Source organism: Lampetra planeri, chromosome 37 (assembly GCF_965212315.1).
Source record: "Lampetra planeri chromosome 37, kcLamPlan1.2.h2, whole genome shotgun sequence".
NCBI lineage: Eukaryota > Metazoa > Chordata > Hyperoartia > Petromyzontiformes > Petromyzontidae > Lampetra > Lampetra planeri.
In genome coordinates this window covers 2,197,916-2,260,842 of record NC_136143.1, presented here as the reverse complement: position 1 = coordinate 2,260,842, position 62,927 = coordinate 2,197,916, and the positions used below count along the sequence as shown (strand labels likewise).

The following is a 62,927-nucleotide window of genomic DNA, read 5'->3' as shown; positions in this document are numbered from 1 at the left end:
GGCCTCAATGCTCGTGGTGTGTGTTTGCGAGATGACTGATGTCAGTTCGTCTGTCTTCCCACTTGATTTTAAGGATCTTCCGTAGGCAGCGTTAATGATGCTTGACCACTTTGAGATGTCTCCTGCATGTTATCCACGTCTCAGCTCCGTACAGTAAGGTAGAGATTACAACTGCTTGATAAACCATAATCTTGGTTTTGGACCAATTTCCTCAGCCGACTGAAAGCTGCACTTGCACATTTCAGGCAATTTTGGATTTCTTTGTCAACAGCATTGTGTGAAAGAAGGCTTTTGAGGTATGGGAAATGCTTAACATTCTCCAGAGTCTCAACGTGGATGTAATTTGTCGGAGCTGGGGACTGCTCATTGAGAACTGGTTGATGGAGGACCTTCGTCTTTAAAATATTAAGCATCAGTCTCGTTTTTTTCATATGCCTTAGGGGCCGTCCATAAATGACGTCACGCGATTTTGGACGGTTCTCCCCCCCCTACGTCACACGGCGTCACAAAAAAGTCAGACCCCCCCCCCCAAATATGACGTCACAAAGCACTGCCCCCCTCCAAATAAAACCATGCTTCAAATCGCTTTAATCAAATAGAACGTGTTTATATTTAAAGTGGCGCATTTTGATGTGACGTCACATTTCTCAAACCCACCCCCCTTGTCACACATCGTCACAAATGTCTGACCCTCCCTAGGTGCGTGACATCATTTATGGACGGCCCCTTAATAAAAGTTTTGATTGCCTGAAGATCCGCTTCTGAGTGGGCACACGACAGCGTCGTCAGCATAATGGATCTCAACTGCTGTCGGGATGGTTTTCGATCGAAGTCTGTTGATGTTCAACAGCTTGCCATCCATTCCGTAGCCCAGCTTCTCAAAATTTGCCGGCAGTTAGCTCTGGCATTGCGCCAAGGAATATTGAGGAGTGTTGGGACTGCTGGATGGCATCGCTAACAAAGCACTTGGGAGTTCAACAGGCCAGGGTAAACAACAATCACTCCTTTGAGGATGAGTGAAATGAGCACCATTTTGCGAGAGTAAGTCACAGAGAGGGGTGACGCAGCAATGCAAATTGAGTCCAGTAATATCACAAGAGCAGATCGTGTTTCTCAGAAGAGCTAATGAGTTGCAAAGTGTCAGCTTCCATTCGTGTCTATTTAGTATTTATTTCATATTTTATTTTTAACTTAGATTACCCCATGATTGCGCCCACTGATGCAAAGCTCTCTGTGAAACGTATTACAACGAACCACATTTATTTGCATCGACGTAAACTCGCCTCTAATCCACAAAGCCGACCATCTCTCTACCCCCGCTCGCCTCCCCTCTACAGAAGGGTCACGACCCAAAACGTCTGCTATTGTACCACACTGTTACGAGGCAGTGGTAACGTCCAACGTTGCGCGGTTTTAATTTGTTCTGGCCGCACCGCGGCTGGACAAGCCACCTTTGCACACGCGATGCGTCCCATCCCCAGGGGTTTGTTAGGTGGGATGTTTTAATGAATGAAACGAAATTTCCGTTTTAATTTCCTGTTGTAAGCCAGCACTCATCAGCATCGCAGCTTCCCCCTCCCCTTGTTCCCTGCGAGCTCAATTCCCTGCTGGTGTGTTCCCGTGAGCGTCTCGCACGAGTCATCCCGTGAGCGTCTCTACCCACCTGTTCACGTGTTTCGAATGCTCATTCCAAGGCCGCAATTATAATATATATTCAAATATGTTCAAAATGTCCCCCCCCCCCAATATATTGCTATAAACAATATTTAAAATAAAACATTTATATGCTATTTAAATAAAAACATAGATTTCTGTTTATATGATTGTGGTTGTGGTTTTACTTTATAAATCCCTAATCTCTGTCATTACATACAATGTAACAAGAAAAGGTTCTCCCACCTGATGATGATTGCTTGTGTTGCGATCGAAACGTGATTTATTTTATTTAATACCGACGTGACTTTACCGAAAGAACCAAAGAGTATGGATTCCTGCAGTCACGAAAGCTTCAAATCAAGATAGAGCAATGTAATACAATACACTATTTGACATTATTGTAACAAAAATTAAATTAAAAGTCCATCCCATGTGTGAGTGAATTTTTTAATATTTTAGGCAGGAAATCTGTTTTAAAATTTAGATATTTTTTTCTGGGGGGGGGGGCTAGACTCCCTGGAAGATTTGGTCCCCCCAATGTTGGTTTATAATTGCACGCACGCGCGCGTGGCCACTTAAAGTCGCCTTCGCTGCTGGCTGAAGTCCCCCAGCACCTGCGGGCATTTAGTCGAGCACGCCGTCCCGCTGGTCAGTACGTGTCAGGCGTATAACTGTGGCACCGTAGTACAGTACAACAGTTGCTTCTAACTCGCAATGCCCTCACCTGCCTGCGACCTGTGGCACCTGCGTGTCGAGCAAGGTGGCCGCCCGTCCCGTGCACTCCCCAGGGCTCAACGCTGATTGGCTTCCGAGATCCGGGCGCCTTCCACGTGGGTTTCGTCAAAGGCGGACGGCAGTTTCACTCGAATGAAAGACGCGAGCTGGAAACCCGCACACGCCGCTCCACTGCTGGATGGGGACGATTATCTGACCGAGCCTCGACGTTCTTTGTTCATTCGTTCAAAAATGACGCTCGCACCGGGCCCTGTTAATCCGAGGCTTTATTACGGGGTAGGTGGTGATGGAATGGTGTCACACGGAGTTTCAAAGTGCTGGCAACACGCACACACACGGTGGTCAGCGCCACTCCCGTCGCGTTTGATGTCGTCAACCCTCCAGCGGGCGCCGTGGATGTTGTTCGTCCCACGGGGGTGAGATTGCACCGCCTGCCTACCCAACGACGACGTGCGCCGACTCCCAAAAGAGAGAGAGAGAACGTCTCCCCTAAAAGCAGCAGGGAGAGGCGACGCCGAAGAAAACCGCGAACAGCGATTTAAGCAAAGGGGTCAATTCGTTGCACGTGCGCGGATTCTTTTAACGCTTTCCAACGTTTTACTTTGGGGGGAGGGAGGAGGGGAGGGGAGGTTATTTAATGGGCGGCGATGATGACGCCGTTTTGCCTAAAAACGTCGACGGGGAGCGGACGAGTGCGTGGCGTGACGTCATCGCGATGTGTCACGTGAACGGAACGTGCACATTGGTTATACTACTTCGGCACCACCGGTTGTGTGTTGGAGAGCAAAACCACAACATTTACAATCGACGGATCGATGTCTCGCTGGTGGTTACAATCAGCAGCATCAGGCGTTTGCCAGAAGTAATACATTGGGCACGTTCTGATCACGTGACAAACCTTAATGGATTTAAAGCTTTCGTGACTGCAGGGATTAATATTCGTGGTTCTTTCGGTAAAGTCACGTAGAAGGGAAATAATAAAATAATATTAATATAAAATTATCACGATGTTTCGATTGCAACACGTAATCATCGTCAGGTCTGAGAGCCACAGCAAGAACATTTGAAAAAAATTCTCACGTTAGAATTTCATTGTTTTCTTTTTATTATTTTATTATTTCCCTTCTACGTGACTTTACCGAAAGAACCAATAATAGAAACCTTCATGGCTTTCTTGCGTGGATGTGGGTGTACAACAGTTACATTTACGCGATATCTAATCCAAAAAGTTAATACTATTGGTTGCGAAAGCCGCCTTTTTGTTAAAGTTATTTGACCACATTTCACCACGGTGGTCAAGTGTGGGTCAATGTATTTAAGGGGCTTGACGCGGGAGCATTGAAGTGCAGTACAACAATGGATTTTGCTGCACGGGCCTCTGCTGTTGACAACGTAGCCCCACAGCAGCAGCAGCAGCTTGTTGACAACCCTGTTGCTTCACAGAACAACTCGGGAGTTGCCACCTGTCCCGGTTTTCCCAGGAGGCAGCTGCTCCCATTCTGGTAAATCTTGTCAATCTCCCTGTAACCTTACAAGTCCCTGTGTTTATTTATTCACTGGAATAACAACAATGATAATAATGCACCAATTAATCGATGAGTTCACACACAGCGCTCCCATTTTCTGATATCGTGAGAGATTCCTCTTTACCATGATGTGTCCCGACATGTTTTTGTTATCTCGGAGGTCGCGACTCTAACGGTGGGGTCACTATGGGGATGACACGAGTGATGGATCTGGACCGATGCGGGCAGTGTGCGTGCAATAACAACGGCTCTGGCGAAAAAGTACAAACTCCCCAACTGATGAAGGAAGCTTGTGTTGCGCCCGAAACGTCGTGATTTAATTTAGTTTTCACTTTTTTTTATTTTATTTTTATTTTCACCCACGTGACTTTACCGAAAGAACCAAAGAGTATGGACCCTTGCAGTCACGAAAACTTCAAATCTAGAATTAAGTACAAACTCCTCCGTTTCCTCCTGTTGCTACAGCAGGGCAGCTGCGTTCCGGTACCGGTAGCTGCCATGTTTCTGGTTCACACCCCGGTGGGTTCACAAAGTCTGTCCCAATGTCCCCGCAAAAACTACGGATTTTGTGGGGGGCCTCTGCTCTCCTGGCCTGGTGTTCAACTCATGCCAACAGGAAACGGCACGGCCTGACGGAAGGAGGGGGGTTGTCGGCTCGTCACCATGTCCTGGATGACCTCCCAGAAATCTGGCAGCTTTACTTAACAGGGGACTAACAGAACTAGCTCCAAAGCATATGTGTGTGTGTTATAGATATAAAGATACATCAGGCAAGGGCCTTCGCTTTTGCAAGGAACGAACACACGTGCGCGCGCGCACACACAAGGACGTTAAGGACGAACGGAATTTGCATTGCACGGTGCGTCACGTTATCTGGTCTTCATTGCTGCGGCTTGCACGGAAAGAGTCGCTCAAGCGCACCGTGTGTCGAGCAGCTCTATACGAGGGGTGGTGGTGGAGGTGGTGAGTACATTTGGATACAGGATAGGGATTGACAACTCGTGGTTAAACTCGCGAGGAGACGCTTAGCCCACGGGCGAGAGCAGAAACTGGTACCACCTAATGTAGCAACACCTCAGCACTCCCCATGTATGTCGAGAGCTAATGAGAGTGGACTACTTGAGCACCCAGTCGATTGACGCTATCGAAGGTGGAAACGCTGACTAAAGTCATCGGCTCCGGGCTCCCTCCCAACCTCCCCTCGGTGTTTCCGTCGCCGCTCTCGCGAGAGTCGCCCGCGTGCCATTTGGGCGCCATGCGCGACGTCTCCGCTCCACGTGCTGGGAGCCTCCTTCCCAGCAGGAGAAGCTTTTCCCGGCACGTGCAGCAAAACGTCGGACATGGCGCTCCGAACAACGGGCACGCGGGAACAACACGAAACATGCGCGCCGGAGAGGCGCCACGTTTCAATGTGGGAGGGAAGCGCAGGTCGGGGAGAGGGTGACCGGGTCCGGGCGCTGGGTGGTGGGGTACGATGTGTGGGATGAGTGGCGGCGTCGTCGAGCGACTCGCGGCTCCACTCGCCCGCGGGACGGTCCCGCCCATCAGCGCGACATCATCTTCACGAACTCTGCGGGAGCGAGGGGAGAGGGGTTACGAGGGCAAGGAGGTAGGAAGGGTGAGGAGGTAGGAGGGAAGAGGAATATACTGGGATCAGATGCGGATCTTGCGATTCGTTTCACACGCTGGAGCTTCTTTGAGAGCTCCCACTGCATGGAACGAAACGTCGGGCACCCTGCTAAAAAAACTCCGTACAACCCCTGAAAACATTCTGGGCACAACCACGGCAACCCGGGCAGTCATAGCGACGTGTGAAGCTGCTAGTGGGTGACACGTGCTTTTTAGATGTGTTTCGTTTTGGTGGTGAAAGTAATATAGTATTCGTAGTCGATGATGCTGGCAGTGTGTGGTATTGGTAGTGGGTGATGGTGGCAGTGTGTGGTATTGGTAGTGGTGATGGTGGCAGTGTGTGGTATTGGTAGTGGTGATGCTGGCAGTGTGTGGTATTGGTAGTGGTGATGGTGGCAGTGTGTGGTATTGGTAGTGGTGATGGTGGCAGTGTGTGGTATTGGTAGTGGTGATGGTGGCAGTGTGTGGTATTGGTAGTGGTGATGGTGGCAGTGTGTGGTATTGGCAGTGGGTGATGGTGGCAGTGTGTGGTATTGGTAGTGGTGATGGTGGCAGTGTGTGGTATTGGCAGTGGGTGATGGTGGCAGTGTGTGGTATTGGTAGTGGTGATGGTGGCAGTGTGTGGTATTGGTAGTGGGTGATGCTGGCAGTGTGTGGTATTGGTAGTGGGTGATGGTGGCAGTGTGTGGTAGTGGTAGTGGTGATGGTGGCAGTGTGTTGTATTGGTAGTGGTGATGGTGGCAGTGTGTGGTATTGGTAGTGGTGATGGTGGCAGTGTGTGGTATTGGTAGTGGTGATGGTGGCAGTGTGTGGTATTGGTAGTGGTGATGGTGGCAGTGTGTGGTATTGGTAGTGGGTGATGCTGGCAGTGTGTGGTATTGGTAGTGGGTGATGGTGGCAGTGTGTGGTGTTGGTAGTGGGTGATGGTGGCAGTGTGTGGTATTGGTAGTGGGTGATGGTGGCAGTGTGTGGTGTTGGTAGTGGGTGATGGTGGCAGTGTGTGGTATTGGTAGTGGGTGATGCTGGCAGTGTGTGGTATTGGTAGTGGGTGATGCTGGCAGTGTGTGGTGTTGGTAGTGGGTGATGGTGGCAGTGTGTGGTATTGGTAGTGGTGATGGTGGCAGTGTGTGGTATTGGCAGTGGGTGATGGTGGCAGTGTGTGGTATTGGTAGTGGTGATGGTGGCAGTGTGTGGTATTGGTAGTGGGTGATGGTGGCAGTGTGTGGTATTGGTAGTGGTGATGGTGGCAGTGTGTGGTATTGGTAGTGGTGATGCTGGCAGTGTGTGGTATTGGTAGTGGTGATGGTGGCAGTGTGTGGTATTGGTAGTGGTGATGGTGGCAGTGTGTGGTATTGGCAGTGGGTGATGGTGGCAGTGTGTGGTATTGGTAGTGGTGATGGAGGCAGTGTGTGGTATTGGTAGTGGTGATGGTGGCAGTGTGTGGTATTGGCAGTGGGTGATGGTGGCAGTGTGTGGTATTGGTAGTGGGTGATGGTGGCAGTGTGTGGTATTGGTAGTGGTGATGGTGGCAGTGTGTGGTATTGGTAGTGGTGATGGTGGCAGTGTGTGGTATTGGTAGTGGGTGATGGAGGCAGTGTGTGGTATTGGTAGTGGTGATGGTGGCAGTGTGTGGTATTGGTAGTGGTGATGGTGGCAGTGTGTGGTATTGGTAGTGGTGATGGTGGCAGTGTGTGGTATTGGTAGTGGTGATGTTGGCAGTGTGTGGTATTGGTAGTGGGTGATGGAGGCAGTGTGTGGTATTGGTAGTGGTGATGGTGGCAGTGTGTGGTATTGGTAGTGGGTGATGGAGGCAGTGTGTGGTATTGGTAGTGGGTGATGGTGGCAGTGTGTGGTATTGGTAGTGGTGATGTTGGCAGTGTGTGGTATTGGTAGTGGGTGATGCTGGCAGTGTGTGGTATTGGTAGTGGTGATGGTGGCAGTGTGTGGTGTTGGTAGTGGGTGATGGTGGCAGTGTGTGGTATTGGTAGTGGTGATGGTGGCAGTGTGTGGTATTGGTAGTGGTGATGGTGGCAGTGTGTGGTATTGGTAGTGGGTGATGCTGGCAGTGTGTGGTATTGGTAGTGGGTGATGCTGGCAGTGTGTGGTATTGGTAGTGGTGATGGTGGCAGTGTGTGGTATTGGTAGTGGGTGATGCTGGCAGTGTGTGGTATTGGTAGTGGTGATGGTGGCAGTGTGTGGTATTGGTAGTGGGTGATGGTGGCAGTGTGTGGTATTGGTAGTGGTGATGTTGGCAGTGTGTGGTATTGGTAGTGGTGATGGTGGCAGTGTGTGGTATTGGCAGTGGGTGATGTTGGCAGTGTGTGGTATTGGCAGTGGGTGATGGTGGCAGTGTGTGGTATTGGTAGTGGTGATGGTGGCAGTGTGTGGTGTTGGTAGTGGGTGATGGTGGCAGTGTGTGGTATTGGTAGTGGTGATGGTGGCAGTGTGTGGTATTGGCAGTGGGTGATGGTGGCAGTGTGTGGTATTGGCAGTGGGTGATGGTGGCAGTGTGTGGTATTGGTAGTGGGTGATGGTGGCAGTGTGTGGTATTGGTAGTGGGTGATGTTGGCAGTGTGTGGTATTGGTAGTGGTGATGTTGGCAGTGTGTGGTATTGGTAGTGGGTGATGGTGGCAGTGTGTGGTATTGGTAGTGGTGATGGTGGCAGTGTGTGGTATTGGTAGTGGGTGATGCTGGCAGTGTGTGGTATTGGTAGTGGTGATGGTGGCAGTGTGTGGTGTTGGTAGTGGGTGATGGTGGCAGTGTGTGGTATTGGTAGTGGTGATGGTGGCAGTGTGTGGTATTGGTAGTGGTGATGGTGGCAGTGTGTGGTATTGGTAGTGGGTGATGCTGGCAGTGTGTGGTATTGGTAGTGGGTGATGCTGGCAGTGTGTGGTATTGGTAGTGGTGATGGTGGCAGTGTGTGGTATTGGTAGTGGGTGATGGTGGCAGTGTGTGGTATTGGTAGTGGTGATGTTGGCAGTGTGTGGTATTGGTAGTGGTGATGGTGGCAGTGTGTGGTATTGGCAGTGGGTGATGTTGGCAGTGTGTGGTATTGGCAGTGGGTGATGGTGGCAGTGTGTGGTATTGGTAGTGGTGATGGTGGCAGTGTGTGGTGTTGGTAGTGGGTGATGGTGGCAGTGTGTGGTATTGGTAGTGGTGATGGTGGCAGTGTGTGGTATTGGCAGTGGGTGATGGTGGCAGTGTGTGGTATTGGCAGTGGGTGATGGTGGCAGTGTGTGGTATTGGTAGTGGGTGATGGTGGCAGTGTGTGGTATTGGTAGTGGGTGATGTTGGCAGTGTGTGGTATTGGTAGTGGTGATGTTGGCAGTGTGTGGTATTGGTAGTGGGTGATGGTGGCAGTGTGTGGTATTGGTAGTGGTGATGGTGGCAGTGTGTGGTATTGGCAGTGGGTGATGGTGGCAGTGTGTGGTATTGGTAGTGGTGATGGTGGCAGTGTGTGGTATTGGTAGTGGGTGATGGTGGCAGTGTGTGGTATTGGTAGTGGTGATGGTGGCAGTGTGTGGTATTGGTAGTGGTGATGGTGGCAGTGTGTGGTATTGGTAGTGGGTGATGGTGGCAGTGTGTGGTATTGGTAGTGGGTGATGGTGGCAGTGTGTGGTATTGGTAGTGGTGACGGTGGCAGTGTGTGGTATTGGTAGTGGTGATGGTGGCAGTGTGTGGTATTGGTAGTGGTGATGGTGGCAGTGTGTGGTGTTGGTAGTGGGTGATGGTGGCAGTGTGTGGTATTGGTAGTGGTGATGGTGGCAGTGTGTGGTATTGGTAGTGGGTGATGCTGGCAGTGTGTGGTATTGGTAGTGGTGATGGTGGCAGTGTGTGGTAGTGGTAGTGGGTGATGGTGGCAGTGTGTGGTATTGGCAGTGGGTGATGGTGGCAGTGTGTGGTATTGGTAGTGGTGATGGTGGCAGTGTGTGGTATTGGTAGTGATGATGGTGGCAGTGTGTGGTATTGGCAGTGGGTGACACTGTCTGTGTGGTATTGGTAGTTGGTGATGGTGGCAGTGTGTGGTATTGGCAGTGGGTGATGGTGGCAGTGTGTGGTATTGGTAGTGGTGATGGTGGCAGTGTGTGGTATTGGTAGTGATGATGGTGGCAGTGTGTGGTATTGGCAGTGGGTGACACTGGCTGTGTGGTATTGGTAGTGGGTGATGTCCGCTCGCCGTCTCTACCCTCGAAGTCGACGTGTCCGTCTCCGTTGGTGTCCACGTCGCGCACGATCTCGTCGATCTCCCGGGCCGACACCTGCTCCCCCATCAGCTGCGCCACAGCCTCACGCAGTTCCGCTGAGCTGATCCTGCCGTCCCCGTTCGTGTCAAACTGCGGACGCGCCGCACAAAGGCAGGAAAGGTGGGCAGTAGTGGGAACTTCAGCGAAAGCCATCGTACCGTACTGTTCCTGCTTCTTTGCTGTACGTATGTACAGTCTGCTCTGCTATAACCCATGTTTTCATAACGCCAATTTTATAACGTGGATGCGAATTGGATATAATGCCATCGAGTGAATTGAACTACGTTGCGTGAGTAGGAATAAGCGGTTGTACAGCTGCTTCGGCGTAGCATCACACAAGGCGGGATGCTGCTGGATGCTTCTAGATGCTACCCACATGCCTCCGTGTTTGTTCGGCCTGCGTATGCATCTCACACATTATCGCGGACTGTGATTTACCCTACAATGATTATTATTATAACGCTATTTTTCATAATGCAACGTTCTTCAGGAACACACCTACCACGTTAAAGGAAAACAGAATGTACGGTCATAATATAAGTTTTTTTGCGTTAGATCGGGTAAATATAAATGTGTCGTTAAACCCGCCACCACCCTACACAGCCAATTAGTAAGGTTTGTCACGTAAACAGAACATGCCAATTCGTTACTGGTACAGCACACTGGTGTGTTGGAGAGCAAATCCACAACATATCCACAACATTTGCAATGGATGTTCTCTCCAACACACCGGTGTGCTGTACTAGTACTGAATTGGCGTATTCTGTCTACGTGACAACCCTTACTAATTGGCTGTGTCGGGTGATGACGGGTTAAACGACACATTTATATTTACGTGATCTAACCCCCAAAAAAAACTCTATTATGGATGATATTGGTTGCGAAAGCCTACGTGTACGTTGAACTTCTTTCGCACTCTACGTAGCCAACCGTGCTGACCGGACGTGCTGATGGACCCTCACTGATGTCCGGTCCCCTTCCATATAATCTCGAGGTGTAACGCTGCGCCGCCACGCGGCGTTCACTCGCTATCGAAGAGGGAGGGCGACCTGGAGGCGCCAGGAGATGGAACCGCAGAGCAGAGAGAGGCAGCGGCCACACTGTCAGCCAGCACGACCAACAATTGCCCAAGCTCTTTGATCCTCTATACCCAGGGCTGGAAATGGGAAGAAATTTCTGGGGGAATTCATAAATGATTCCCCCCACTACTAGATCTGAGGAGGAGATTTGCTCCGTGTATGGTAATCTGTGTGTGTCTGTGGGTTTATAAGAGCATCTGTGTGCATCACTGTGCATGTCTGTTGGTCTTTTAGTGTGTTTGTGGGTCTCTGAGTGTGTCGGTGGGCCTCTGTGCGTGTCTGTGGGTCTCTGAGTGTGTCTGTGGGTCTCTGAGTATGTGGGTCTTTTAGTGTGTCTGTTGGTCTCTTAGTGTGTCTGTGGGTCTCTGAGTGTGTCTGTGGGTCTCTGAGTATGTCGGTCTTTTAGTGTGTCTGTGGGTCTCTGAGTGTGTCTGTGGGTCTTTTAGTGTGTCTGTGGGTCTCTGAGTGTGTCTGTGGGTCTCTGAGTGTGTCTGTGGGTCTCTGAGTGTGTCTGTGGGTCTCTGAGTATGTGGGTCTTTTAGTGTGTCTATGGGTCTCTGAGTGTGTCTGTGGGTCTCTGAGTGTGTCTGTGGGTCTCTGAGTATGTCGGTCTTTTAGTGTGTCTGTGGGTCTCTGAGTGTGTCTGTGGGTCATTTAGTGTGTCTGTGGGTCTCTGAGTGTGTCTGTGGGTCTCTGAATGTGTCTGTGGGTCTCTGAGTGTGTCTGTGGGTCTCTGAGTGTGTCTGTGGGTCTTTGAGTGTGTCTGTGGGTCTTTTAGTGTGTCTGTGGGTCTCTGAGTATGTCGGTCTTTTAGTGAGTCTGTGGGTCTTTGAGTGTGTCTGTGGGTCTCTGAGTGTGTCTGTGGGTCTCTGAGTGTGTCTGTGGGTATCTGAGTGTGTCTGTGGGTTTTTGAGTGTGTCTGTGGGTCATTTAGTGTGTCTGTGGGTCTCTGAGTGTGTATGTGGGTCTCTGAATGTGTCTGTGGGTCTCTGAGTGTGTCTGTGGGTCTCTGAGTGTGTCTGTGGGTCTTTGAGTGTGTCTGTGGGTCTTTTAGTGTGTCTGTGGGTCTCTGAGTATGTCGGTCTTTTAGTGTGTCTGTGGGTCGCTGAGTGTGTCTGTGGGTCTTTTAGTGTGTCTGTGGGTCTCTGAGTGTGTCTGTGGGTCTCTGAGTGTGTCTGTGGGTCTCTGAATGTGTCTGTGGATCTCTGAGTGTGTCTGTGGGTCTCTGAGTGTGTCTATGGGTCTTTGAGTGTGTCTGTGGGTCTTTTAGTGTGTTTGTGGGTCTCTGAGTATGTCGGTCTTTTAGTGTGTCTGTGGGTCTTTGAGTGTGTCTGTGGGTCTCTGAGTGTGTCTGTGGGTCTCTGAGTGTGTCTGTGGGTCTCTGAGTGTGTCTGTGGGTCTTTGAGTGTGTCTGTGGGTCATTTAGTGTGTCTGTGGGTCTCTGAGTGTGTATGTGGGTCTCTGAATGTGTCTGTGGGTCTCTGAGTGTGTCTGTGGGTCTCTGAGTGTGTCTGTGGGTCTTTGAGTGTGTCTGTGGGTCTTTTAGTGTGTCTGTGGGTCTCTGAGTATGTCGGTCTTTTAGTGTGTCTGTGGGTCTTTGAGTGTGTCTGTGGGTCTCTGAGTGTGTCTGTGGGTCTCTGAGTATGTCGGTCTTTTAGTGTGTCTGTGGGTCTATGAGTGTGTCTGTGGGTCTCTGAGTGTGTTTGTGGGTCTCTGAGTGTGTCTGTGGGTCTCTGAGTGTGTCTGTGGGTCTCTGAGTGTGTCTGTGGGTCTTTGAGTGTGTCTGTGGGTCATTTAGTGTGTCTGTGGATCTCTGAGTGTGTATGTGGGTCTCTGAATGTGTCTGTGGGTCGCTGAGTGTGTCTGTGTGTCTCTAAGTGTGTCTGTGGGTCTCTGAGTGTGTCTGTGGGTCTGTAATAACAGCCATAGAGAGTTCACGTGGGGATTGGCTTGCCGGTCCTGCTTGTAGCCAATAAGGGTTGAGATAGGGACCATGGCCCATGCGTTATCACGACAGGTCATCAGGAGTGATTGGCCTAGCCATTCGGGGCCCCAGCCAATGGGGAGCCGGATGAGGGGCGTGGTCCCGGGATTGACAGGGAACCATCGAGAATGGTCGAAGCTGTCCATGTACGATTGGCTGGGGGAACCACGTGACGAAGGTATTAAGAGCGAGTGGAGGGGAACGATCGAGAGCAGACTGGAACTGACGAGAGCAGGGTCACGCGCGGACGGGGGCTGGGGTTGCCACGTGCGCGGTGGGGACTTAGTGCGGGGTCTGTCCTCTCTCCGTTGTCTGCCAGCAACGGAGAGTGAGGGAGCAAGTGTATTGTGGAGTGGAAAATAAAAGGACCGATTCCGAAGCCGTCTCTGGAAGGATTATTACACTGGTGTCAGAAGTAATTCTGCGACTGTTTGGACGATCGTCAAGATGTCTAAACACCTCAGAAAAAAGAACCTGCCCGTGCCTCTGTCGGAGGAAGAGGCCGAGACGGAGGAAGATGAGCTGTTGGGAGCTACAGCCCTGGTGCCGCCGACTGACGACGCTCGCCTCGACGCCTCTCAGCGTCGACCGTGGGAAGATGCGACCGCCGCAGGACCGAGAGACGAATGGCGGCTGATGGCGGAGCAGATTGAGTCTTTGCGCGCAATTCTGCTAAGCCTGGTGACCGCGGTGGCGTCCTCACCAGCCGTGGGTCGCCAGATCGCCGATCAGCTGGACGCCGCGGGAAGGGGTCCTGCTATGGAAGCGGGACCCGCCATTGCTCCTGCCACGCGGGAGGACGCCGTCGTCTTGGGTGGGGCGGCTGCGCCGGAGTCGTCGGCCACCATTTTGGGCGCGCCTGCTACCACGCGGCCGCCGGACGCCATTTTGTCTGTACCGAGCGGGGAGCGGGAACGGCGGTCGGAGATGCCCGCGGCACGCGCCTGCCACCGCGGACATCGCCTTCCACAAATAAAATAATTTATCGCCGGGGGCGATTGGAGTGCTTTTACGTGGCGCTTCGAGTCGGCTTTTAGATCCGTCAACTGGACGGAGAAAAAAGCGCTGGGAGCGCTACCTACGCTGCTCGATGATGTGTCTCTGGGAGTCTTCCGCTCCATTCCGGCGTCCAAGAAGAAGACACTGCAGGATGCGTTCACAGAGATGGCGGAATTTTACGACCCGCCGACATCGGCCACCAGAAAATTTATGTCGCGTCGCCGGGCACCGGAGGAATCGCCGTTGGCCTATCGGGGGGCGTTGATGGCGATGGCCATGGCCGCCTACCCCGACGCAACGGCCGAGCATTTGGATCCACTCATCCTTTCCCGCATGCTGGAGTTGTCTCAGGAGCTCAACATCTCTCTACCAGTGTGCGGCCACGAACCGCTTTCATCGCGGTGGGTGGCGCGCTGCCTGGACGCCAAGTTTAATCTCAAGCGGTGGGACCAGATGGCGGCGTGGACGGGGAAACCCGAGATCGACGGGCCGCCTCTGGGGTGGTCTCCGCGACTGGTTGTCCACTGCTCCGAGGACTCGAGCGACGACGACATGCTGGCTGCTGCTGTCCCGCGTAGGATTCCGGGCCGGCGGCTGCGTGACCAGCGGGACGACTACACGGCCCGACCGCGTGCGAGGGCCGGGTCGTCCGACCACCGGCCGACGTCGGCCGCGTGTTTTAAGTGCGGCAGACGGGGCCACTTTGCCCGTGACTGCCGCTGCCGACCTCTGCTGTCGCCTTCTCCGCCAAGGGGACATCCATCTCCTCTACCTGCCGCGGAACTGCAACAACCTCGGGCGAGTCGGCACAAATCGGACACCCGGCAGGTCGTGTCACATCACTCATCCACTCGCACTCATTCTTACACTCCTAAGGCCGATTTTACTTCTCCTGCTCCATTGACACGCTCTGCTACACAGTGGAAGAAATTGGCTCGCAGGATTGTGGCTGCGGCGTCGGGCTCGTCGACGGTATGTGGTACCATCGACGGCGTTGACGTCCGTATCTTGGTGGACACTGGCGCATCGGCTACCATCATTTCGGATGTAATTTTTCATTTGTTGTCCATTCCTGCGTCGAGAATACGCAAGGTTAATGATGCGTGTGTTGCCGCCAATGGGGGGAGCATGGGTATCTGCGGACAGGTGGATGTGCGCATCGCTATCGGAAATATTACCGCCGCAGGACCTGTGTTAATTTCTCGCTCGCTAGCTGTTCCATGCTTGTTGGGGACGGATTTTCTGCGCCGGATGCCGTTGCGAATACGGGTCGACCAGGACTGTTTGGAAATGCCGGGGGGTCGTAGGATGGCGTTCCTGCCTTCCCTGCTGGCCAAGGCGCCTACAGGTAACGCAGTTACTGCTGTAGTTGCGGCTACGGTGGAAGTTCCATTGGGAGCGCAAATGCTCATTCCGCTACGTTACCGAAAACCGCTTCAAATGGGAAGGGGTGCGAAAGGCGTGCTATTATCCCCATCGAATTCCGTATCGAAATCCTTTTCTTTGGCGGCGGCACAAACGATTGTGCGCCCAGGTCAGGCACCTTTCATACAGGTCTTGAATGGGGGACCTGATCGCGTTGTTGTTCCGGAGGGATCGGTGCTGGCTCACGCCACTACCGATTTCACCTCTTGTGAAAAACCGCCGCGCGCTCGGATGCCTGCTGATGGGTCTCCGCATGATCGTTCACAAGAACGCTGGATCGCGGATTTATGCGGAGAGAATTCTTCCTTGTCAAATGAACATAGGAACGCCTTGCGTTCGCTGTTGCTGCAGTACGCTGATGTATTCAGCAGGAATGATTTGGACCTCGGACGCACATCGCTTTTGTCGCACCATATTGAAACCGGTGCATCGCCACCTGTCTGTATGCACCCTCACTGCATGAGCCCGGCGGAAAGGGAACACGTGCGTGGGGCGGTAGATGAATTGCTGGCGGCGGATATTATCTCGCCATCCAATAGTCCTTGGGGCGCACCCGTCGTTTTGGTTAAGAAAAAAGATGGTGGTACGAGGTTTTGCGTTGATTTCCGCCGGTTGAACAAAATCTCGGTAGCAGACGCGTACCCCTTACCGAGGATGGATGACTCATTGGATGCTTTATCGGGTGCTAAATTCTTTTCCACCCTTGACCTGTCCTCGGGCTTCTGGCAGCTTCCCCTCGATGACGAGTCAAAACCCAAAACGGCATTCCGCACGCCGCAAGGCCTCTTTGAATTTAATCGGTTGCCGATGGGCCTGAACGCGGCTCCGGCCACGTTTCAGCGGCTCATGGAATTGGTGTTGGCGGGACTGCAGTGGGAAACGTGCCTCATATATCTAGACGATATAATTGTCTTTAGCCGCACGTTCGAGGAACACCTCCAACGCCTTGAGACAGTTTTTCAAAGAATGCGTGCGGCTGACCTTAAGTTTAAACCGAGGAAATGCCACCTCCTGCAACACTCCGTCCGTTACCTGGGTCATATTGTCAGTTCGGACGGCGTATCCACTGACCCTCTGAAAACGAAGTGTGTACGTGAGTGGCCCACACCCACTTCAGTGGGTGATGTTCGGCGGTTTATTGGATTCGCTTCCTATTATCGCCGCTTCGTTAAGAACTTTGCGACGTTGGCAAAACCATTACACGTTCTGACTGGCAAAAATCAAAGGTTTAAATGGGGGGCGGAGGAAGAAAGTTCCTTTATGGCACTTCGGGACCACCTCGCCACGGCGCCTACGGTAGATTACCCAGATTTTCACAGCCGTTCATCCTTGATACGGATGCTAGTGATATCGGCATTGGGGCCGTTTTGTCGCAACGTAAGGATGGGGTTGAGAGAGTGGTGGCGTATGGCAGCAGGGTTCTGTCCCCTGCGGAAACGCGATATTGCGTGACAAGGCGGGAACTTTTGGCAATTGTCCATTTTGTTCGATTGTACCGACCGTACCTGTATGGACGGAAATTCCTGGTCCGCACTGATCATGCGGCTTTGCAATATTCCCTCAAATTGGATCAGCCGTCAGGCCAATTGGCCCGGTGGTTGGAATCGTTACAGGAATTTTCCTTCGATATAACGTACCGAAAGGGAGCCTGTCATGTGAACGCTGATGCGCTCTCAAGGCTGCCGCCAGTTCCTCCGTGCACTCGCCTCACCGGCACGCACCGCTGCGCCGCACCGCCCACGTCGCCCTGCCCGGTTATGGGGGCGATAGCGAATGAGGACGACGCAGGGGCGAAAGTGAAGGAGGAGGACCAGCAGGTGTCGGTGGACACCGATGACACCTTACGGCTGCCGCACGCGGTCTGGTTGCGCGAGCAGGAGGCCGATGCCTCGCTGTCTCCACTACGTAAATTGGTTGGGAAACAGAAATCGCAATTGGCGGGCTGGAAGTGGCAGATGTTCCGGGGTAAGTCGGGATTGCTAATGTGTACCGACGGGGTGTCTGACCGACCACGCTTGGTGGTGCCTACTTCGCTTCGCTACGACCTGCTCTGTGCTCTGCACGCTGATAAGTTGATGCACCTTGGCGTCCAAAAGACTGTGGCCGCGATGCAAAAGGATTTTTTCTGGGCCGGTATGACGGCGGACATCAATGATTTTGTCCGCTCGTGCCATGACTGTGCGAAAAGGAAGCCGCCTCAGAACCACTATGTACCACCGTTGCGTTCCATTGAAGTGTCCCGTATTAACGAATTAGTGGCTCTCGACATTCTGGGGCCGTTTCCCCCGTCGGCTAGGGGCAATAAATACCTTCTGGTCGGGGTGGAATATTTTTCTCGATGGCCGATGGCCTGGCCTCTACCCGACCAAACGGCAGCGTCCATCACCGACGCTTTCTTGAACGGGTATGTCATGGACAAGGGGGCATCTGAAAGGCTGCTCACAGATCAAGGCCGGAATTTCTCCTCTAAATTGCTTAGGGAAGTTTGTGACGCGCTAGGTACAAAGAAAGTTCGCACCTCCCCATACGATCCACAAACAGATGGTATGGTGGAACGATTCAACCGTACCCTTTCCGCTATGCTTTGTCACACGGTCAGTGAAAAGCAAACCGATTGGGACTTGCACATACCAGGCGTCTTGGCGGCATACCGCATGGTTCCGCACACGTCCACGGGATACTCACCGTTTTATTTTTATGTATGGCCGTGAAAATGTTCCACCCATCGATGTACAACTGGGTATGCCGAGTAAACAACCGTCCCGCTCCCTGCCTGACCACGTGCGTGACTCGCTTGAACGAGTAACGGAAGCGCGAGAGGCTGCCCGGTGTGCGACGGCCCGTGCTCAGGCAAGGAACGAACGGTACGCGCGTCGATCGCATACTCGCATGCCTTGGTCAGTGGGAGACCTGGCGTGGCTCCACTGCCCCCAGGTACCGGCGGGCACATCCCCTAAACTGCACAGGCCATGGCGGGGGCCTGTGACGCTCGTAGACGTTCGGAACTCGCAAAGTATCCGCGTTCAATACGGCAAACGTCGGTGGTATGTTCATTCCTCGCGACTTAAACCCTATGTTGACGCGCGTGTCGGTCCTTCATCCCCAATAGCTAACCTGCCGGGTTCTGCTGGGCCGACTACGCCGCTTGACACGCCCGTTGATCCCAGGGGGGATTGTGTTGTGCCTCCTGCAGATGAACAGGTTCTGAGGGCTGAGGAAGCCCCCGCTGCCCCCCCTCCAACGGGGCCCGCCCTGGACGTGACCAAGCACCAACAACCGACTTCTTCTTCGAGCCTACCACCTCCTGTCCATCCGGAAGCAAAGCGACCTTGCGCTGGGAGCGGAGAGGGTCCCGCGTCGCGTACGCGGTCGAAATCTCTTCCGTTTCGTTAACGTTTGATCGTTTCGCTGATCCCTTTCGTTACCGCGCTGCAGGGGCGCCCTAATGTATGTTGTGATTTTTTTTATTATTATGGGTGACTCTTTTAAATGTTGTTAGGCGCGGGAACGCCGGTTCACCCTCAAATTGTTAAACGCACCTTGGTGCCCTAATAAGATGTTGCGGAATTGGTTCTTCACCCTTTTCCCAGCCGAGACGTCTAAATTTTTTCACCGGGGGGGGGGTGATGTAATAACAGCCATAGAGGGTTCACGTGGGGATTGGCTTGCCGGTCCTGCTTGTAGCCAATAAGGGTTGAGATAGGGACCATGGCCCATGCGTCATCACGACAGGTCATCAGGAGTGATTGGCCTAGCCATTCGGGGCCCCAGCCAATGGGGAGCCGGATGAGGGGCGTGGTCCCGGGATTGACAGGGAACCATCGAGAATGGTCGAAGCTGTCCATGTACGATTGGCTGGGGGAACCACGTGACGAAGGTATTAAGAGCGAATGGAGGGGAACGATCGAGAGCAGACTGGAACTGACGAGAGCAGGGTCATGCGCGGACGGGGGCTGGGGTTGCCACGTGCGCGGTGGGGACTTAGTGTGGGGTCTGTCCTCTCTCCGTTGTCTGCCAGCAACGGAGAGTGAGGGAGCAAGTGTATTGTGGAGTGGAAAATAAAAGGACCGATTCCGAAGCCGTCTCTGGAAGGATTATTACAGGTCTATTAGTGTGTCTGTGGGTCTCTGAATGTGTCTGTGGGTCTTTTAGTGTGTCTGTGGGTCTCTGAGTGTGTCTGTGGGTCTCTGAATGTGTCTGTGGGTCTCTGAGTGTGTCTGTGGGTCTCTGAGTGTGTCTGTGGGTCTCTGAGTGTGTCTGTGTGTCTCTAAGTGTGTCTGTGGGTCTCTGAGTGTGTCTGTGGGTCTATTAGTGTGTCTGTGGGTCTCTGAATGTGTCTGTTGGTCTCTGATTGTGTATGTGGGTCTCTGAGTGTGTATGTGGGTCTCTGAGTGTGTATGTGGGTCTCTGAGTGTGTATGTGGGTCTCTGAGTGTGTCTGTGGGTCTCTGAGTGTGTATGTGGGTCTCTGAGTGTGTCTGTGGGTCTCTGAGTGTGTACGTGGGTCTCTGAGTGTGTATGTGGGTCTCTGAGTGTGTCTGTGGGTCTCTGAGTGTGTCTGTGGGTCTCTGAGCGTGTCTGTGGGTCTATTAGTGTGTATGTGGGTCTCTGAGTGTGTCTGTGGGTCTCTGAGTGTGTATGTGGGTCTCTGAATGTGTATGTGGGTCTCTGAGTGTGTCTGTGGGTCTCTGAGTGTGTCTGTGGGTCTCTGAGCGTGTATGTGGGTCTATTAGTGTGTCTGTGGGTCTCTGAGTGTGTCTGTGGGTCTTTTAGTGTGTCTGTGGGTCTTTGAGTGTGTCTGTGGGTCTCTGAGTGTGTATGTGGGTCTCTGAGCGTGTCTGTGGGTCTCTGAGCGTGTCTGTGGGTCTTTGAGTGTGTCTGTGGGTCTCTGAGTGTGTCTGTGGGTCTTTAAGTGTGTCTGTGGGTCTTTGAGTGTGTCTGTGGGTCTCTGAGTGTGTCTGTGGGTCTCTGAGCGTGTCTGTGGGTCTCTGAACGTGTCTGTGGGTCTCTGAATGTGTCTGTTGGTCTCTGATTGTGTATGTGGGTCTCTGAGTGTATATGTGGGTCTCTGAGTGTGTATGTGGGTCTCTGAGTGTGTATGTGGGTCGCTGAGTGTGTCTGTGGGTCTCTGAGTGTGTATGTGGGTCTCTGAGTGTGTCTGTGGGTCTCTGAGTGTGTCTGTGGGTCTCTGAGTGTGTCTGTGGGTCTCTGAGCGTGTCTGTGGGTCTATTAGTGTGTATGTGGGTCTCTGAGTGTGTCTGTGGGTCTCTGAGTGTGTATGTGGGTCTCTGAGTGTGTATGTGGGTCTCTGAGTGTGTCTGTGGGTCTCTGAGTGTGTCTGTGGGTCTCTGAGCGTGTATGTGGGTCTATTAGTGTGTCTGTGGGTCTCTGAGTGTGTCTGTGGGTCTTTTAGTGTGTCTGTGGGTCTTTGAGTGTGTCTGTGGGTCTCTGAGTGTGTCTGTGGGTCTCTGAGCGTGTCTGTGGGTCTCTGAGCGTGTCTGTGGGTCTTTGAGTGTGTCTGTGGGTCTCTGAGTGTGTCTGTGGGTCTTTTAGTGTGTCTGTGGGTCTTTGAGTGTGTCTGTGGGTCTCTGAGTGTGTCTGTGGGTTTCTGAACGTGTCTGTGGGTCTTTGAGTGTGTCTGTGGGTCTCTGAGTGTGTCTGTGGGTCTCTGAGTGTGTCTGTGGGTCTCTGAGCGTGTCTGTGGGTCTTTTAGTGTGTCTGTGGGTCTCTTAGTGTGTCTGTCGGTCTCTGAGTGTGTCTGTGGGTCTTTGAGTGTGTCTGTGGGTCTCTGAGTGTCTCTGTGGGTCTCTGAGTGTGTCTGTGGGTCTTTGAGTGTGTCTGTGGGTCTCTCAGTGTGTCTGTGGGTCTCTGAGTGTGTATGTGGGTCTCTGAGCGTGTCTGTGGGTCTTTTAGTGTGTCTGTGGGTCTCTGAGTGTGTCTGTGGGTCTTTTAGTGTGTCTGTGGGTCTTTGAGTGTGTCTGTGGGTCTCTGAGTGTGTCTGTGGGTCTCTGAGTGTGTCTGTGGATCTTTTAGTGTGTCTGTGGGTCTCTGTGGAACTTCTTTGGACCTCGGTCTACCAGACAAAACTCCATCAGGTCACAGCCTCTAAAGGATGACAACCCCATCCGTCCACACTGGAAAGAGCATTTGGTACAGCTCCTGAACAGAGAATCCACCGTGACAGATGAAACCCTCCAAGCCACACTGCAACACCTCAGCGAGCCGCCAACCATTAAGTCCAATGGAGCCTGCGGTCAGGATGGCATCCCAGCTGAACTCTTCCAAGCTGGCAGTCACCCGGCTTACTTCAAGGCTCCACAAGTTGATCATCCGAATCTGGTACGAAGAAGACCTCCCCGGCGACCTCGGGGATGCCACCATAGAAACAATTTTCAAGAAGGGGGACGAGTCTTGCTGTGGAAACTACAGAGGATCTCCCTCTTGTTCATCGCAGGAAAGATCCTGGCCCACATCCTGCCGAGTCGCCCGAGTCCCGTTGCTGAGGTCCTACCAAAGACACAGTGCAGATTCCGACCATCCCGGGCCACTGAATATATTTTGCCGCCCGAAATTCAAGAAAAGTGTCGGGAGCAGCATCAAGAACCATTCTCGGCATTCATCGACCTAACCAAGGTATTTGACTCCCTCGACCGGGAAGCCCTTTGGAGTATCCTCCACCATCTTGGCTGTCCAGAGCCCATCCTGCGGCTCCTGCACGACGGTATGACCGCCACCGTGTGAGTGGGAAATCTGAAATGGATGCCTTTCAGATCCGAATGGGTGTCAGACAGGGGTTGCGTGATCGCCCCTACCTTATTCACTATCTATATGGTCATGATCACCCTACTCGTCCACGGTCACCTTCCATCTGCCATCAGCATCCAGTACTGTCTGTACAGGAAGCTCTTCAATCTCGAACGTTTTCAGGCAAAGAAGAAACTGACCACCAAGGACATCCACGACCTGCAGTTTGCGGACGACTGCTGCGTGGTAGCTCACTCCATGCAGCACGTCCAGATCACCCTCGATGTATTTAACTCTGCATATAGGAGACTTGGCTTAACCTTGAACATCACCCAAACAAAGGTCGTCCACCAATCGCCATCTGACCAGCCGACTATCTATGTCAGGGGTCCTCAAACTTTTTTAACAGGGGGCCAGTTCACTGTCCCTCAGACCGTTGGAGGGCCGGACTATAGTTAAAAAAAACTATGAACAATTTCCTATGCACACTGCATATATCTTATTTTGAAGTGAAGAAACAAAACGGGAACAAATACAATATTTAAAATGAAGAACAAGTAAAGTTAAATCAACAAACTTGCCAGTATTTCAATGGGAACTATGGGCCTGCTTTTGGCTAATGAGATGGTCAATGTCCGGTTCCATATTTGTCACTGCTAGTCGTAACAAGTGATGCAAGTGTGCATCCGTTAGTCTAGATCTGGTTGGAGATTTCAAATGTTTCATTCTGGAAAAAGTCTGTTCACAGACATAAGTGCTGCCAAAGATGGTTGCCATTTTGAGTGCATGGTTCCTGAGATGAGGATATGTCTCAGAGGGGAGAGATGCATAGAAATTATGAAGGCTGCTTCACTTGAATGCGTCTTTCAGAGAGTCACAATTCTGCAGTTCAGCCAGTTCCATTTGGTAAATTGTATCCACATTTTCAATGTCAATAGAAAATGGGTTACGGAAAAGCTGTATGTCCTGTTCATGGAGATGAAGCTCTTTAAATCTAAATTGGAACTCCTTTTGCAATTTTTCCAGTGAATCCACACATGTTTTGTTTGGGAATTGCAACCAATGGTTTTTCCGCTAACAGATTTTGAGTTGTGGGGAGATGGCAGAAGTTTTCCTCCTTAACTTGTTTGATGAGGAGGCCTAATTTTACTTCAAATGCTTTGACATGTGATTGCATATCACAGATGAGCTTCCCCTTTCCTTGAAGTTGCACATTGAAACTGTTGAGTAGATCTGTTACATCTGTCAGAAAGGCAAGGTGCCATTTCCATTCTGCATCATTGAGCTCTGGTACTTCTTTGTTTTTTGAAAGCAGAAAAGCTGTAATCTGTGGAAGTAAGTCATAAGAACGTTTCAAAACTCTCCCTCGACTCAGCCAACGGACTTCTGTGTGGTACAGAACATCTTCATAGTCAACATTTAGTTCAGACAGAAATTCCTGAAATTGTCTGTGGTTTAGTGCATGAGCTCTAATGAAGTTAACACAAGATACCACCATTTTCATAACAGAGTCCCACTTCAGTGATTTACTACACAGCGCTTGTTGGTGGATGAGGCAGTGTATGGCTATTGGATGAGAATGGTTATGTTTGTCCATCTCTTGGTTAATGCGAGCAATTACTCCTTTCGTAGACCCCACCATGCTAGGAGCACCATCAGTTGTCACACTGGCTAGTTTAGCCCAGTTCAGCTCCAAACCATTCACAGTTTGGCAAACTTTTTCATAGATATCCTCTCCTGTAGTTGTTCCTTTGATGCTTTGCAGTGCAGCAAGCTCTTCTGTGACTTCTAAATAGTCATTCGTACCACGAATAAAAATTTGAAGTTGTGCAGAATCACGAACATCATTGCTTTCGTTGAGTGCCAAGGAAAAATAGGAAAGTTTTTTTGTGGAGTTTTGCAAATGCTGATGCAAATTGTCTCCCATTTCTTCAATCCTCCGTGTAATTGTAGGTCCTGAAAGACTCACTGTACTAAATAAATCGGCATTCTTTAACAAATTCTCCCTCCACGAATGGTCTGCCAGTGCACGCTATTAGCTTGGCAACTTGAAAACTTGCTCGCAATGATGAAATATTTAGCTGCTTCTGCTTCACAAAAGTATTTTGCAGAGTTGTTAATGTATTTTTCAGTTTTAAAATTTTATCTTTTCTCACTTCTCCGACCAAACAATCATATTTATCTTTTTGTTGAGTTTCATAGTGTCGACGTAAATTGTATTATTTGAACACAGACACTATATTCTGGCATATCAGACACACAGCTCTTTCCTTGTACTGCATGAAAAAGTAATCATAAGTCCACTGTTCTTTGAATATCCTACACTCCGAGTCAATTTTTCTCTTTCTTGACATCATTGTTTCCTAGGGAGTCAAAATTGCTATTAGTAAAATACCAATATATATATACAGCGCTACAAAAACAATATACCAGCAATAACTTTGCCCACACAGAGACATACAGACTGCATTGCCCATCAATGCAGTCTGATTGGGGGAACTCCGCTTTTACCCCAGGCTCACACTGGTGCGGGTGGTGCCATTAAAAAGTTAATTACACCTGCAGTTTTGTTCACAGATCGCAGTACATCCCCAGCACACAGGAATATCACCGGGAGTGGAGCCGAGGGGCAAGTGAGGGAGCTGAGGGAGGGGGAGCCAGTCAAGCGCAGCCAGGGGAGGGCTGGCAGCCTTAGGCATGGGGGGCAAGTCCAGTAAATTGGCCCATTGAACCATTCACCAGCGCAGCCCAATGAGTGCCCACCGCCGCAGCTCAATCAGTGCCCACCGCCGCAGCTCAATCAGTGCTCACCAGCGCAGCCAAATCAGTGCTCGCCACCGCAGCCCAATCAGTGCCCACCACCGCAGCCCAATGAGTGCTCACCAGCGCAGCCCAATTAGTGCTCACCAGCGCAGCCCAATTAGTGCTCACAAGCGCAGCCCAATTAGTGACCATGGGCCAGATAAATGTCCTCGGCGGGCCGCATGTGGCCCGCGGGCCGTAGTTTGAGGACCCCTGATCTATGTCGATGGAGAGGCGCTTGAGTATTCCCCTTACCTCGGTAGTCATCTCTCCCAAATGGCCACCAATGACAAGGAGATCCAACACAAGAGTCCAGCACCGCCTTCTACAAACTGCGACAACGCCGTCTCCTAGTTTATTGGGCCGTTGTCATCCCAACGCTCCTCTACTGCAGCAAAACGTGGACAACCTACTGGCGCCACGTCACTGCGCTCGAGGGCTTCCATCAGCGCTGCCTCCGCAAAATCCAGGGGATCAAGTGGAAAGATCGCTGCACCAATGGGAGTGTCCTGCTCCAAGCTGACTTCTAAAAAAGCAACTCCGATGGACCGGTCACTGCGTCTGCATGCCTGAGAACCGTCTTCCCCACCAGATCCTTTTCTCTCAGCTCTACAATGGGCAGCGGACGAGGCGAGGACAAAGGAAGCAGTTGAAGGATACAGTCAATTCCTCGCTGAAACGTGGAAAAATCAGCCTTCAAGACTGGGAGGAGTAGGCTACTGACCACCTAGGAAGACGCTACTGAATCCACCAGGCCGCTGCCCACTTCAAGACGCAACGTCTCGATGCCAAAGTGGATTGCCGCCAAAACAGAAAGGAAAAGGAAGCCAACCCGGCACTGCGGATTCCACTTCCCGCTATGACCACGTGGCACCCCCAATGCCCAAAGATCTGCAGATCCAGAATTGGACTCCTCAGCCACCTCAAGAGCCACCACAAAACATCATGGATGTCATCCTCGAATGCCGAGGGACTGCCGCCGATGATGGCAAGTCTCTGGGGTCGTCTGTGGGTCTCTGTGCGTGTCTGGGGTCTATGTGCGTGTCTGTGAGTCTCTCTGTTAGCCTAGCGGGTCTCTCGGAGTAAAAGAAAAAAAATGAATCCTTGATTCCTTCTGGAACGAAGTCACAGGGTTCAAATTTTCACTCCCACCATGGCGTTTTGGGGCATTCCAGCCCATTTCCACCACTGTCTCTTCGTGAAGGTGCTATCGGCCAATTAAGGAGTGCTTAAACGTGGGAGGAAACTGGAGCACCCGGAGAAAATCCTGCATGCGAGGGGACAACGCTCTATCCCATCGAGATTGGACAGGTGGAGTCCTTATTTGGCTGAACCACCTCCTGGTGAATCAGGATAGGGCACTTCTTCTACGCCCATCCACAGGGAGTTTCACAACATCTGTGCGGTGATCCACCAACCCTCGCTGCTGCTTCCAGCGTGCTGGATTACAGGTAACCACGTGCGGCGTAGCCACCGCTGCCCAGCTGGTTGCAGTTCGACGTCTCCCAGGTGGAGATCCATCGGTCACCACTGTCGTGGGCGCGTTTGCCGACGGTGGCTGGGATCACAGCAGGAGCTGTTAATTTACCAGCAGCTTCCAATTACAGAATATAAACTTACAGCAGAGATCTGCACGTGTGTAAGAATGGTGCAGGGAGCGGTAGTGCAGCGGTTAGTGCGCTGCGCTACACACCCGAGTTTGATTATCACTCATGGGCAACACCAGTGACAATTATCTGAACCGCTTCTGGGCCTCCCCTAGGTCGACTCAGCTTCAAATAGGTGTAGTGACATATATGGAGTCATTATGGCATTTAGCGCCAGCTGTCACAAGAGTGGAACTGTGTGTCTTGGGCCTCTCTCTGGCACCAGAGTAGGTTTGGCATGGAAGCGGGCCCTAGAGGGCATGGTTCTGGTGACAGTCAGAGAGAGGGAAAGTGAGGACGTGACAGTCTGGGTGAACCCGAGAGGGCACGTGACCGGGACAGGGTAGCGAGGCAGCCCAAAGGGTGGCTTGAGCGACACGTGATGCTTGGTCGAGAACCTTCTGCTGAGATCCAGAAGGGGGCGTGGCCGAAGGCGGAGCGAGGCCACGCTCGGGAGCATAAAAGGGAAGTCTCGAGAGCAATCGGGGCTGTTTGCTGGAATGGAAACCTGGATGCTACGTCTCTTCGGTCTTCGGTCTTTGGCATCGTGGGTCAGGCAGTGGGTTAGCTGACTGACCCGGTTATGTAGTTACCCCGTTGTGGTCTAGTTAACCCGTTGTTACGTTTATGTAGTTACCCCGTTGGGGTCGTGTAATAAACGTGTTGCCTCCAAGTTCAAGTGTGTGCCTCCGTAGAACCCACTACATAGGTATCCGGTATGGTGTGAAAAACATCAGCACTGGGGAGACAAAGGCGACCGGGCGTGGTGCTGACACACCCACCACCTCGTGTGCCTGTTCTGGTCTTCATAGGTGCTACTCACTGACAGCACTTGAACCAAACAGTCTGATAAGGCTACACGGGGGAGCGTTGTCTTTGAGGGTGAGGATGGTGAGTGGAGAGAGGACCTCACGGAAGGCGTCCCTCAGCTCTTTGATCCCCACCATCCCCGACGTCTCCGCCAGGAGTTTCGGGGCCATCAGCTCCACAAAGTCCTCAAAGTCCACGCGGCCACCCTCTGCCACCACGGGGACGCGGGGAGAGGGGAAGGGGGAAAGGGTAAGGAGGAGAAGGGCAGGAGGAGATGGGCAGGGGGAGAGGGGTGCAGAGAGAGGGGCAGGGGGAGAGGGGCACGGTGAGAGGGAGGCGTGTTGGGGTTAGTGATCCCACGCAAACCCTGTGTGGTATTATCGCGTGAGATGAATGACTGAGTGCAGGCATTTTTAATATGCGGCTAGTAACTCTTTGGCTGTGCTCTCCAGTTGCCTCGGCGAACAGTGGGGGCTGCGTTTTTCCCAATCCTGGCCCAGCTGGCTCAACAACGTAATAACACACTTACACAATCGGCTTTAATAACAGTAGCATCATTGTCATGGCGTTATCCCCACCAGCACATCCTCCTTCTACTTGGTAAGATCGCTGTAACGAGGAATGAGAGAAACCCAACGACTCCTCGTGTCCCAGCAGACGCGCACTCCGCCTCGCCCTTGACTCACAGGGCTGCATTGGGTGCCACGGTGGCTAGGAGATGTTAACTACCTTGCCTGGTATGCAGGAGGTCGTTGGGTTGGATCCCGACCCTGACGCCTGATGTGTATTTGCAGTCTGCGTGTCTCTCTCTCATCATCATCACGGTGGCTAGGAGATGTTAACTACCTCGCCTGGTCTACAGGAGGCCATGGGTTCGATCCCGACCCTGACGCCTGCTGTATATTTGGATTTTGCGTTTCTCTCTCTCATCATCATCACGGTGGCTAGGAGATGTTAACGACCTCGCCTGGTATGCAGGAGGTCGTTAGGTTGGATCCCGACCCTGACGCCTGATGTGTATTTGCAGTCTGCGTGTCTCTCTCTCCCCCCGTGGTCGTGTGGATTTTTCTCCAGGTCCTCCGGTTTTTCCCTCCACATTTAGAACCAAGATGCGTTTAGAGCATTTGGCTACTGCTATACATTTCCACGCGATGAGCCACTGCGTTGAGCTATCATTTGTGGCCAGGTCGCTTCTGAAATCTAAATAGCTCAGTGGGGCTTACCTGGTGAAGCATTATCACACGAGCTGCCTTCCCCCCAAATCACACGTGTGGGCTTAGTCGGCGATTCTTCTGTTTTGTTGATGTTGTTGCTGTCACGTTTCTCAGTGTCGTCGATGGCAATCTGAGGCATTGCAGAGTCTCGTCTCGGTCCCCGTGGTATCCATTGGAGTATCGAACGCCACACAGCCATTTGTCAAACTTGCAAAATAATGCAGTTCCTGAAGAACTGCATTGTGATCCTTCATGTCTTCAGGTCACCCTCAAAACGAATTGGATTTAAGCAAAATGCAACACCACCGACTGCCAGTGACAGTGGCAGCAGCAGTGCTGCAGAGATACGCAAACCGTGGTGGAACGAGTTTCGTCATCACTAGGACTCATCAGCATGGCATGGCCACCAATGCTCACTGCCGCAGAGTCTGTCTCTGGCAGCAATACAGTTGATTTGTGTTTGGATTCATAGACTTACAGGGCAGTGCGGTGCACTGCGATGCGAAGCCATGCAATGCGGCGAGATCCGGGGCAGTGGTGCGATGCAGTGCGGTGCAGTACAGCACGGTGCAGTGCGGTGCAGTGCGGTGCAGTGCGGTGCAGTACAGCACGGTGCAGTACGGTGCGATGCGCTCACGAGTCATGTTGATGCTCTGCGAGAGCTCCAGCAGCTCCATCTCGGTGGGCATGAAGCCCATGGTCCGCATGCACAGGCCCAGGTCGCGGCACGTCATGAAGCCGTCGCCGTCGCGGTCAAACTCGCGGAACGCCTCGCGCAGCTCTGCAGGATGGGGGAGGTGATGGGGTCAGCGACAGGGTGATGGGGTTAGAGACAGGGTGATGATGGTGATGGGGTTAGGGACAGGATGATGGGGTTAGGGACAGGGTGATGATGGTGATGGGGTTAGAGACAGAATGATGGGGTTAGGGATAGGGTGATGGGAGTGATGGGGTTAGGGACAAGATGATGGGTTTAGGGACAGCGTGATTGATGGGTTTAGCAACAGGGTAATGGGGTTAGGGACATAGTGATGGGTTTAGGGACAGGGTGATGGGAGTGATGGGGTTAGGGATATGGTAATGGAGGTGATGATGATGATGATGATAAGGTAAAGGTGAGCATGATCAGGCGAAGGTGGTGGTGATGATGAGATGTGATCGATGAGATCGTTGAGGGGATGTTAATTACAATGGTGGCAAAGGCAGGGTGGTAGACTGACGATGGTGGTGAGTGATAGTGATGGTGAGTAATGGTGGTGGTGGCGATGGTGGTCAGGATGGTGGTGGTGGTGAGTGATGGTGGGCTCTTGGGAAATGGACACAGGGTGATTGTGGTGAGTGGATTAGGTCAGAGAGGTGAGCGCTTATGGATAGAGACGGGGAGACGGTGGTGAGCGATGGGGAGAGACACTGAGTGAAGAAGATGATGATGTGGACGGTGGGTGAGCGGGGACGCGGTGGTGTCGGTGACTGGCGTTGAGAGGCACTCGCAGCAAACGTCGCGGTCAGCGCACGGCGCGGATTAAAGACGAACTACACGAACCGGGCTGCGTGCCTCTCAGGCCGATGTGTGTACGTGCGGCCGCGAAAGACGTTCAACCAACTGTACATGCATGGCGTGCAACGGTGAGCCCGCTACGCTACGAACCCCGGCCACCCGAGTTCGATTCCCGCTTACGGCCACCAATAGTGACGATTATCTGAACCGTTCCTGGGCCTCCCCTAGATCGACTCAGCCTCAAGTGAGTACCTGGTGCGGTGTGTAACATATCGCCACTTGGGAGACAAAGGCGGTCGGGCGTGGTGCGGGCCACCCACCCTCTCGTATGCCGTGACGGCCTTCATAAGCGCTCGCTAACAGCACTTGCCCCAATAGTCTGTAAAGGCTATACGGGGGATCGTTGTCTTTGTTGTATGTAGGTTGAACTTCTTTCGCACCAATCGTAGCCAACCATGCTCATCGTAGGTGCGGGTGAAAGGCAAACAACGAAACACAAGAAGCAGTTTCTAAAGAAGTTAGTTTGCCAATCTATATTACTTAAACGTGCACAGCTCCAGTGGCTTCCGAATATCGGAAGGAAGAACGTTCCAGACGGCCACAGAAGCGCATCTGAAAGGGCGCGATGCGGTGACCACCGTCTTTGTTCAATGGGCAGCAGTCAGAAGCCGCCGCTGCTGCTGCTGCTGCGAGGATGAATGAAATTCCCGTGATGGTTTATGCTCATTGACGAGATCAGCAAGGAATGTTGGTTCATTCGTGGCAAGCACTTTGTGTGTAATTAACAAGAACGTCCAAGTATCCGTGATGAGCCTATGATGAAAATACGCAGACATCACCTAAACTATTTAAACTAAACTATTTTGTATTTAACTAGGTAAGGCCCACTGAGATATCGCTTTTTTTCAGAAGCGACCTGGCCACAAATGAGAGCTTAACGTAGTGGCTTATCGCGTGGAAATGTATTGCAGCTAAATACTTAAAACGCACGGTAATTCTTAAAGTGGAGGGAAAGCCCGGAGGACACGGAGAGAAATCCATACGATCCAGGGAAAACACGCAAACTCCACATATACAGCAGGCGTCAGGGTCGGGATCGAACCCACGACCTCCTGTATACCAGGCGAGGTAGTTAACATCTCGCCACCGTGGCAAAATAGACGTGGGGTTTGGTAGCCAGCACAATTTATCCATGTTTGATTTTGGGTTGGGCCACGGGGTAGACCTTTGCAAGAATGTTGATGAGAACACCGCTACCCCGTGGCCTTACGCTCAAACAAATACGGATCAAGCCGAAGGAATCCTACATCCCTTCCCTCCACACAATGCATATCGATTAATGTTCTAAGACATTCCATCAACCACACGCGGAGTTCTTCTGGGAGTGCATTTTCTGCATCAGCAGTTATTGGTTTAAGGCAATCAAACTCTGAGCCGAATTCGACATTCAGTATCTCACCAGCAGAGCCAGTCTTGCTTGCTTGCCTGAACCAATGCTGCATGGTGAACTGCCAGACGTTCATAAGCAAGGGCTGGTCCGATGCACGGTGTCTCACCAGCAGAGCCAGGTTCGCTTGTACCAATGCTGAACTGCCAAATGTTTGTAGGCAAGGACTGGGGTTTTGGCATTCGGTGTCCTCATCAGCAGAGTGAAGCTCGCTTGAAGCAATGCTGGTGGACTGCCCAGATGTTTACAGGGGAGGGCGCTCCGTGTGAGAGATGGGCCCTGCTTCGATGATAAATTAAACAACACAAACCTCTTTGTGGAGGATATATAAACACACATTTGTAAATAGATATACGGATAACACACAAACACGCTGGCGCAACGTTGAGTCAACGTTTGGCGTGTTTACTGGGCAATTTACGTTTTCAGAACAGATGGGAGCACGCCCGAAAGAGCACATCCGCTATGGAGATGGAGTGCGGTTAGCGTGGGCAGGAATCGGGGTGTCTGTGCATCCGCACCTTCAATCTCTTCGGGGCGAAGTTCCCTCTCCTTGTGTCCAACGAGTCCGAGGCGGGAGAGAGGCGAGGGGAGTATACTGTTATATAATAACAACTCTGTATATAATAACTCTTTATACTGGTAGGAACCTCCTGGTTACACCAGCCCACAGGAGATTATTGTGTCCGTCGTGCAGGGAGGGGCTGGGTGGGGAGGGGAGGGTGGGGAGGGGCTGGGTGGGGAGGGTGGGGCTGGGTGGGGAGGGGCTGGGTGGGGAGGGAGGGGCTGGGTGGGGGTGGGAGGGATGGGGCTGGGTGGGGAGGGGCTGGTCACCCCGTGGTGCCCTTATAAAACTCAACGTTTAACCTACTCACGCCGGCTTGTGCCCGCCCTCACAGTCGGGCATATTTGCGGAATTCACGACGCCACCGTTGATCCTGGCCATTGACCGAGCAACCCAACGTTCCTACCAGCTCCCTCCGCAGGAATGTGTTATATTCTTGGTTCTTTCGGTAAAGTCACGTAGAAGGGAAATAATCAAATGTGGTTTTCACACCTGATGATGATTGCTTGTGTTGCAATCAAAACGTTGTGAGAATTTTATTGTTTAATTTTTATTATTTTATTATTTCCCTTCTACGTGACTTTACCGAAAGAACCAAGAATATGAATCCCTGCAGTCACGAAAGTTTAAAATCGAAACTCTTTATATAATACGTCTTTACTATTATTTTTATTTTACCAGGTAAGGCTCGCTGAGCTATATGCAGCTCTTTTTCAGAAGCGACCTGGCCACAAGTGATCACCCAACGAAGCGGCTTCTCATCACGTGGACATCTACAGGAGCCAAATACTCTAAATGCGTGTTACTAAATGTGGAGGTTGAAAACTGGAGGACCCGGAGAAAAATCCACGCAACCACGGGGACGTAAAGAGAGACACACAAACTCCAAATATACGGCAGTCATCAGGGTCGGGATCGAACCCACGACTGTAGACCAGGTGAGGTAGTTAACATCTCGCCACCGTGGCGCCCCTATTCACGATATCTGAACTGTGTTCGCTTCCCGCTCTCGTGGAAGGAGAGAGGGAGGTAGGGCGACTCAGAGGCACCGGCAGGAGGAACCACAGACGAGCTGGAAGACAGCAACTGCAGCTACGTGGCGAGCCGGCGCCAAATCCTCCCGCTACCAACCCCAAGCTCTGCAGTCCTCTATATATATTAAGATATTCTCAGCCAATTCATCAGGGCCTATACGCGTAATACAGCACTCGCTCACTCTCAGAGAGAGAACGGCTAAGAAACGCAAGGAACAAAAGGCAAGTGAGAACGCAGCAGCCAAAATCCTCCCCAAGCTCTGCCCTCCTCTATATATGAAGTTGTTATCGGCCAATTCACGAGTGTTTACTACATGAGGGAGGAAGCCAGAACACCCGGAGGAAACCCACGCGTGTGAGGGGGCAACACTCGATCCCACACAGATGGAACAGGCGGAGTCCACATTATCTGTACTGCCTTCTCCTGGTGAGACAGAGTCCGTCTCCTCCTCTACGCCCACGGGAAGAAGGGAGTTTAGCAACATCTATGTGGGGTGATCCACGAACCCTTGCTGCTGCCTCCACGCAGCACTGGATCATAGGCAGCCATACGCAGCATTGCCGTCACACGTGGCCAGGCGTGACGAGGCCTCGTCACGCCTGGCCTCGTCACGCCTCACACTTCCACGTGTGCTGGGAGCTCCGGTTCCCTCAGAAGCTCTCAGCAGGTGCAAAGGAACGTCAGACACGGTGCACGCGCCACAACCTGACAGCACACCGGGGGGAGCCGCGCAGGAGCAGAACCGCGACCCCGTACGGAAGGGTCATGACCCCGTATGGAGGGGTCACGACCCCGTACAGAGAGGTCATCACGACCCCGTATTGAGGGTCACGATCCCATACGGATGTGTCACAATCCTGTATGGAGGGGTTAGCCACCCCACGCTTTGATTCCTGCATCCGGTTCCTTTTCGACGCGGGTTCCGTTCCCAGCGGAAGGAGGAACCCCGAGGGTCTCGGATTTTGTTCCAGGGTACACAGAGACAACCCGTGGGGTTTACGAGCCAATGCCTCCAATTAGCACGGTCGGCTACGTACGGTGCGAAAGAAGTTCAACATACATATGTATGCCATCGCATCGTCTCCCCGGTGAACAGTGACAGAAGCCACTCGCATCATCATTGACCAAATCCAAGGGTGTCAAGTCCACATTGCTAAGGCGGTGGGGCAAGCTAAATTATAAGTGGAGCACCATCCCAGGATTGCACAGATGCTGACTGCACCCACAGGGTGTCCTCCATCACCATCAACATCAACATCATCAACATCACCGGCATCATCATCATCTGTATCATCAGCATCATAATCAGCATTAACATCACCAGCACCATCATCATCAGGAAGGTCATCAGCACCTACATCAGCTTCACAATCAGCATCATAATCATCACTGGCATCATAAGGATCATTATCAGCATAACCAATATCATCAGCATCACAATTGACATAATTATCACCACCATTATTGTCACCAGCATCATCATCGGCATCATATTCATCATCGGCAATATCACAATCATCACTGCCACCATCATCATCATCAGCAGCAGCATCCTCATGGGCAGCAGTATCATCACCTCGCAGCAGAGGGCCCGAGCCCAATCGTGCTATGCCACCGCTCATTTTCCACCATCGTCAATCGCGCGAAACTTCCGACAGCCGCAGTGCTGCACGGAAACGCCATCCGCGCGCGATCCACCAGCCCTGACCTTGATGAGGGCCTCGGCTAGGCCCCCCCGGAGGAAGATGCACGCGGGCCCCAGGAGGTTCTGCATCTCCCCACTGGGCCCCCCCTCGTGGGGCTCCGTGTCGAGAGGGTGAGGCTGCGTGGATCTCCGAGGAGGCTGCAGTCCCGACCCCAGTCCGATGCGTGGCCCTAATCGGTTGACCAGTCACTGACCTAACCACTCACACGCTCAGTCCCTTACTTAAAACCACTCACACGCTCGGCCACAAAGCCACCCTGCCTCTCACTCACCCAGCCTCTCACTCACCCAGCCTCTCACCAGCTAGCCTCTCACTCACCCAGCCTCTCACTCCCCCAGCCTCTCACTCGCCCAGCCACTCACTCACCCAGCCTCTCACTCACCCAGCCTCTCACTCATCCAGCCTCTCTCTCACCCAGCCTCTCACTCACCCAGCCTCTCACTCATCCAGCCTCTCTCTCATCCAGCCTCTCACTCACCCAGCCTCTCACTCATCCAGCCTCTCTCTCACCCAGCCTCTCACTCACCCAGCCTCTCACTCATCCAGCCTCTCTCTCATCCAGCCTCTCACTCACCCAGCCTCTCATTCACCCAGCCTCTCACTCATCCAGCCTCTCTCTCATCCAGCCTCTCACTCACCCAGCCTCTCATTCACCCAGCCTCTCACTCACCCAGCCTCTCACTCACCCAGCCTCTCACCCAGCCTCTCACTCACCCAGCCTCTCACTCACCCACATCTCACTCACCCAGCCTCTCAGTCAGCGAGCCTCTCACTCCCCCAGCCTCTCATTCACCCAGCCTCTCACTCACCCAGCCTCTCACTCCCCCAGCCTCTCATTCACCCAGCCTCTCACTCACCCAGCCTCTCACTCACCCAGCCTCTCACTCACCCAGCCTCTCACCCAGCCTCTCACTCACCCAGCCTCTCACTCACCCACATCTCACTCACCCAGCCTCTCAGTCAGCCATCCTCTCACCCAGCCTCTCACTCAGCCAGCGTCTCACTCACCCAGACTCTCACTCACCCAGCCTCTCACTCATCCAGCCTCTCACTCACCCAGCCTCTCACTCAGCCAGACTCTCACTCACCCAGCCTCTCACTCATCCAGCCTCTCATTCACCCAGCCTCTCACTCAGCCAGCTTCTCACGAACCCAGCCTCTCATTCACCCAGCCTCTCATTCACCCAGCCTCTCACTCACCCAGCCTCTCACTCACCCAGCCTCTCACTCACCCAGCCTCTCATTCACCCAGCCTCTCACTCAGCCAGCTTCTCACGAACCCAGCCTCTCACTCATCCAGCCTCTCAGTCAGCCAGCGTCTCACTCACCCAGCCTCTCACTCATCCAGCATCTCACCAGCTAGCCTCTCACTCACCCAGCCTCTCACTCACCCAGCCACTCACTCACCCAGCCTCTCACTCACCCAGCCTCTCACTCACCCAGCCTCTCACTCAGCCAGCGTCTCAGTCAGCTGGCGTCTCACTCATCCAGCCTCTCACTCACCCAGCCTCTCACTCACCCAGCCACTCACTCACTCAGCCTCTCACTCACCAAGCCTCTCACTCACCCACCTCTCACTCACCCAGCCCCTCACTCACCCAGTCTCTCAGTCAGCCAGCCTCTCACCCAGCCTCTCACTCACCAAGCCTCTCACTCACCCACCTCTCACTCACCCAGCCCCTCACTCACCCAGCCTCTCACTCACCCAGCCTCTCACCCAGCCTCTCACTCACCAAGCCTCTCACTCACCCACCTCTCACTCACCCAGCCTCTCAGTCAGCCAGCCTCTCAGTCAGCCAGCCTCTCACCCAGCCTCTCACTCAGCCAGCGTCTCACTCACACAACCTCTCACTCACCCAGCCTCTCACTCACCCAGCCTCTCACTCACCCAGCCTCTCACTCACCCAGCCTCTCACTCAGCCAGCGTCTCAGTCAGCCAGCGTCTCACTCACTCAGCCTTTCACTCACCCAGCCTCTCACCAGCTAGCCTCTCACTCAGCCTCTCACTCAACAGCAAAACCAACCAGCCTCTCACTCACCCAGCCCTTCACACACCCAGCTTCTCAGACAGCCTCTCTCATCCAGCCTCTCACCTTGCCAGCCTCTCACTCAGCCTCTCACTAAACTACAAAACCTCAATCACAAACTCACTCACTCGCTCACTCATCCACCCAACCACTCACTCAATTACTCACCGTCTCAGCCACTCAATCACCAACCCACCAACTTACTCACCCGCTCACTCAGTTACTCACTCAACCAGTCACTCACCCAACCAGTTACTCACTCGATTATCTGCATGTGTGCGTCCCTCCTCTAGGTATACTCCGACGGCACCCTCCACTCCCAGCCTAGGTTCGAATCCAGTCGGGGAGTACGGGTCTCAATGAATCAATCAACTGACTACTCAATTGGTGGACATGTCAATCAATCACACGGTCTATCAATCAGTTAGTCACTTAATCACAACAGTCGAGTGGTGTGCATTACTCGATAATGTTGTATTTAACCCAACATACCCATATCTCAGTGTTGGTCCCAGCCTCGAAACATCTGGCAATTCACCAGGATTGGTCTAGGCAAGCGCGACTGCTGATGAGCCACTGTGTGTTGAAACCAGTCTTTCCCTCTAAACATCTGGCAGCTCACCGGCATTGACTCATGTCAGCCCGACTCTGCTGATGAGACGCTGCGTGTGGAAGCCGGTCCCGAGTGTTGCTTATGCCGAATCAATGCTGCTGAAGTTATTCAGTCCCAGAATTGTTGTTATTTGTTCATGTCGAGAGACGGTTATGTGAAGGAGACATTGCCGATCTACTTTGCTGAATAATGCGCTCGCTCTAGCAATTCACACAGCGGTGTCTCTGGTCAGCTGTGTCTGTGCTGTGCGTGTGCGCTAGGTGTGTGTGCTGTGTGTGTGCTACGTGTGTCTCTTCCTGTGTGTGTCCTGCGTGTGTCCTCTGCGTGTCTTCGTCCTCTGTGCGTCCTATGTGTGTGCTATGTGTGTGCTGTGTGTGTGCTGTGTGTACCTTCGTCCTGTGTGCGTGCATGTGTGTGTGCTATGCGTGCCTTCGTCCTATGTGTGTGCTATGTGTGTGCTATGTGTGTGCTGTGTGTGTGCTGTGTGTACCTTCGTCCTGTGTGCGTGCATGTGTGTGTGCTATGTGTACCTTCGTCCTGTGTGTGTGCTATGTGTGTGCTATGTGTGTGCTATGTGTGATCGTGTCCTGTGCGCTGGGTTTGCTGTATTGGTGGAGGTGTGGTGCTGTGTGAGTGATGTGCATGCTGTGTGTGCTGTGCGTGCATGCTGTGTGTGCTGTGCGTGCTGTATGTGCTGTGTATGCGTACTTGTGTGTGTGCTGTGTGTGTTGTGCGTGCTGTATGTGCGTGCTGTGTGAGTGATGTGCGAGTGCTGTGTGTGCAAGTGCTGTGTGTGCTGTGTGTGTGCTGTGTGTGCTGTATATGCGTGCTGTATGTATGCTGCTGTGTGTGTGCTGTGTGTGTGTGCTGTGTGTGCGTTGTGTGTGTGCTGTGTGTGCGTGCAGTGTGGTAAACAGCAATAATCGATTATAAAAATCGAATCGCGACGCGTAATAATGAGAGTGAATTGAATAGCGAGGCGCGGAGAGCGGCAGGCACCGAGCCCGTTCGCAAATGAACAGCGACGCGTCTCCACCCTCTCGACTGTCATAGACTGCCAGGGGAAGCGCTGTTAGCGGCGCCTGCTAAGGCTGACACCGCACACGCCGGGGGGTTCGCGTGCACCACGCCCGGCCGCCTTTGTCTCCCCAGTGCTGATGTTCACGCTCCGAACAAAGTACTTAATGGTGAGTCGACCTAGAGGGATACCGCTTACCGCCGATGTCATCCGCGGGGCAGTGCGCCAACCGCAGCACCACCGCTCCCCTCCGCGCATGCCGAGAAACCCACGTAGCAAGAGGCCGCGCGGTGGAGCGGGAACCAGCGCACCTGAGTTCGATTCCAGTCCACGAAGGGTCGTCGGTGGGGAGCGACATACCAATCGGTGTGGGCCACACCTAGGTCGACTCAGCCTCAACGAAGCGCCGTATGTACACAGTAACCGGTCCGGTGCGGCGTGCGAAACATCATCAGCACTGGGGAGACAAAGGCGGCCGGGACGCGATTTTTTTGTTTTACTACTTCGCCACACCACAACCAATCCTCGCGAGCGGGTTTGCCGGCCTTAATAGGCGCTCGCTAACAGAGAACTCGGCAGCCGTTAGCGCTGACACCGAAGCAGCAGCAGCAACAGCAGCAGCACGGACCCCGCGTACCTGCAACAGCTGGAGAAGGACGACACTGGGACGCTCCGTGCCGTAACCCACGCGGTATAACACGGGAGGGGGGGCGGGGTTGGGGGGATGGTGGTGGGGGCTTGGGGCTTGGGGGGTGTTGATAGCGGGAGGAGGGGGGATAAGAGGGAGGAGATGGGGGCGTTATGCGCTTGGTAGGAACAGCACTCAGGAGGAGTTAATCCGTAACCCCCCCCCTCGTCTCTCCACCACCCCACCCCCCCGGCCCGTGTCTCTCCCCCCCACTGCACCCCCCCGTCTATAACTCCACCCCCAGACCTCTCTCCTGTCGCTCTGCTTCGTCTCCCCCCTCTTCACACTCCCAACACAGACAACGACCCCACCCCACCCCCTCCGTATATCCCTGGGACCTTTTTGCCGGTACTGCAAAGCCCATTAACAGTGCTGTGGGTGGCAAGGGCTGTTAGCGAGTAGCACCTATGAAGGTCGGCACACAACACACGAGGGGGGTGGGTGACCAGCACCACGTCCGACCGCCTTTGTCTCCCTAGTGGCGATGTTTGCTACACACCGCACCAGGTACTCATTTGAGGCTGAGTTGACCTTGGGGATGCCCAGGGACCGGTTTAGATAGCGCGCTAACCGCTACACTACCGCTCCCGTCAATGGCGTAGTAAGGGGCCGTCCATAAATGACGTCACGCGATTTTGGACGATTTTTGCCCCCCCCCCCATAGTCACACGGCGTCACAAAAAGTCAGACCCCCCTCAAATATGACGTCACAAAGCTCTGCCCCCCCCAAAAAAAAACATGCTTCAAATCGCTTTAAACTATTGTCATTGTAGTGCGTATTCAATGTAGCGCTGCACTCTGATGTTGTAGGAGAAAACATTTATTTAAACGTCTATTTAATTAAGTAGAACGCGTTGTCTATATTTATTTAAAGTTGCGCATTTTGATGTGACGTCACATTTCTCACCCCCCCCCTCGTCATCGTCACAAATGTCGCCCCCCTCCCAGGTGCGTGACGTCATTTATGGACGGCCCCTAATGACATTGTCAGCTCAGGGGAGGTGCGGCAGTCGGAGAGGTGGGACCCCAATAATCGATTTGTCTCGCACGGTCGCACCCTCGAGGCTGCTCGAGATCGCGGCTCCTCTTTGCCTGATCACGTCGTCGTAGTCCTCACGGTCGCGAACACTTCACGCGGTCGGGGCGCGCTCCGTCTTCACGACATGCAGCCACGACAGCTCCGTAGTTATCCCCTGTGCAATCTAATTGGCGCCTATCGAATCAGATAAATATCCCAGAAACGGAAGTCTATGTCCAATGTTCTTTGACTCAAGTGACTGCAATTCAAAGCGAATTCTTTTCAAACCAGGAAACAATCACGAAACAATGAATTAAAACCGCATTTTTAATAAGTGTGTTGTTCTATTCCCCGATTGTTGAAAACAAATCTCATGGTGCATGTGAAGGGGTCCCCAACTCGTAACTTTGGCCAGCAGGGGGCGGGGGGCCAGGCACCCGCTGCTTGCCCCCCCTCCCCACACTCGTTAGCTGCTACCCACCCACCGTCTCACCGTCTCTCCTCCCACGAGCGAAAGGTCAGGCGACGAGGGGGGTGTGCGTGTGTACGTGTGTGCATGTGTGCGTATGTGCGTGTGTGCATGTGTGCGTGTGTGCGTGTGTGCGTGTGTGCGTGTGTGGGCAAAGAGGGACCCCCACTTCTCTCAACTAAAAATAAACTATTTTTATTTTACCAGGTAAGGGCCCCACTGAGCTACGCAGCTCTTTTTCAGAAGCGATCTGGCCACAAATGTTCGCTCAGCGAAGTGGCTTATCATCGTGTGGAAATGTATAGCAGCAGCCAAAGACTCTAAACGCGTGGTGATGTTGATTCTAATTGTGGAGGGAAACCTCTTGAGGACGTGGAGAAAAATCCACACGACCACGGGCAGAGACACACCGCAAACTCGAAATATACAGGGTCGAGATCGTACCCACGACCTCCTGTATACCAGGCGAGGTAGTAAACATCCCCTCGAATACAGCTCTCGCTCATACCGACATTCCCCCTCCTGCTGCCCGCCCACAGGGAGCGCGGTGATCCTTAACGCGCAAGGATGGAGAAGGGAGGATTGATTGACAGCTCAGCAGGTCACACCTGCCAGAGGTCATGGCCATTTTGAGCCACGCCTCGAATCCTAGTGGGGGGCGGGGGGGGCGACACGAGGGCGACGGGGTTGGTGGATCAGATAGAGATCCACGGGCACACACGCAGGTGCCCCCAGTCGGAGACAGTACAGCAAGTAGGAACGATCTCCTCTCGTGTCATCGTGGATTTCTTTTCGGAATGTCGTGCGCGTGGAGTTTTCTCCGGGTGTGTTTAGGTGGTCCCCTCTCAGTCGATCTAAATGCTCAATTGTTAGTCATATTATTTCATGTACAGTGCTATGGACATCTGTGAAAAAGAGCTGTATAGGTCATCGAATTCCTCCAGCATGAATAAATATTTTGATTCTGATGTATTTATAAAGTTCTATTTCCCGACTAATTATGCAATGTCCAGACATCCCAACCCGGGACCCTCATAAATAAGTGAATACCTTCAAGCAAGGTGCGCCGGGCGGCTCGGAGGTGCGAGCGCTGAGTCGGCACCGCTCAGAGCCTGGGCTTGGCCCGTGGCAGCTTCCAGTTGTGAAGTGGGGCTCTCACGTGGAGCGTATCTACGTTGAACTTCTTTCGCGCCGTACGTAGCCAACCGTGTTCATCAGAGGTGCGGGAGAAGGACAACAAACTAAACACAAAAAAGCAGTTGTTCAGAAATTAGTTTTCAATCTGATTTAAAAGTGGAGAGCTCCCAGTGGTTTCCTAATGTCGGAAGGAAGAACATTCCAGACGGCCGCAGAAGTGCATCTGAAAGCGCTGCGTGATGCGGTGGCCACCGTCTTGGTTCAATGGTGAGCCAAAAGCCGCTGCTGCGAGGATGTTCCGGAGTTCACGTGAAGGGTTTTCATTTGAACAAAGATCTAGCTCCCAGAATAAAATAATATTAAAACATGTTTTTACTCCATTGCATGGCCTAGCAGTAGCGCGTTGGATAGAGGTTCCTGGGTGGGAACCATCGGCCGCCCCGATTAATACTGCGCGGGTGTAGTGACCACAACGATACCGTGCGCCGTCTCCTTCACTCACGGTGGACGTTAAAGATCCCGTGGCGTGATTCGCAAGAGGAGGCCGTCGTGTGCCGGCGTCAGGGCGCAAATTTGCACAAATTGGACAAATTACACCGCCAATTAATCAATTGGGACTATACGCACAGACAGAGAGACACGCACAGCAGTGACCATCGCCCCCAACTGGCAAATTGATGTCCCCAGGTCACTCTTGCAGACGAGACTCTATCCTGGTCTCTTGACTGCTCACTCTGATTACACACATAAGCGTACAAGTCGAAGCCGAGTCTGGAAGAGAAAAAGAGAAAAAGGGAGATAACCCAGCCTCGTGACACCATCAGCTCGAAAGTAGTTGCGCCGGGGAAAAATAATAATCGCGCGACAGATTGCGCGATTATCATCCGCGACCCGGGATGCAGAGACATCCATATCGAGCGCTGCCTTCCCCCATCCTGCCATCCTCTGCCTGTCCCACTGCTCGACAAGAGACGAGAAGATCTCCCGCGCCGACTTAACACACCGTTGGGGCCAGCGCTGTTGGCGAGCACCTTTGAGGAGGTGGGTGGCCAGCACCTCGCTCGGCGGCCTGTGCCTCCCGCAGTGGCAATGTTTACACAACCCCACCAGGAACTGATTTGAGGCTGAGTCGACCTAGGGGAGGAGGCCCAGGACCGGGTCAGCAGCCGCTCCCCCAGCCCACACCATCACTCAATCCGCACAGCGCACCCACCACTTGATCATGAATACACACCGCTATTCTACAGCCCACATCATCACCACCACCACTTCCTCTCTCTTATCACCCCTACCACCACCATAACCTCTTGCATCATCCCTACCATCTCAACCACCGCTATAATCACCGCTCCACCATCAACACTTTTCACCACCACCATCGTCACCCCCCACATAACCACGGTTACCATCACCGCTTTTTTTCCGCCGCGTTGTGTGTATTTATACATTCAAACTAAAACTGTGGACCACGTCGTTATTATTTTTTAATCCCTGAAAATCATTCTCCCAGATTTTCGGCGAGACCGGCTCTTTAATCCGCTTAGAGGTGGAGGGGGTGTGGGGGGGGGGTGGAGCTGACAATTCTGCCCCGCGCACATGGCGCTCTCTCCGGCTCACAGCCGCCACGCGGGCACGGATTTATACGGCACACAAGAGACAAAGACAAAGAACCCCCGTATAGACATAACAGACTTTTGGGACAAGTGCTGGTAGCGAGCAGCACCGATGAATTCCGACACGGCACACGAAGGGGATGTGTGAGCAGCACCACGCCCGACCGCCTTTGTATCTCTGGTGGCGGTGTTTACACACCGCACCAGGTACTAATTAGAGTCTGAGTCGACCTAGGGGAGGCCCAAGACCGATTCAGATATTCGTCACTGGTGGCGATGGCCGTGAGCGGGAATCTGAGATATGAACACAAGCCCAGTGTGATGGTGAATGTGAGATATGAACACAAGCCCAGTGTGATGGTGAATGTGTGATATGAACACAAGCCCAGTGTGATGGTGAATGGGAGATATGAACACAAGCCCAGTGTGATGGTGAATGTGAGATATGAACACAAGCCCAGTGTGGTGGTGAATGTCATATATGAACACAAGCCCAGTGTGATGGTGAATGTGAGATATGAACACAAGCCCAGTGTGATGGTGAATGTGAGATATGAACACAAGCCCAGTGTGGTGGTGAATGGGAGATATGAACACAAGCCCAGTGTGATGGTGAATGTGAGATATGAACACAAGCCCAGTGTGGTGGTGAATGGGAGATATGAACACAATCCCAGTGTGGTGGTGAATATGAGATATGAACACAAGCCCAGTGTGGTGGTGAATGGGAGATATGAACACAAGCCCAGTGTGATGGTGAATGTGAGATATGAACACAAGCCCAGTGTGGTGGTGAATGGGAGATATGAACACAAGCCCAGTGTGATGGTGAATGGGAGATATGAACACAAGCCCAGTGTGATGGTGAATGTGAGATATGAACACAAGCCCAGTGTGATGGTGAATGGGAGATATGAACACAAGCCCAGTGTGATGGTGAATGTGAGATATGAACACATGCCCAGTGTGATGGTGAATGTGAGATATGAACACAAGCCCAGTGTGATGGTGAATTGTGAGATATGAACACAAGCCCAGTGTGATGGTGAATGTGAGATATGAACACAAGCCCAGTGTGGTGGTGAATGGGAGATAAGAACACAAGCCCAGTGTGGTGGTGAATGGGAGATATGAACACAAGCCCAGTGTGGTGGTGAATGGGAGATATGAACACAAGCCCAGTGTGATGGTGAATGTGAGATATGAACACAAGCCCAGTGTGATGGTGAATGTGTGATATGAACACAAGCCCAGTGTGATGGTGAATGGGAGATATGAACACAAGCCCAGTGTGGTGGTGAATGGGAGATATGAACACAAGCCCAGTGTGGTGGTGAATGTCATATATGAACACAAGCCCAGTGTGATGGTGAATGTGAGATATGAACACAAGCCCAGTGTGATGGTGAATGTGAGATATGAACACAAGCCCAGTGTGGTGGTGAATGGGAGATATGAACACAAGCCCAGTGTGATGGTGAATGTGAGATATGAACACAAGCCCAGTGTGGTGGTGAATGGGAGATATGAACACAATCCCAGTGTGGTGGTGAATATGAGATATGAACACAAGCCCAGTGTGGTGGTGAATGGGAGATATGAACACAAGCCCAGTGTGATGGTGAATGTGAGATATGAACACAAGCCCAGTGTGGTGGTGAATGGGAGATATGAACACAAGCCCAGTGTGATGGTGAATGGGAGATATGAACACAAGCCCAGTGTGATGGTGAATGTGAGATATGAACACAAGCCCAGTGTGATGGTGAATGGGAGATATGAACACAAGCCCAGTGTGATAGTGAATGTGAGATATGAACACATGCCCAGTGTGATGGTGAATGTGAGATATGAACACAAGCCCAGTGTGATGGTGAATTGTGAGATATGAACACAAGCCCAGTGTGATGGTGAATGTGAGATATGAACACAAGCCCAGTGTGGTGGTGAATGGGAGATATGAACACAAGCCCAGTGTGGTGGTGAATGGGAGATATGAACACAAGCCCATTGTGGTGGTGAATGGGAGATATGAACACAAGCCCAGTGTGGTGGTGAATGGGAGATATGAACACAAGCCCAGTGTGATGGTGAATTGTGAGATATGAACACAAGCCCAGTGTGATGGTGAATGGGAGATATGAACACAAGCCCAGTGTGGTGGTGAATGGGAGATATGAACACAAGCCCAGTGTGATGGTGAATGTGAGATATGAACACAAGCCCAGTGTGGTGGTGAATGGGAGATAAGAACACAAGCCCAGTGTGATGGTGAATGTGAGATATGAACACAAGCCCAGTGTGGTGGTGAATGGGAGATATGAACACAAGCCTAGTGTGATGGTGAATGTGAGATATGGACACAAGCCCAGTGTGATGGTGAATGGGAGATATGAACACAAGCCCAGTGTGATGGTGAATGTGAGATATGAACACAAGCCCAGTGTGGTGGTGAATGGGAGATATGAACACAAGCCCAGTGTGATGGTGAATGTGAGATATGAACACAAGCCCAGTGTGGTGGTGAATGGGAGATATGAACACAAGCCCAGTGTGATGGTGAATGTGAGATATGGACACAAGCCCAGTGTGGTGGTGAATGGGAGATATGAACACAAGCCCAGTGTGATGGTGAATTGTGAGATATGAACACAAGCCCAGTGTGATGGTGAATGGGAGATATGAACACAAGCCCAGTGTGGTGGTGAATGGGAGATATGAACACAAGCCCAGTGTGATGGTGAATGTGAGATATGAACACAAGCCCAGTGTGGTGGTGAATGGGAGATAAGAACACAAGCCCAGTGTGATGGTGAATGTGAGATATGAACACAAGCCCAGTGTGGTGGTGAATGGGAGATATGAACACAAGCCTAGTGTGATGGTGAATGTGAGATATGGACACAAGCCCAGTGTGATGGTGAATGGGAGATATGAACACAAGCCCAGTGTGATGGTGAATGTGAGATATGAACACAAGCCCAGTGTGGTGGTGAATGGGAGATATGAACACAAGCCCAGTGTGATGGTGAATGTGAGATATGAACACAAGCCCAGTGTGGTGGTGAATGGGAGATATGAACACAAGCCCAGTGTGATGGTGAATGTGAGATATGAACACAAGCCCAGTGTGGTGGTGAATGGGAGATATGAACACAAGCCCAGTGTGATGGTGAATGTGAGATATGAACACAAGCCCAGTGTGGTGGTGAATGGGAGATATGAACACAAGCCCAGTGTGATGGTGAATGTGAGATATGAACACAAGCCCAGTGTGGTGGTGAATGGGAGATATGAACACAAGCCCAGTGTGATGGTGAATGTGAGATATGAACACAAGCCCAGTGTGATGGTGAATGGGAGATATGAACACAAGCCCAGTGTGATGGTGAATGTGAGATATGGACACAAGCCCAGTGTGGTGGTGAATGGGAGATATGAACACAAGCCCAGTGTGATGGTGAATGGGAGATATGAACACAAGCCCAGTGTGATGGTGAATGGGAGCCCCTGTGATCGTGGAGCGAGTAGTGTCAGTGGGAAGCGGACAGCAGCGTCCGTTTCAGACGTCGCAGTAACGTCAGATTAAATTCGCCGCTGTGCCTACGCAGTTCGTCGTAATGACGGGGCGAGTCGCAGTTGTGTATTTATCTTCGGGACGATTTTTGTCAGTATTAAGATGATTTTAAAAAAATAGCAACAGCTGCTGAATCCGAGCTATTAATGCTTGGCCGTTTGCATCGTGCTTGTACTGGTCGCCTTCTGGCGGCCTCTACTCTGTCGCACCGGCGCGACAGAGCCATGACAAGAAGGCTGCCTCTGGTGCAGGCCAATCCGTTCCAAGGACAATGCAAGTACGTTATCGAAGCATGTTTTTTTGGCATGTTTTACCACAAGCATGCGTGGTTAATTCATTGTAATGTGTCTACTTTGTGTTTGAACATCTTCATACCTCTAATATTTATCTCTATTTCCAGTCAGATCCGACTGATGTGACGCCATGGTGGCGAGATGTTAACTACCTCTCCCGGTATGCAGGAAATCATGGGTTCGATCCCGACCCTGACGCCTGTTGTATTTTTATAGTTTGTGTGTTTCTCTCTCTCTGGGTCATTCGGTTTCTCCCTCCACATTTAGGAACAACATCACGCGTTTAGAGTATTTGGCTGCTATAAATGTCCACGTGATAATCCACTTAATTGAGATATAATTTGTGGCCAGGTCACTTCTGAAAAAGAGCTATATATCTCAGTAGGTATTACCTAGTAAAATAGCAATAGTTTCGTTTTAATAGTTTAGTTGATGACTTAATGCTTTCGTGACTGCAGAAATGAATACTCTTTGGGTCTTTCGATAAAGTCACGTAAATAGAAAAATTAAAAAAATCACGACGTTTCGATCGCAACACAAGCAGTCGTCCTCAGGTGAAAACATATATAGCAAGAGAGCTGCTGCAGCAGGGTGTTTTATAGGCCTGAGATGGGTGCAGCCCAAGGGTAAGTGGGCGGGGTTAGATTGAGGGCACCCCAAAGCTGTTGGGCTGGCCATTGTATTGTGAGAGATTAGCATGTCAATGTAGCCACAGCCACACCGAGGAATGCAACTCAGAGAGTCGGAAATAACTGCTAACATCGTCAGGTAGGATGGAAACATCACACAGCCAGTTATGACTTAAACTGGTTAATAACGTCCTTCCAATGATGGCTCAGTTTGTACCCATCTTCTCGGTTGAAAGTGTGTCTGTGTTTATATATCTGGATGGCGTCATGAACGAATCTTTGCTGATAGCCAGTGGGTTTTCTAGAGTACCTTCGTCTTGGCAAAATCAATTTCGTGTGAGCCCACCACATTAAAACAATGATCAGCCACGGCCGAGGTATTGGTCCTACCGTTATTCAGATCTGCCTTGTGTTCACGAACACGGTCTGAGACATGTCGCTGAGTTTCCCCAATGTAACTACTGCCGCAGACACAGCTGAGTTTGTAGACACCGGGGTATTGCATGTCAGAGATCACATCCTTCACAGATGGGATCAGATCACGAATTTTATGTACTGTATTGAATCGAACCTGGATCTTGTTTGCTCATGATTTTGGAAATATTTTTTGTACCCCCTGCTATGTATGGCAAGGTGATGGTTTTGATTGGGTCCTTAGATGGTTCTCTCCCAACGGTTGGGGTGATAGCTTTACGAATTGTGTAGTCCGAATATCCATTCATCTTGAGGGCTTGGTGTACGTGCTCCAGTTCACTGGCTAGGTGGTGATGGTCGGAAATGTAACGGGCCCTATGGTGTAGAGTTTTGATGAAGGAATTCTTCTGGGCTGGATTGTGGTGGGAGTCTGGTTTTAGATAGGCATCCGTGTGGGTGGCTTTCCTGTAGACGTGTCATCTACGTATCTCTTCCACAAGGAAGGACGTAGGATGGATGTCGGGATGGCATCTGTCTCAAAATTTTCCATGAATACATTGGCTATCACTGGAAATAAGGGAGAACCTATTGGGGTACCTTCAGCTTGTTTGTAGAATGTACCTGGTGAGACCCTGCCTCACCAACACTTACTTCACCTGGAATGCCTTCTGTCCAATTACTCCGTAAACATTTCGCTAAGTGCTGAATTTAATGGTTAATGTCACATTATTTATTTACCACTTTAATTTCTGAGCTTATATCATGTAATAAGTATTTATTTTTTGCCGGGACAAAATATGTTTAAACGATTGAACGAGCAACGAAAATCGCGATATAACGATGTTTCTTTCTCCCCAAAAACGGACGATTCGATTATCATGGACATTTGACATATGTGAAACTACTGGACATCTGTGAAACTACGGAACATCTGTGGAAAATAACTTCATATCTCATCGGATTCCTCCAGTATAAACAAATATTCTGATTCCGAATATATACGTTTCCTTTCAAGGTCACAAAGTGTCATTGACAAAAGTGTTACGTTTTTTTCAAATCTCTGTTAACGCGGCTAAAATTGATCATCGGCAAAGTTTCTTGTCACTTAGTCGCCTCGAGTGACTCACGCGCGAGTGGTCGATTACTTACATTATTTGACTGCTATGGATTTCCACTCGGTAAGCCACTTCCTTCTAAATCCGACGAATGCACAAAGGCATATCTCTATGTCGTGTTGGTGATGGGGGTTGTTTGACCATACTTCACCATGCTGGTCAGCGTGGGTTGCTGAGCAGGGTGACAGAAGCGGAATCGTTTTGAATATCAATCGCTAATGATTGTTGGGGTGCCGCGGTGGCGAGATGTTAACTCCATCGCCTGTTATACAGAATGTCGTGGGTTCGATCCCGATCCCGACCTTGACGCCTGATTATTTGGAGTTTGCATGTCTCTCTTCACGTGGTCCCGTTTTCCCTCCACATTTATAATTATCATCATGCTTTTAGAGTATTTGGCTTCTATTTATATCCGTGCAAAGCCACTTCGTTGAGCTATCATTTGTGGCCAGGTCGCTTCTGTAAACGAAGCTAATAGCTCAGTGGCCTTTACTCGTAAAATGAAAAAAGTAAAAAAAAATTTATTTGTTTAACATTTCCTTTACTTTGCACTCCTTTCGTGTTCTCGTATTGTTTGTTGTTGTAACGTTCTGACCGGCCCCTACGGGACATCTGTGAAAAAGAGCTTCATAGCTCTTTGTATTCCTCCGGTATAAATACAGATTCCGAGTGACTCGGGTGGCGCGATGCGAAGCGGGTGCCGCGTTACGCAAGCCCAGAAACGAGGGCGTCGTGTACCCATTGTGACTGCACCCACGTGGGTGCCGCAGTCACGCACCCCCCCACACCACCACCCACTCAGTCCCCCCCCCATCACTCACCCACCCCCCTCCCACCAATCCATGGCAGCTCACACATCAACCACAACCACCATGGGACTGATGAAGGGATGTAAATTACAGCACAATATTCATAATCTAAAGCGGCACTTCCTACGTTCGTCAATCACATTGTGTGGCCTTAAAATTTATAATCGTGAATTGACGACGGTTCGGGTAAAGACCCTACATCGTAGCACATAAATGGAGAATGTAGAGCAGTAATTCTCTCATTTTTTGGGTCTTGTACCCCTTTTTGAATTTGTTTAAACTGAGCACCTTCTTGCCTGACCCAACACGGTTCCTGGTTACCATGTGGATTTTAAATTTATCGTAGTTATTTTATATTGGCAGATTTAACATGATTATTTACTAATGACTCTCATGTATTATATAATTTCACACATTTATCAAGTACCTCACGTACCCCCAGGGGTCCGCGTTGAGAACCACTGGGGTAGCGCGATCGAGTGGCATTATAAGGGTTTGAGGCTTCACTTTACCCCATAGGGTTTGATTCAAATTTATGTTTTAAAATGCTTTTTTCTGATGACCAATTTTAAATTGACTTACGAATAGCAGCTACCTCACTATCTATTGGCTAACAGTAAAAAATTCTATTAACAAACCACAATACTACGCAATAAACAAAAAATTACATTAAAAGTTAAATTACAGACTGTTGTTGGCACAGTGCACTGTGGGAGGATTTGCATTTAAGAAAGCAGGGCACAATCCACTTTACAGCTCATTTCTGGACCCAATTCCCATCTCCGCGAGAGGAATATAACTGCCCTACATTCCAATAAGCGCCTGGCAGTTGTATAATTGTGCATCGAATCCAGGAGCCATATTTAACACAGATGGCCCTCGCATATTAAGATCTGGTAGTCCACCAGCATTGCTTTAAACGAGCCCAACTCTGTTCATAAGACACTGAATGTCGAACGCAGTCCTTGCCTATACACGCCGGTGTGATGTTATTTACCTCGCCTGGTATGCAGGGAATTGGGGGGTTCAATCCCGACCCTGACGCCTGCTGTATATTTGGAGGTTGAGTGTCTCTCTCCCCGTAGCCGCTTGGATTTTTCCTCTGGGTCCTCCAGTTTTTCCCTCCACACTTTTCAACATGCGTGTAGATTATTTAGATACATTTTCTGCTCTAAATTACGAAATGATGAGCCACTTCGTTGGGCTCTCATTTGTGGCCAGGTCGTTTGTGAAGAATAAGCTAATAGCTCAGTCGGCTTTACCTGTGTAGTGACACTGTGTAATGCCGGCCCTAGAGAGGCACAGCGTGCGATGTACCCACAACGCGGACACCTCTTGAATGTGGGTGTAGTACCGGCCCTACAGGGGCTCGGTGAGCGCTGAGTCATAACGCTGAGTGGCACCACGCTCGGCGTGCAGTGCCGACCCCTATAGGATGGGGTGTGAGTGTCAGCCATGGAATGGGGTTACTATACAGGCCATGGCACTCTGGTTGGCCCTGGAGGACACGTGACTGGTAAAGTCGACACAGGGGCCCCAGGTGGGGGGCTAGGGTGGTCACGTGTCGGGGCGAGATGCTGCTCGAGGATTCTGGAAGGTGGGCGTGGCCAAGGGCGGAGCCAGCCACGACCAGTGAGGATGTAAGCCGGGTCCCCAGAGGGGCCGGGGGTTGAGCGTTGCTGTTGTAATCTGAAGATCTACGTTCTACATCCGAGAAGAGTCACCAATACGTGGACCTGGACCCAAGCTGGGGTCCTGTCCGTTGTAGCTACTCCCAGTGTGATTAGTGTCGTTAGCCTGGTGGTCCACCCCCACAGGTTGTTATCTGGTGAAGGGGCAAGTTACCCCTTTGTGTTGGTATCAATAAATGTGTTGCCTCCAAAGAGTACGTCAGCGACTCAGTTGAACTCACTACACCTGGTAAGATAAAACAAAATGTTTCGTTTAACTTGTATATTTTTTAAAGTGATTTGTTTACCTTTTCTCTACTTTGCACTGCTATCGTGTTTTTGTATTGTATGTTGTTGTAACGTTCCAACCTGCCCCTACTGGATATCTGTGAAAAAGCTGTATAGCTCATCGCATTCCTCCAGTATAAATAAATATTCTGATTCTAATCTGGCAGTTCACCAGCCTGGCTCTGTTGATTAAACACCCAGTGTCAAAACCGGTTTTGAGGTTTTAATTTGGAACTTTCGTGACTGCAGGAATTACTCTTTGGTTCTTTCGGTAAAGTCACGTATTTAATTTATGTCACGTATTTAATTTATTAGTTTAATTTCATACGTGACTTTACCGAAAGAACCAAAGAGTAACGGTTTTGAGGTTGTTTGTGTTACACCAATGCTGCCGGCATTCTGCACTCCCAGAAGGCCGTGTTGCTGATGGGATGTGTCAAAAAACGTAGGAGCAGCCATGGGAAAGAGGCGTGCCGTCGGCTTAGTTGTTGTGTTATTTATGTTCACCAAAGCCAGGCGAATTGGAATGTTGTGTTCACATTAAACATTATTTAACGACGACGAGTCTGATCCATATCTTTTTGGTGAAGCCACGTGATAGGTTTTTTATTTTCCCAAACGTTGTGTAGTTAACCCTCCATCACCCGACAAGATCACCACGGTGACGACGATGATCAGATTCTGACCAATCGGGCTTCAGCAGCTCACCGCTGGTGAGGCTTCTCGCCGACTCCAGCCCCGTGTAACTATTTAAAAGCTTATTTAAATACTGCTAATCATTTTTTTAAATCTTATGAGACCCTATGGTGTTAAGTGCAGTCTCCAACTTTAATTAACTCTATCTGTCTTGCCCTTTTTATATATGCCCTATAAATAAAGGACATTGCCTGAAGCGTCGCCGATTATACGTTTGTGTTTCTTTTGACGGCCAAGGAACGTGGAGTTTGTTACGCGAAGCTCCGCCTACTGCTCCGCTAGCTCCGCCCATCTCCCGAACTTTCTGCGGACTTGCACCGAGCCCCGCCCACTCTTCACGTAGCCCCGCCCACCGTCCACGTTGCCCCGCCCAGACTTCACGTAGTCCCGCCCACCGTCCACGTTGCCCCGCCCACACCTCACGTAGTCCCGCCCACCGTCCACGTTGCCCCGCTCACTCTTCACGTAGTCCCGCCCACACTTCACGTTGCCCCGCCTACTCTTCACGTAAATCCTCACTAGATTTGAAGCTTTCGTGACTGCAAGGATTCATACTCTTAGTTCTTTCGGTAAAGTCGCGTAGGTAAAAAAATTGAAATTAAATTAATACAAATTAAATATTTTATTTTTATTAATTTAATTTCGTTTTTTTACCTACGTGACTTTACCGAAAGAACTAAGAGTATAAACCGTCACTCTTCGCGTAGCCCCGCCTATTTTTCACGTAGCCCCGCCCACCGTCGCCTGAGCCCCGCCCTTCGCTCATAGTCCCCCGCACCCTCCTCCCGGTGCTTTTCCGGGCTGACTCGCGGTGCACTCTGGGAACCCCACCGGACAGCGTAATGGCGGCGACGAGGCGGTTGCAGAAGGTGATTTGCGCGGCGTCTCTCCCGCTCCTCACACTCGGCGCCTCTCTCAGACGCCCCCCTGCTTAGGGCCGGCGGCGGGGCCACTCCCTCGGATCGGGCGGTCCCGACCGAGTCCCGACCGCGCGGTCGTGCGGAGGCCCCGCGGGGAGGGTTGGGGTGGAAACCCCCTTCGCCGGGACGGTTCCTGCGGGATCGGTCGCGCTTCCGTCGGTAGGGGCAGACGGGCGAGGCCGAGGCTGCGCGCCGGTGTTAGGCCCCGTTTACAGGAAGAGGCCGATTCTGATTGTGAATTGTACATTGGGCGTTGTCTCCTCTCGCCGGCATTTCTCTTCCCTTCCACTGCTAGTCGTGTGTGTGTATAAATGCGTGGCTGCGTGTGTGTTTAGCGTTTAATTCGATTAAGCTCCTTATCGGCGCGGGTTGTGAAAGTGGGAGGGGGGCAGGTGAAGCGCGCGGCCCAGACGAGAAAGAAGGAAATCATGCCGGATTGCGATCGTGAGAGTGTGGAGTCGGACTTTGTGAAACACGGACGCAAGACGCTGTTGACTTGCGATTAATACTACTACAGTATTCATTTTACCGGGTAAGGCCCACTGATCTATGTAGTTTAAAAAATAGCGACCTGGCCACTAATGATGGTTCAACGAAGTAGCTTATCTCATGTGGACATTTATAGGAGCCAAATACTCTAAATGCGTGTTACTAAATGTGGTGGGGAAACCGGAGGACCCAGAGAAAAATTCACGCGACCACGAGGAGAATATGCAATATCCAAATAGTAGGCGTCAGGGTCGGGATCGAACCACGACCTCCTGTATACTAGGCGAGGGAGTTAACATTTGCCACCGTGGTGCCCGACAGATAAGTGGACTTGAGCATGATGGCCTGTGGTGGAGATTAACGACGGAGTGGGGGCCATTAGAGGGAACGAGCGCCTCGGAGATGGGAGCGATTCAATCGGATCGTGTGCCTGATATTTCACGCCAGGGATTCTGGTCCCCAAACGACCACTGGTCCGCGACGGGTCCTCCATGTGGTCCTCGGGGCTGTGATGCAAATGCAGGTTGATCCGGAAATAATTACAACTTAATACCATTTGTTTCGGACATTAATATTTTACTCATTAAATTGTATTTAAAAAAAGAAGTTGGGTAAACTATCCTTATTAATATTCTTAGGTTTTTTCGGTAAAGTCACGTAGGTAAAAACATTAAAATTAATAAAAGTAAAATAAAAAATAAAAATCACGACGTTTCGGAAGCAACACAAGCTTCCGTCTTCAGGTGGAACCGTGTTGCCTCCGAAACGTCGTGATTTTTATTTTTTATTTTATTTTACTTTTATTAATTTTAATGTTTTTACCTACGTGACTTTACCGAAAAAACCTAAGAATATGAATCCTTGCAGTCACGAAAGCTTCAAATCTATCCTTATTAAACTACGCTGACCCTAAGAGCTAAAATCTTCCCCCCCGCAAAGTAAACCCTTTAGGTGCGTAAACAAATTATGGTCCTGAAATATTAATACTTTTGTATCACTGGCGTTTAGCGATATGTGAATGCGTTTTGTCACCAGGGTTGGGGGGCGGATGGTCCGCGGAGATTTGTGCATCGGCTGAGTGATCCTTGCGCCAAAAAAGTTTGAGAAGACCGGTTTACGCCATCGCAATGCTGAACGGAGTCCTTTCAGCGGTCTGATGATGATGGAGACGTAGGGAGACAATTTTAGAAAGGGACGACATTCATAATACAACAGTGCGAGAGAGATGGATTTTGGGAGACACCATGAAAGACTGCGTGCGACAATGAGACCAAGGCATTGCAGTGCCCTGTGCTTTTTAACTCGCCGATTTGACCTATGGTGGGTGTCCTGAAAGTTTAACACGTTACTATCGAACCTCCTCTGTTGTGGCAACTCGTGGACATGAGAATTACTTCGCGGTGAGTCAACATTCGTTCTGTAGAATGTTCCACGCTAAACAAAAGTTGGCGGTGCTTTTCATAATCCGGTAGGTGGTGTGTGTAGATACGACTGGCTGTGTAGTAATTTTGTGGGGAGTGCGTAGTGACGGAACGGTTTACCGCGCAGTGCTTTTCGAACCCGGTCACCCGAGTTCGATTAACGATTCCTGGGTCTCCCCTAGGTCGACTCGGCCTCAAATGAGTACTTGGTGCGGTGTGTAAACATCGTCACTTCGGGCAACAAAGGCGACCGGGCGTGGTGCTGGCCACTAACCCCCCTCGTGTACCGTTCCAGCTTTGATACCTGCTCGCAAACAAAACTTGCCCCAATAGTCTGGAATGACGGGGTGGAGGGGGGGGGATCGTTGTCTTTGTAATTTTATACACAACGGGCACATTTTTTCGGATGAGTTCTGGAGCATCCTATAATATGAAGAATGCTGTCGATCTACATTCTTTGTTTCTCGAGCTAGCTAAAAGTGTCCCTTAAGGTCGGAGGAGCAGAGGAAATCTTTAATGATGTTAATGACTTGCGAGATTGTGGCGAACTATGGAAAGAGAGTACATTGTCTTTGCGATGACAAATACAGGCATTTTAAGTGCGATATGAATATTTTTTTCCTCCGTAGTATGTCTACTTCACCACGAGGTGTTTAACCTCTGTGAGCTACCACTGGGTAGGTAATAGACTACACAAGTCCAAGGCTTAAGCAAAGACACTAACCATTGTGGTGAAGTATGGCCAAACAATACCAAGTTTAATTCTTTTGTTACTCTGTGATAACTATAGAGACCAGTAGTATAGTCTCACTTGCAAGTGACCCCATGTCAACGGCGAATGCTCATTTGCCAGTTTGAGACAGTTCATCAGTAACATTGGGAACATTGAATTATCTCAGGGCCCCATGGCATATAGTGTCGTCTCCTACTGAGTCAATATGGCCGCTATGTGTGTGCTATGAAGAACAGCCATTTCCCAAAATGATATCTATGATATACATTTCATTTTAAGGCAGTGTTACTGAATAATGATATTTTCATCCAGCCATGGAATGAAAGAGGTGGTAAACAGTTTATATGTCTCAGAATATTAGATTTTAAATAACATTACTGTAGCGTAGATTATAGATTAGATCTCTACTAATATGTACAAAAGAATTGGGGAAGGTATTGGATACAATACGCATTCTCCCCCGCCTCCTTGCTTGTAAGAGCAAAAGTTGGTGGTGCGTCTTCTAATTCTGTAGGTCTTATTGTGTGCGTGCGACCACGTGTGTGACTTAATGGTCAACGGGTACGAGGTTGGAAGGAGTCTTCCGAAGCGTCCTATGAACCAAAGAATTCGGTCGATCTTTCTAGAAGTGGCTCTTTAGGTTGGAGTAACAGAGAGGGGGAAGGCGTCACGATGTTGGTGTCTTTTGCGAGATTGACCGACGACAGATTATAGATGACTGTACTTCTCTGTTGACATGCACAAAACAATAGGGGAGGGTAATTAATTATTTGGCAAATCTGCGTAAAATGTGGAACCTGCCTTGCCGACACTTGGTGTTTATCGTGAATGTGTAAGGAGTGTGTGCTGGCGTTTGTATGTGTCCGGGGAGGAGTGAACTCTTTGGGGAGTCCAAGCCCTCCCCCTACCCCCCTCCCCACACAACCGCCCCCCCACTCTCATTCCCTACTCGGCCTACACGTTTGCATCAGAGTTCTTTGGACTGCCCACGCGTGTACTTGTGTTGCTGATTAAGTGTGGTTTTTTGGAACGTGGTGACATTCACCCACCCACGATCATCATTACATGCCAGTACAGCGACATGAACATACACATGTGATCACGTACAGCTTGTTTGTCATTCCACTGCTGAATGAGGACCTTCCTCACACCGTGCAGGCAGTCGGGGTTATTTGACTTTTTTACCAAGCTGGTCAGTGCGGGCTGGTGAATATGGGGAGTAATAGACACGGCAGGATAGGGGTACAGTTACAACAATGGATTGTTCTGCATTCCCTTTCACTTTTGTACATTGTGTGTATAGCACAGTAGGGGGTACAGCTGTTGTATCTGCCAGTCATCTCGGTTAGTCAACCCATAGCAATTGGATCCGTCCCGTGACCTGTCGGAGAGCCTTCGACACGTCACGTGGCCTCAAAGTGCACCTGGCCTGGCACAGGCGCTGTGGTGACGTCACTGCCACTTAGTGGCAAATGGCGGGTATTGATATATGTAATCTAATTCATTGCTTTAGGAAATTAATTACATGAGTCTCGGCAGCATTCGGAAAATGTAACAATGTTAAAAGCAAAGGCAATCTAAGGCCAGCCAAAATCCTACTAGGCATTGTTGATCCCATTTCTGATCTCCTGATCTGCATGCTCGATACGTAGAAGAGAGGATAACAGAAGAGTACTTGCGGTGCTTTTCGCACACGTATTCCAGCACTTTGGTGGCGAGGATTGGTGGATCACACAAATGTTGCTAAACTCCCTTCCTCTGGGTATCGATGTGCTCTAACCTGGCTCGCACAGGGAAGGCAGTACAGCCACTAGAGCTATGTATTTTTAAATTCTTTGCATTTTAAACTTAATTTCTTCAGAACAACTTTTGGTGTTTAGTTTGTTGTCCTTCCCCTGCACTTCTGATGAGCACTGTTGGCTACGTGTAAGGTGCAAAAAAAGTTCAACATACACATATTCCACCTGTTCCATCTGTATGGGATAGTGTTCCCCTCGCACACATTTATTTTCTCTGGGTGCTCCGGTTTCCTCCCACGCGTATAAATGCTGATTAATTGGCTGAACACATCTAATAGATATGCACCTCCGTGCTTGTGGATTCTGCAGTGTTTTGAGATGCAGTTTGCATATATTACACTTTTTATATTTAAAACACTCAGTGCTATTGTAGGTTATCACTTCGGAGACACTAGTAGTAGGAGGCACTCTCATTTATTCCAGCCATCACAGGCACAGGGGATAACTATATACTTGGCCAGGACAGCCGGCACACTGCCTGGCCGGCACACTGCCTGACCAACAACGCCGCCGCCGAGGAGGTGAGGACGAAGACGTAGCACGACGGGTTCCATTCCAGACGACAGTCCCGACCCAGTGTCGGGGCCTCCCTTTTATCCCCCCAGCGTGGCCTGGCTCCGCCCTCGGCCACACCCCTTTCTGGAACCTATCAGAAGGTTCTGAGCTTCACCTCGCGTGTCCCCTCCGTCACCTTTGCCCTACATCCCTTTATCCGGCCTATCACGTGCCCTGCTAGCAGACCGGGCTGCTACACCCACAAATCCCCCTCTCAGCCAGTAACCAGCGCCACGCTCCCGAGTGACCCATTCTATGTCACTACACTCTTATAGGGTATCTGAAATTAACTGGCTGAGAAGGATCATGGGAGTATCGAGACTATGATAACCGAGAGCTTAAGGGAAAAGCTGGGACAGCCAGGAGACTGGTGATAATGAAAATAGACTCCTTTGGTGTGGACCGGTGAGAAGAATGGAGGCCAACTAATAACCGCCGTCCGTGTGGCCTTGTCACTGGCACACGGAAGGTGCAGGAAGTATAGAGGCTGTCCACGCAAGAGGTGGATTGACGGCGTGAAGGAGGATGACTCGACAGAGAGTAATGAAGGGTTACGGGAAGCGATCACCCTGACCAGGGAAGGCATTTGTCCAACCTCATGGTCAGCTGCCATGTGATGTCTGACAGAATTGAAACTAAGGAGTTTTGTGTTGGCGAGAAGCAGTGGCTTTGTGGTTGTTAGTCTCCAACAATACGAAGTCATCCGTAGAGAATGATATCCGAACTGGTCGTGGACCTGTCCCCTAGGTTTACTCGGCCTTAAATGGAGTATCTTGTGCAGTGTGTATAAATCAACACCGGGTAGACGAAGGTGGTCGAGCGTGGTGCCGGTCACATGGCCCCCTCATGCGCCACATACGCCTTCATAGATCCTCGCAAACAGCACTAGCCTCAACCTTCTCTTAAGGGTGATCTGTGTGCGTGTGCTCACGCTGAACTACAAACCCGTTGACCTGAGTTCGATTCCCGCTCACGGGCACCACCAGTAACGATTTTCTGAACCGGTTCTGGTCCTCTCCTTGCTCGACTCAAACTCAAACGAGTACCTGGTGCAGTGTGTAAACATTGCCACTCGGGAGACAAAGTCGGCCGGGGCGTGGTCTTGGCCACCCTCTCCCTTGTGTACCTTTTTCAGACCTTCTTAGGTATTCACTAACAGCACTTGCCCCAACAGTTTGTTCACTATATGGGGGGGGAGGGGTGGTCTGTGGGCGCGCGTGGGAGCTTGCTGCTTTTACATGAGAAAAAAAGAAGCCTTTTCCGCGTGACTGCCTGTGTCGTATTGCGCGTCTGTGTGACAGACGCATCGCCTTGGCGTGACGCCTGCGGGGTGCGCGAGTGTCACTCACTCTTGTGCCCTCTGTAACCACGTAGAGTGCAAACTACAGTGTGGCTTTGCTTCCAGGCAGTTGCTCAGTAGTTTCGTGTCAGCAGCTGGGGGACCTCTTCATTGTGTACGCCCTCTGGGCGTCTCTATTTGTTTATTGGTGTGTGCGCGCGTGCACTGTAGTTCTATTTTCAGTTTTGTCTTTTGAGTGTGCAGGTGGTGCATTGGCACCAGGGCCCACGGGCCAAAAGGGGCCCCAGGTGCTGGGGCTATGAAGAGGTCGGGGGGGGGTGGGGTGAGGATGGGGGGGGTATTGGTGGGAACTTGGACGGGGGGGGGCATGTTATTCCTTGCAGCAGGGCCCATGCCAACTGCTACGCCACCGATGGCCAGGAATATTCGATGACGGTGGTGCCGAGCACACACCGCCAGCTGCTCGCACGCCATGCCATCCTTAACGTTCGCTCGCGAGCAGCGTGTGATGGACTGTGATCGCGACGCGGAATGCGATAATGCGGAATAGGCCGAAGTCTAAGGGTAAACGGAGTGTGAATCCTCCTCTTCCTCCCCAATCTGTGGAGAATGTAGCCGTTGCTTCACTGATGGTTCCACCGGATGTGCTAAAACCATACTGCCAATTATTTATTTACATAGTTACTAATAATGCCATATGTCTATAGCCCGTCTGCTGGCGGTTGGCACGGCCTAGCGGTAGCGTGTTCGCCCCTTGTTGCAGTGGTTCACGGTTCCAACGAATAGAGAAATGATCAGTTATACCTAATTTAAAAACAATGAGTACCATATTGTGGGGATGTCATACAATTTTCTGATTCTGGTAATTCTGTAGAGAGACCCGATCCTGCCATTTGACTAGAATTTCTGCCGCTGGATCAGTGCTGTCAATGGGAGATTAGCACCACTTCGATGCTCACTTGAGCAGGAAATCACTTAGACTTTATCACACCTGAGACTCCAGCAGTTGAGTCTGTTACTGTGGTTAAAGAGAAAACATTAAAACCTGGCAATGCGACTGCGATTCCGTGGCCTTGGGCGACGCAAGCAAAACTGTTGTCACGAGAGATACGAGTGGCGATGCCCCCCCCGCACGCGCACCTGTGGGCCCCATGAAAGCCAAAACCGTTGCACGCTCCTATGAAACCAGCCACAGTAAAAACAAAACAACACGAAAAAATGTGCAACGTTGTGCATTTTCACTTGAAAGATATTTTTAGAAATGGCATTTCCTTGCGCATTTTTACGCGAATCGTGTTGTGGGCGTCGGATGGCATTGCGGATAATCTGTCGTACTGTACTTCTATGGCCGCCCCCCCCACCCGGCGGCTTCACCAATGACTGGCATAGTGTGTGGAGCCCCTCATCCAGCAGTGGATTGATAAAAGGGCTGTACGCACGGAGCACAGCGCCTGTGACCCAGCGCCGTGAAGGCAGCAGGGAGGGTTGGTGGATCACTGCACATAGATGTTGAGCAAGATCCACACCCTGGCTCGCCAGGGGGAAGGCGGTAACATCAACAATGTGGATTCCTCCTGTCCTGTCTGTCGGGATAGTGTTTCCCCCTCACATGCGTGAGTTTTCTCCGGAGTTCCTGATTTTTTTCTCATTTCTTCCCACATGTAAACACTCATGAAAAAGCTGATACTATATATAGAGGATCGCAGAGCTTGGAGGGAAATTTTGGCTTCTGCCTTCCTACTTGCCTGTGGTTCCTTGCACCTCTGAATCGTTGTCTCTTTAAGAGTGAGCGAATACCGTACGACGCGATACAAGTGAAATCTTTTTGTTCAAATTTAAAGAAACTTGAACATCACGAAGGTAGCTCGAGTGATTCTGCTCATGATGGCTGTGTCGGAGACTCTGACCTGTTGTTATTGGTGAGAACTTGTGTTTTGAATTTGGAGATCCACCACCTCTCGCCATCCCACAGACATGGTGTTGTTGTTTGGCACGATGTCCGATATTTTGCTCCTCCACGAACTGAATTCACTTTCAGAAGAAGATTGCAGCATGTGGAGCGAAGTGTGAGATCAACTGTATACCTCATGTGGCATGGACATGGTCTCTTCCAAGTCCAGGCTGAATGTCTTTTATACTTCTGCTTGTGACTAACGGGGGACCACCTCTGTCTATAAATAAAAGTGCCCACTGTTTATCTCAAGCACTATGCGATCTTGTCGACATTGAGACGCTTTATAAATTCACCTGTTGTATAGACTCGTACAAAGAGCCTAGGTTTGTACAAAAACCAACAGAATCGCATAAAGACCCATAGGCTCACAGTTCATTCTACTTTGTTACACAGATGGTGCCGTTTAACCAGTTGCCCGGCTATTTTACACGGGGGGGGGGGGGGGGGGTCCATAAAGAATGTTGTACAACAAACAAACGAGGTAATTAGCGGTCATAATAACTGCAAATGTGGTATAATATGGTCAGGTACTGGTGCAGAGACACAGTTACACAAAGACCCATCGACTGGCACAACAAACCCATAGATGCACACAAGGACCATCGGGATCACACCGAGACCCACATTTACTCAGAGAGCTTCGTACGAGTGACTGCCCGTTTCGAAAAAATGAATATACAGTATTGAGTTTAGTTTTATGTGCAGTATGAGTGAACTTATTTCGCACCGTGCGTAGCCAGCCGTGCTAATCGTAGCGTCGTTGATGCAAATTGCTTTTCACAATCGCCGAAGAATCACGGCCAAGCGGGAAGGTCGCGGTGAGGAGCCAGCGCCAAAACAATTTCCCAGGTTTTGCAGTCCTCCATATATTGAGATGTTTTCAGCCAATTAGTGGGACAGGCCTATGAGAAATGACGCGCGGCGCGCCACCCACTGGG

The 62,927-nt window shown here is 51.1% G+C and overlaps 2 protein-coding genes across 2 annotated transcripts in view; one reads left to right on the top strand and one right to left on the bottom strand.

The window, feature by feature from the left end:
- Positions 1 to 5,383: 5,383 nt before the first annotated feature.
- On the bottom strand, positions 5,384 to 35,045 carry LOC144730881 (calcium-binding protein 1-like). The gene is made up of 6 exons (XM_078611681.1): positions 34,741 to 35,045; positions 31,960 to 31,990; positions 29,131 to 29,274; positions 27,378 to 27,487; positions 9,734 to 9,881; positions 5,384 to 5,487 (listed from the first exon to the last, which is right to left on the bottom strand). The coding sequence occupies exons 1-6, from the start codon at positions 34,810 to 34,812 to the stop codon at positions 5,462 to 5,464; spliced, it is 531 nt and encodes a 176-aa protein (XP_078467807.1). The 5' UTR covers positions 34,813 to 35,045; the 3' UTR covers positions 5,384 to 5,461.
- Positions 35,046 to 53,569: 18,524 nt separating this feature from the next.
- UBE2L3 (ubiquitin conjugating enzyme E2 L3) overlaps positions 53,570 to 62,927 on the top strand; it is a 13,961-nt gene continuing 4,603 nt past the window's right edge. The window contains exon 1 of the mRNA XM_078611680.1: positions 53,570 to 53,687. Coding sequence (XP_078467806.1) covers positions 53,661 to 53,687 — 27 coding nt within the window. The 5' untranslated portion in view covers positions 53,570 to 53,660. The remainder of the gene's footprint in view (positions 53,688 to 62,927) is intronic.

Coding starts and splice junctions, on each gene's coding strand:
- LOC144730881 (XM_078611681.1), bottom strand. CDS start 34,812: ATGCAGAACCTCCTGGGGCCCGCGTGCATCTTCCTCCGGGGGGGCCTA. Junction 27,488..29,130: donor GCAGAGCATCAACATGACTC/GTGAGCGCATCG, acceptor CCGTGGTGGCAG/AGGGTGGCCGCGTGGACTTT. Junction 9,882..27,377: donor TGAGGGACGCCTTCCGTGAG/GTCCTCTCTCCA, acceptor GCGCGTCCGCAG/TTTGACACGAACGGGGACGG.